Consider the following 60,948-nt stretch of genomic DNA (forward strand, 5'->3'; position numbering starts at 1 on the left):
GATGCCATTAAAAGACTGAATCCGCTACGCGGGACACGACAACAGTTGAAAAAAAACAGATAACAGTATGCGACACAATAAAGACGAGGTGCAATAAAAGATTTAAAAGGAACTCCAACGGACTAAAAGTGTGAGGGGAATTAAAAGACATACATGGCCAAAACGGCGACTAAAAATTGGGGGGGGGGCACTTAAGCTCCGCCTTAGGGGTATGACGCAATAGCGTAAGGGTTAATTCCCATATCTGCAGCAGGTCATTCCCTACATTACATTCATAGATGTGTGGGAGTCCTCATATTTCTCCTGGCAGCGTGGTGCAGCTGTTAAGCGATGCGCCACTGCACTGAAATGGCAGGTGCTCCCAGCTATGGGCCTTGTGCGGCTCAGGTTGCTCTTACCGAGCGACCAATAATTAATTTAACTGCCACCTACCACGGTGGGAAGCTTGCTCACTATCCGGCGGGCAGGTTGTGATGACTCCGGAAGGTCCCGTGACCTAGGTGACCCACCTGCCTCCTGTTGGTTGCTCTCTGGGCACCACCTGCCAGAGTCACGCTCGCGATATTTCGCTCACAATGCCGGTACCAGTTTTTCTGGACAACAAGATAACGCCGTCGCGTTAAAAAGCTGAAAAAGTGAAATAGAAAACCTGAAACATTTAAAGTCTCAAAGAAAACAGCAAGACCGAGCAACTCAAATGACGTCACGCTGAGAAAGTCTAACTCACGTTCTTTTTTTTTTTAGAGCTATCGAGGAAGTGCTAGAACAGGCTTCTCCTATAGTCTCAAAAATGTTCATGGCTTCAATAATTTCACGAGTGATTCTATTGTCATTTTCACGAGAACAACGGATTCAAGAAAACAAGGCCTGCAGGAACGGGAGAGGCCCGTTCTACCGTTAAGGTTATTGCAATGCGACATTTGTCTTCCATTGAGACACCGTCTGGTTTTATCGACTTTGGCACAGCTCAAAAAAAAAAAATTGTGCACCGCACCAACTTCGCATGCGGCAAATGGTGACTAGTGCTTGACGGTGCAGGCTGGCTCTGGCGCTGCAGGGGGGCCTTGACTCTGTGACACAGCTTGGAAAGCTTGTCGGGCGCGGAAAACAATACCGATAGGTGCTCGTTGCGCTATCTTCTTGAACCAGTGAGAAATTGTGTGCAGATAGGGTACAACGGCAACTTTCTGTTCTTTATCCAGAGCAACAGCCTCTTTAGTTGCTGCTTTTATCATATTGGTCAAATGTTTTGGGGGAATCCCCCGTGTTTGAGTAAATTTGTAATAAGGGAGCAAATTACTGCCGTCCACCCATGCGCAGCCATACGGCTAGAAAGGAAAGCTTTACAGCTTGCACAGAAACTTCGTAGCTAAAGAAAAATATATCTTGGTCCCGGGTGAGAACCCCGTTCCGGTTAGCTAAATTGGTAGAGCGACTGCTCTGATGAAGCGTTGTTCCCGGGTTTGAACACCGGACTAGGGCGAATTTTTCTTTACGAAATTTCTATAGAATTAAGCTCTACAGTTTTTCCTTGTAGCCGTATGGCTGCGCTTCGGTGGATGGCAGTGAGTAATTTAATCCCGTATTTTATCATATTCAGGAGCCAACCTGCTACCGAAATGGGCAGGTGCTCAGGGAACCCTGCCTGAGCAAGCCGAGAAGTCTGCCCATTGAGACTGTGCCCCATAAAATGCACGCAAGAGCTCATTAACGCATTAGTGAAACACAGGTTCACAATGCCGCGCTTTACAATCTTGCAATGACCATAACTGTAATTTCAGAGGGACTTGCCCCCTTTCAGCACATACCGTCAACACAAGTGGATTTCTGTTATTATTAGTCTTAACTCGAAGAAGATTAGGGACCCGCTGTCAGATACCTCATGTGCCAGCACGAGAAACGAGAGGAACTGCTTGAACGTTGAAAGAACATCTGAAACTGTTCTTGGAAAATAACAGTCATCAGCGGCCAAGGCGACGAGGTAATCATCAACAAATCTGAAAACCCTTTTAACAATGGGCACGGAGAATCGTTCAAAAAGCAGTAGCTAGTGATGGGCAAGGCAGATATCCTTTAGGATTGGAGCAGTGCAAGAGCCAATGCACACATCGCTTTTCTGGATAAAGTTACCCCCACCTCACGACACAAAAGAAGAGACTCAACAATTCGAGGAAGCCGCCTACTGATACACCAGGGGAATTCAGAAACGTGACAGAGCCAAACGCGTCAATGCAGCTTTGAACACGTATAAACAGCTTTGTAATGTGACAGTGAATGTCCTTGTGTGAAAATTGCGCTGTGTTTTATTCCTAGCTTTCATGAATTCCCAACTAGGCGGATCAGGCACGCTCGCAGCCACCCTTTCCTGCAGCCAAGGCTAGGCAGGAAATGGTAAGAGATGCGACTTTGTCCCCGCCCGTAATGTGGGGAGTGGGCTACAGGACAAAGGTCTGTCTCCTTCACTTACCTGCCTAGCCTTGGGTACAGAGCCACAGAAAGTTGTCCGGAAGCATAGAACAATACCTAACCAGTGGCCTGCTTATGTGGGCTTCAGCGCCTATTGGCGATTTTCACCAACTCTAGACTGCGTCGCAGTCGTGCCAAGATGGCAACCATAAAGAGGACTCCGTCCATGATCAGCCTGGCTGCATTAACAAATTTCCTTGATTACACGATTGAGTCACGTTTTTTCGTTGAAGGTGAGCACCTACCTTTAGCTAAACACTTTGTATTAGTCGCTGTAAAGCACGGAACTGATGACAAACTGGAGATCGTCGACTGTGTCTGCAAACGTCCGCCGTGCAAGCGGAACCGCACACTATCGTCGCATGCCTACAGGACGTTTTTAGCGATGTCAGGACCCCAAACGCTGAGTTCCTATACGGCGGTAAAGTCATAAAAATACAAACATGTCTCGGGTTTACTGCCGCATCGTTGCAGGTAAGCAAGGCTTTGCGAAATCACTGCATAACGCTGAAAGCTAAAACAGTTCGCGATAGTTTCGCTTTCGACTGTCGTGTGCTTTGATTTCAATCCAGCAGTTAACCTAAGCACCGGTGGCATTTACGTGTGGTCATCACTCCAGTAGAGCAAGCAACGTCCTTGTGTGTAGTGCCTTCGCGAGCAGACTTGTTTAGAGCGCTGGAGCAGTGTGCTGCGGAACAAATCATAGCGCGAAAGCGCTTTGTTAAAGGCAGTGGGCTCGTTCCTTGCTTTTGTTTCTACGCAGCTTCGCTTCATCGCATGCACTTGCAGTGGAACCGAGTACCAGCTTTAAACTTCCGTTTAGTTTGATCTGAGCGGACCACTCGAGCGCTATGACGCAAGCCTGCTCACGTCTGTACACTTGAGTGAAGTGGGGTCGTGCGGGGACCCAGGGGCATGCCCCGATTTCCTCTGGACAATAAAGTTTTTCTCTCTCTCTCTCTCTGTACGCTGCGGCGTGGACTCGATATACCAGCGAGTCGGAGCGCGCCCTCGGAGACTCGACGGTGCGGGTTGCAGACGCAGTCTCCTGTTCCTGCGTTCTCTTGCCGGTAATGAGATTTTCCAGGTGTGAAACGGATGATGTATGATTTGCTGATGAAGTCTAGCGTGTCAACCTACCTCTTGCCCCCCCGGGTCATATTTATTTATACTTTCTCAAATCCGCTCTTCTCTAGCCGCTCCGGTTTCTTCACTTTGTGATTGTGTTTTGCGGACCATGAAGAGTGTTTAGCATGAACAGACACCAATGCGAAAATTAAAAAAAAACACGGGGAGGAAAAAATGTAATGCCGGCGCTTTAATTGCAGCTTGGGTTATACGACGAGGTACAAATCTGCGATCATTACGATTGCCCGACGGCAGCAGTTATACAGTGGCCAGTCACGATATTATCGCCCTATTCGTCCAATTAAAAAAAAAGGAAGCTATAATGACACTGAGTTTTTAACAAGAAGAAAGAAGTCGTCTCCCTGAAATTGTGCGAACACACGCGTCCATCGGCGCTGTGACTGGCTTGCCAGTCCGCATGTTTCTGCCCCCAAAGCTGCCTTCTCTTCGGGCTGCTAGGAGTTTTGTTAAGCAATGGAAGGATACCTCCCGGCTTTTTTCAATCTCGTTGACGAACAGAAAGGCACGCATGGTGATTCCAATTAAGCTTTCCTTTTGCCACAAAGCTCCGGGGACGAAATCTGAAAGTGCTTGCTACCAGCACCAGCAGCATGCAGCGGTAATCTGTCGGCAGAGTTTTCCGTCAACAGAACCGCAGCGTGGCTGCAGTGTATGGCGTCTACATCGTGAAAATCGCCTATGTTTTTGTAAGAGAGCTATGGCAACAACGTTTGAATGCGCCGACGAAGCACTCGCAAAGGAGAAAACAAATGCTCTCAGACTATAGTTCGCGGCGCCGCCGCAGCGGCGCCATTGCAAATATCGCCGGTAGAAAACTGCGCTAAACAGTGGGCCTGGCCATGTGCGCTTCAGCCCCCTAGAAAACTGAGCTAAACATAGGTCCGTTTTCCCCCACGCTGCTGGGCCACTGTGAGGACTCATGGCGGTGATTTTGTTGCGAATACACCTTTTGGTTGGCTTTCGGGAAAATGTGTATGACAAACCGAAGGCTCAGTTCATGGCCGCGTTCTGGTCAACGGAAACTGTTTTATGCTTTCGTTTTCCGCCCGCTGCGGTGGCTCAGTGGTTACAGCACTCGGCTACTCAGCCGGAGTTCCCGGGCTCGAATCCGGCCACGGCAGCCGCCTTTCGATGGAGGCGAAACGCATAAGGCACGTCTCTGTGCTTTGCGATGCCAGTGCACGTTACAGCTCTCTAGGTGGTCGAAATTATAGTCCTCACGGTGGGCCAGCAGCGTGGGGTTCAGCCCCTGGAAAACGGACCAATGTATAGCTGAGTTTTCTAGGGGGCCGAAGCCCACATGGCCAGGTCCACTGTTTAACGCAGTTTTCTATTGGCGATTTTGAAATGACGCCACGCTGCGGCGGCGCCGCAAACTAGTCTGATATCATTTGTTTGCTCCTTTGCGAGTGCTCGTCGGCGCATTCAAACGTTTCATTTCATTTCATTTATTCATAATCTTGCCATACAAATTATCAAAACACTGACTGAACCCATAGCCAGAGGCTAGTGTGGCGTTCAGAAACAAAATACATGACGGCAATGACACAGCACTTGTGTAAAATGAAAGTACAGAATCAACGGCGGAAGACCAAAGTACCGCATACAATGCGAAGAAAACAAAATAATGTGCATTTTACAGCAGAATGAGTAAAGATCTATCAATAACAACAGTGTACAAGAAATACAAACCGAAAACGACTACCACATAGGTCAAATAAGGCTCATAAAATATGTACTTAATGTTTTATTCGTTTCATGGGACTGTTTTATTTCTGGGGGTAAAGCCTTCCAAACCTTGGCTCCTGAAAACTGCACCGATCTTTGTTGCCATAGGAGAGCTATGGCAATAAAGATTCGACGATCACGGCGCAGACGCCATACTGCAGCCGCGCTGCGTTCCTGTTGACGGAAAACTCTCCCGACAGATCCCCGCTGCATGCAGCAAGCACTTTCGGATTTCGTCCCCGGAGCTTCGTGGCAAAAGGAAAGCTTAATTGGGATCACCGCTGCGTGCCTTTCTGTTCGTCAACGAGGTGGAAAAGCCGGGAGGTATCATTCCATTGCTTAACAAAAACTGCTAGCAGCCCGAAGAGAAGGCAGCCTTGGGTGCAGAAACATGCGGACTGGCAAGCCAGTCACAGCGTCGATGTCCGTGTGTTCGCACCATTTCAGGGAGACGACTTCATTCTTCTTGGTAAAAATTTGGTGTCATTATAGCTTCCTTTGATTTTAATTGAACGAATAGGATGGACTAACGGTGATAATGGTGATGATGTGGTCATGCCTTTTGGAACGGGTAAGCAGTACGTATACAATGACGTATGTGCGCAGGCCGTGTACAAGGAAAGACGTGAGTGCTGCAAGACCTCTCACCACAGGCGCGCATGACCGGCCGCTCTTCTCCAGGCTTCCACGTGCGTCCTTTCGAGCCTGGAACGTTTGAAATTAGAGTAAACCCAGTGAAAATTTGTTAATGGAATTCTGCTGGTTCTACTTCTTTCGTCTGGTCCCAGAAGGAAGCCTTCTGGTTTGTTGCTTGTTGAAATGGTCCCTGGAGGGCACCAACTGGTTATTTGCTTGGATGTACTGGTCTCGGAAGCTTTCTGGTTTTGTGCTGGTGTCTACTGGTCCCAGAAGGAAGCCTTCTGGTTTGCCGCTGGTTGAAATGGTCCCTGAAGGGCACCAGCTGGTTATTTTCTAGGATTTATTTACTGGTCCCAGAAGGAAGCCTTCTGCTTTTGTGCTGGTGTTTACTGGTCCCAGAAGGAAGCCTTCTGGTTTTCTTTGGTCTATATGCCCCCAGAAGGCTGTGCTGGGCTCTTTGATCCCTGCTGGAATCTTCTGGTTCTGAAGTGGGAACTACTGGCGCCTACTGAGAACTTCTTGTTGTTTATGTTATAATGGTGTTCCTCAATTAACAAAATTTGTTAACTCCTCTTGGAGTTTCCTGCTATAAATTGCAAAGATAGTTCTTAAATTTAATGAGAATCTGTTTATTAACTTTTCTTCACTAAAACCTGTGGATTCCCTTAATGAGGGAGTATATAAGAATCTCAAAGTAACACAATACGCGCAAGTGTATATAAGTTTCTCATATAAGTTATGTGTATTGCTGTATGTGCTTTGTTGCTGCTAGCTCGTTTATGACGCTGCGCCATTTCTGGTTTCATTCGACGCTTGCTGGCACCTGATGCTTATCTCCATTCTAGTGACCTAAAAGTTGATGAACATTTATGAGAGAGACCTCATACTATGTGCTTACCCTGGCATCGTGAAGGATGTGGATGTCCTCGGAAAGGTAGGTTGTAGCAACCACTGATTGATGAGGTCTTGAATTAGAACGTTTGAAGTTAAGACGCAAGAAGCGACAGAGGTAGCTGCATCGCCTTTCCAATCTTGGCCCCGACTTACTGCTCTCGCTGGACTGTTGTGCGCGATTCCTTCGCTACGATTTTCACCGCGCTTGCACCAGCAGCCTAGTGACGCCCAGGGAGCGTTTGGTGGTGCAATTTGCACACTAGGAGTTCAGTGAGGAGTATGTCGGCGCCCAGGTTAGAAAGGGCCTACGTCCGGCGGCCGGCCTACGTCACCGGGGCAGGTCTGGCGAGCAAATCATCTGGCTGCTTCGAGCAGCAGATGTACGAGGGAGTTTACAATGATCCTGCATACTACGCCGCCTGGCGAGACACCGCTCACACCAGGCAAATCTCCTCATGCAGCTATAGCGCCAGTTCTGAAGCTTTTCCCCATCAAACCGCGAGCCGACTGCCCGTTTATTTCCCGCGACACCTAGCAGCTTTCTCCGAACTCTTAGCCCACCATATGCGGGACACTATGTATAAACAGCTGTTCAATATCTAACCATGCCATCCACCCTACGACATGTTTGAAATAAAGCTTCCCCATAATTAGCACGTGCCAGCGCCGGTCATGTCACCATGCGCCATGACGTCACCGCGAACATGCAGCCGTCCGGGCACCCTCTCCGATGTCTTACGAGGCTCAAATGTGAAGACACTCATGTTGCCCCATATTCACTTCGCATTGCAAAACCCATGTACCATACGTTACCCAAGCTGCTATGAGCACATCGACAAAGATGCAAGGCACTGCTGATCTTTCAGGTCGTCTTTCAGGATAATGCGACGAAATTGACGATGATAGTCCTTTAAATGCCAAAGTTCGCCATTTTCTGCGAATTCTGAGCTCTGGAGGCGCACCTAAAAAAAAAAACACTCCAGACTAAAAGTACGAGTTTTCTGTGACGGTAGAAGAAAGGACCAAAGAATGTTGAAGAAAAGTTTCAGTGTCAAATTCTCACTCCTCATTGTCGAATGATCATCCCGAAATGTGCCTTTCTTCGAAAGCATAACTTTTTGAGCATTGTTTGCGACTACTTCGCAGTGAAATTCCAAATGTGAAAAAAAAAAGCTTTTTCCACTGACACAAACAGAAAAGTTGACAAATAATGAATAGAGAAAGGTTGAGGCTCGACAATATATTGTATTGTTAAATGCTTGTTCTCCAGATGGTTCCAAACTTGCAATTTTGCAAAATTGCAAAAGTGTGTGTTCACCTGTTGTAGTATAGTATTCTTTTCCTAGAAACCTACAGCATTCCTTGCAGACCTAAGGTATGTTCCTCTGTGCAAACACATCTGCCCATCACATATAAAAATTTCACGGAAAACAAAAAATCGCCATGGGACCTCGATTGCTATCTTATCTGAACACACCAATACAATTTAACCCCAAAGGCCAGGAATTTCAAATCTAACTCAAATTTCTAGATCTTTGATTGAACGTTGTACGGCAGTTAAAGCACGTAAGTTCTCATTTCACAGACCACAACAAAGAGACGCACACAACACAGACAGAGGGCATGCTACGGAACGTGATACCGGACAGCGTCGAACAGAGACCAAGCGTCGCCGCCAGCAGCTGCAAGACCCCGATTTGGGTGTGCGAAGAGGCGCTGCTCTGTGTTGTAAGCGGTAGAAGGACGCTTATTTGGAGGCTGCCTGTCTCTGTTTTATGAAAATTCTTCGTCTTGAGAGCGTCCTTCAGTGTCTCAGTGACGCTTTGGCGCCCGACAGCTGACTATCTTAGGCCACGTCGTGTCCAAGGATGGTGTCCTCCCGGACCCTGCCAAGCTACGAGCAGTTGCTGATTTCCCGAAGCCCATCTCCCTGAAAGAACTTAGAAGCTTTATTGGACTTTGCTCGTACTTTCGTCGGTTCGTCAAGAATTTTGCTTCAATTATCGCCCCACTGACACAACTTCTCGCCGGCGGCTACGACTTACCGGCCTGGTCCACTGCATGCGACGAAGCTTTTGCCATGCTGCGCCATCTTCTCACCTCCCCTCCGATCTTGCGCCATTTCTACCCTTCCGCCCCTACAGAACTCCACACGGACGCCAGCGGCATCGGTCTGGGTGCCGCTCTTGCTCAGCGGAAACCTGGCTTCAAGAGTACGTCGTTGCTTATGCAAGCCGTGCACTCACAAAAGCGGAGACTAATTATTCCGTCATGGAAAAAGAATGTTTGGCAATTATTTGGGCGATCACAAAATTTCGCCCTTACTTATATGGGCGCCCATTCGCTGTCATCACAGATCACCATGCCCTTTGCTGGCGGTCGTCACTCAAGGATCCTTCCGGCCGCCTCGCTCGTTGGGCTCTCCGATTACAAGACTGCGACATTCAGGTCATTTACCGATCCGGACGCAAACACTTCGATGCTGACGCCCTCTCACGCTCCCCTGTGTCCTCTGAACTCGGCCAACCCACTATTTCCAGCCTCACGCCTTCTTTCGATATCATTGATATGGCTTCTGAGCAGCGCAAGGATCCTTGGATAGCTTCTATTCTCGATATCTTAGCCAACCGCTCTTCCAGCCCCCCTTCTAGAGCACTCCGTCGTCAAGCCCGTCACTTTGTCGTGCGTGACCAGCTGCTGTACCGTCGCAACTACCTACCAGATGGTCGCAAATGGCTGTTCGTGATTCCCCGGCATCTCGGCTCCGCTATTTGTGCCAGTTATCATGACGACCCGCAATGCGCTCCTGCCGGCCTGCTGAAAACTTTTCCCCGCCTACGTTTTCGGTATTATTGGCGAGGCATGTACCGTTCTGTCCGTCAGTACGCCCGCTCTTGCTTCGAATGTCAGCGGCGCAAGGATCCACCACAGCACTCACCGACTGCTCTGCAACCGTTACCTTGTCCGGCCCGCCCTTTCGACCGTGTTGGAATCGACCTTTATGGCCCTCTTCCTAGCACTTCTGCTGGGCACCGTTGGATCATTGTCGCCATAGATCATCTCACGCGCTATGCGGAAACTTCCCCGTTACCAGCTGCAACGGCCTCCGACGTCGCCGGTTTCATACTTCACAACATCATTCTTCGGCACGGTGCGCCTCAGGAATTGCTCAGCGACCGAGGTCGCGTCTTCTCGTCCGGCGTCCTGGAGGCCCTTCTTCGGGAGTGTCACATCGTCCACCGTACAACTTCGCCTTACCATCTCCATACGAACGGCATGACCGAGCGCTTTAACCGGACCCTCGGCGACATGATGGCCAAGTACATTTCATCCGATCACTCCAACTGGGACCGCATTCTACCATTCGTTACCTATGCTTACAATTCTGCAATGCAAGCAACTACTGGTTTTTCCCCGTATTTTCTTCTCTACGGCCGGGAGCCATCTTCAATTATGGACACTATACTCCCTTACCGCCCAGATTCTTCCGAATTTACAACCGTCTCTCAAGCCGCTGCGCATGCCGAAGAATGCAGTCAACTCGCCCGTTCCTTTACTGCCCACGATCAGTACCGTCAGAAAAGTGCCCGCGCCACTTCTACCTGTCTGCCGCCGGCTTACCTTCCTGACTCCTTAGTTTGGCTTTTGGTGCCCTCCTCCAGCCCGGGCCTGTCGACAGAACTGCTAAGCAAATACCACGGCCCCTATCGCGTAGTTCAGCAGACATCTCCCGTTAACTACCTCGTCCAGCCCCTCACGCCTTCGCCTGATCATCGACGCCGCGGCCGCGAAATCGTCCACTTCGACCGCCTGAAACCCTACTACGACCCCGCTATCATCTCGTGCCCTTAGGCTGCCAGGATGGCGCCTTTTCACCCCGGGGATATTGTAAGACATACAATTGGGGTTTTCTGCCCCAGCGGCCCGTGCCGCCGAAGGAGAGAAAGCTGAAGAAGACGAAGCTGACGCTCCCGAACTCTTGGCTTGGAGCTACGCTGTGTCAACAAAGATTTTGCCTGTCCACATTTCTTGTGCATCTGATTTGCGTCTTTACAATACCAACAAAAAGTAAAAAAAGCAAACACAAGGAGCGGCACAGTGCCAGCTTTCAGCGAGTTTTTCGCATTGTGCAGGACAGCATAAACACTTGGCAGTTTTTTTGATCAAAAAGAAACTCAACAAATGAATACAATATTTTTGCATTTATTTGTACGTAAATACTATTAAAGTGACATCAAATTGTAGATTATGTATGTAAATATGTACAAAAGTGCACAACAACAACATATAGTATATATATAAATCCAAATACGTGTATGCAGGCTTCCTTAGCATAAAAAGGAAGAAGTATGGTCCCTACATGACAAAACAGCCACGCTCTTTAGAGGGACAGAATCAAGTAATTAATAGGGCACTGTAAAATTGATTGACAATGCTCAACAATCGAGGCTTCATTTGAAACTGCTAAAAACTAGTTAGGCATGAGCAGAAGGACAGCCAGTACTGACTGAGAGTCAGGAAAGAGTGATTAACAAAAACTCATGTGCTCAAAAAACAGTTCTGTTCACAGAAAAAGACTTTTACATGTGCTCTTGAAGTGAGCATTTTCCAGTTTAATATATAGAGGTTATCAATGCATCAAACGAAGACTCTCACAAAGGTACACAGTTAAGTCAATAACAATAGAAATCGTCTCTGTGGAGGCACAATGACAACTGCCACATTAAGAAATTAAATAATTTCAATCAATGAGCACATATTGAAGGTGTAACTAGCGGAAGACTGCAAATAAACAGTGCTTGGCTCGATTACTGTCCAATCTTCAAGTTGCGGCCCTAAATGTAAGGCACACGGGTTGCAATTCTCATAGAAGTAACAAGATATCACAGAATGGCACGTTTGTGCACAATGCACTGAAGGCGTGGTTTGCTCGATGAAGGCATTACAGGCACTATGCGCACAAACTAATGCATTAAAACACCACACATTCCGCACGTTTCAACGATGCACCACAGTGCGCAATACACGGTGCACCACTGTTTGTAGAGAGAGGCATGTCCCAAGTACGGGCGAAATTATGAGACTAGAAAGATGCAAACGCCCGAAGGAAGAAAAGCACTCCCATGTTATCGTCGTCACCACAACAGTTCCCACAAACAAATGCGCACACCACAATGTAAACTGGCACAATGCCACAGCACAGAAGGTGGCGGCAGCCAACACATTACGACGATAGAACATTTAAGCACTATGAAAACAAAAGAAAAATAAACAAGGAATCGCTGATAACACATGACAATGTAAAATTAGACTCTACTGCACACACACACACACACAAGTGCATGCATGAGAAAAATTGCTTGTAGAGCTTACAGCAGGGTAAAGACAACCCTAAAAGATGCGTAAAAATCTCTGGTGATTGCTTGTTATTTAAAGTTCAAACAACAAGAAACACCTGGCTGGCATCCAAGAGCTCCGCCCACTTTTGCATACAATTCAAGGCTTCTTCCTTAACAAGATATGAACGTCGTGGGATCCACAGGCGATGGTTGAACTCGTACCCGAGCCAAAAACCATTAGTTTCATACTAATGGATCCACCCCACCACAATGAGTGCACATTGACAATGTTCTCAGGGGGACAGTGATCATGACAGTCTTCACTACTATCCTCAGTTTCATGGTGGCAACACTGAAATGAATTCTGAGTCTAGCCGCTTTACAGTTTCTACTGGCAAGTTTTTTTGGCTGGTGTCTTACGCTTAAAGAGCATGTGCAGTGAAGCGTGCTTTGTAAAACTACCATTTATGAAATAAATGATTTTTAGATGTTTTGCTTTCCTGCGAAATAACCGTTTATTGCACACAATTCCGTTAGTCTATATTTTCTAATTGCAGAACAAATGCATTCACAATTTAAAGTAAAACATAGTCGGTAATGAAACAAATTATGCATTTAACGTGTGCACTTTTGAGCTGTGGTTGCCTTCAGTGTCCACTGAAGGCCATAGCTATCAGCATCCTTTGCAACTGTGGGAGCACGGTAAGACTTGCAGTAAAAGCAGTCCCTTGGAAGTTCCTAGTCTCCATGGAGGCCAATGCAGGGGACAGCTATCAAATCTCAGCACAACAGCATCAAGAAGCACAGTAACGAAGCGTAACATCAGCGCGTTACAATGCATCATATATAACAGGCAACAACAACCAATTAGCAACAATCAATGCCTGTTTAAAACAGTTACTGTAAAACAAGCTCACAAGGCATCCAACACTGTGATCAGGAAAGCAAGAAGCAATTTCTGCAGGGTATCAATAGGTGGTGGGGCTCATCAGGGGATGTGAGAAGCAAGTACAAACAAACAGAACAAGCAGATAATGAAATGTGGCTGGAAGCCCTTAACACATTATCAAAGCCTTTGGCTCAAGGATAGAAATGGAAAAAACCACAGCTCCTACAAGCAGCAAGCTTAGCCTACGTCGTAGCATTGATGGAAGATCAACCGATTGCTTTCCCTTTAGGCTTGGTGAGTAGATTCCATAGCCCTAACAATGGCCATCTAGTTTGACCAGTGAATAACTTGAGAATAAGAAATGTGGTAACAATGACCTGAGCTGGGATATACTTTAAAACAGTAGCATCCCAAACAGGCAACTTCTTCCACTACAGCTGCAAATGTTGGCTTCGTCGGAATAAAATACGTGCCCAACTGCCTCAAACGTCACATTTATCACCTCCTCATTAATTGGCAGTTGACCCATGCTCAATAAAAATAACACAGATAGTTCGTGCTTCACATGGCTACAGTCCAAAGTGGTGTAAAAGCAATTTCAATTCCAGATGTAATACAGCCACACATAATCCTATTACATTTGCATTACCTACATCCCAAGAAACCAAGCCACTGAAACACCGCAAAATCTGGTGAGCTGTCCACCAGAAAAGAGGCTGCTGTCCTTACACCAAAATCATTAGCCTTAGTTCAGACAACACCAATACTGGCATCTAAAACACAAATAGCGCATCAAGGCAACAAGCGTGACAGCAGACAATGCCACTCCATTCAGCTGTTCAGCTAAGCACATGCACTTAGCTAGCAGAAGCAGTACGACATGCTGTTCCATACTGCCCGCTGGATGTGCAGTTTGATGCATTGTGCAGCATCAAATGGCCATGTTTCTCACAACTGTGAAGAGGTCCACTGTTTAAAGTCAACGCAACTGCCACACAAGTTTTCCAAAGTCACGTAAAAAAAGAGTGAAGCTGTTTCTGGCTTTTGTACAGTTTGGTCATCCAAACTTGCTTGTGTAACACGTCTCCCATGTTTCTCAATGTGTCTGCTTGCCCAACAAAAGTGTCTTCATACAAGCATTCAATACTGCAATAAGCCAAAGCAGACTGTGATGCAAAATTACTGATGACACCTGTCCCCAGTTTTGAGCAGACAATGCAGTTTGAATACCTTGCAGAGGTGCCAATAATACACATAAAGGATTTGTTTTGCCTAAACACATAGACAAAGACACTCTGCGGCATTGAGTTCACATGGGAAAGACAAGGGAAGTGCCTAGTTCCAGAACTTCTGGGCAGTTGCATGAAACTTTTGCGGTTCAGACAGGAGACCAGAACGAATGTCGTCCCGCATCTCCATGCCAAATGCAGCATGAACAGAGTGCATAGCCCAGGCAGTGAACGCAATCATGCCGGTGGGCTGCTACCCCCCGGGTTACTCGAGAAGGTGTTGACGATTTCGGTGACGGTGACGAAAGTGCCGGTCACAAAGCCCAGCACACCCAGCACGGAGATAAAGAGGTTCTTGGCCCACAGCCAGGTCCACATGAGCTTGCCCTGGTCACCATCCCACAGCGTGAAGAGCTCGAACAGCGGAGGCAAGATGAGCGCCAAGCTGCTGCTGGCCAGGGCACCGACCAGCGGAATGAAGAGGTCCAGCCTGGGTACTGCCACCGCCAGCACAACTGCACATGACAAACAGAAGGCAAGGTGAATTATCAGCACGGTGGGGAGAGAAATACCGTATTTCATCGAATCAAGGACGACCCCGATTCTAAGACGACCCCCTAAAGTCCGAAGCCAACAAAAAAAAATATATATTAGCGTGAATGTAGGCTGAACAAAAAAAGCGAGGACAGCATTCACAAAATGCAAACAGCATTTATTGAATCTGAACGTGCAGAGCTCATTCAACGTCGTCGTCGCTGCTAGACTCGTCGCTGTGTTCCTTGTCACTGTCACCTTCAAACAGTGCACTATCTTCGGTACCGTCAAGCGCATTAGATATGCTGCACTTTCTAAAGGCGCACACGATCAAATTACCTGGGATGTCGTCCCATGCTGCAGCTACCCAGCCCGCCAGCTGCGATAGCGATACAAGTTTGATGCGGCCCGTTGCCGTTAGAATGTGGTCTTCATCAGTCAACCAGTCCGTGTAATATTTCCGCAGACAATCCCTGAAAGGTTTGTTGATGCAGACATCAAGTGGCTGCAACTGGCTCGTCATGCCGCCCGGAATGACAGCGAGGTCCGTGTTCGCTTGGGCGAGCGTAGCCAGCTTCACGTTGTCGGTCAAGTGCCCACGGTAAGAGTCGACGACAAGGAGCAAGTTCTTTGTCAAAAGGGCTCCTGGACGCCGTTGCCACACAACCTTAACCCACCCTTCCACCATTGCACCCGTAATCCACCCGTTCTCATTTGCCCGCACAATGACATTTCTTGGGAAAATTTCTCGAGCAGGCAGTGTCTTCCTTTTAAGTATCATATAAGGAGAGAGTTTATGTCCATCAGCTGTGCAGCACAGCATCACAGTTTCGCACTGCTTCTCGTAGCCCGCAAAGCGCACCTTCACCTCCTTGACACCCTTCTCATTTACGGTGTACGCCCCTGGCATACCAAAATACACAGCCGCCTGGTCGGCGTTGCCGATTTGTCCAAGGTTGTAGCCTGCCGCTTCTCTCTTTCGCAGAACATAGCGCTGAAAAGCTATCAGCTTTTCTTCGAAATCGCTTTGCAGCTTCTGGGCGACTGAAGTGCGACGTCGGAGGCTGAAGCCGAACCGCTTCATGAATTTTTGAAACCAGCCCCGGCTGGCTTTGAAATCCTTTAGCGTTAGGCCTCGCTCCCTCGAAAGTTCTCTAGCTTTTGCTTGGAGCACTTCTGTTGTCACTGGAAGAGCAGCTGCTCTCTGCGTCCGAACAAAGTCGGTCAAAACTGTCTCCACTTCGTGGTGACGGCCTTTCTTTGGTCCGCTAAATGGCATCCTCGTTGCGACGCATGCAAAAAGCTGCTGTCGTTGTCTCCTCCAATGACGGACATTTTTCTCGTCGATGCCAAAATCCCGCCCGGCTTGAAGGTTCAACGATGCCTCTGCGGCTATCACAACTTTTGCCTGAAAGCGGCACTGTAGTGGAATCTCCTGCTTGGTGCCACGCAGTAACACCACGCCGCACACCGCTACGGCCGACACGACACAGGTCAAAATGGCGACCTCGCTTGTGTACGTTTGGCTACTGGCACGGCTAGAAGCGACTGTGATACTGACTTTTCTAGATGGCTCTAGCTATGCACCATATTTAGCAGTTTCAATGAAAAATTGGCGCGTTTTTTTAAAATCCTCGAATCTAAGCCGACCCTAGAGTTTGGAATATGATTATTTGAAAAAAAAAACTATCGGCCTCGATTCGAATAAATACGGTATATGCAATGCAATTGTTGCTAAAATATACCTCAAGGGAGTTGTGTCACTAAGACAGTGAGGGCAACTTCCTACAATTTTTTGTACTCGTCAAAATTTGATTGATGGGTTTTTTTACGCCTCCGCTGAAGTATGCCCAGCGTCAAAAGTTTAAGGGGCATGCGAGCTGCGAAAAACGTAAATTTTGCGGAAGCCACTAGATGTACCCTGGAATGGAAACTTGCACTCTGAGCTTTATCGTGGGAGCTCTGGACAGCCCCTGTCGTTTTTGGGGTGTCTGCACAGGCTGCGCGGAAATAGCGCTTTCTGGCAATCCATGCACCCCACAAACTTTAGATGCGGGGGCCTACATCCTGGAAGGGAAGACATATTCATTGCTGAGAAAAATGTAGTTCAAAATGAAGCATTTTTTCCTGCCACTCAGCTGAAACCTATGAGTCATGAAGACGATGGCGCTGAGAGAATTACAGTATGATTAAGGCCATCGAGCTTCTGCGGCGGAAAATTCCCAATTCCGCAGATGCAGCACAAAGAATGTACGAAATTCCGCGAATGCAGAATAAAAAAATGTGGGAAACTCTGCGGGAAGCGTAAGACACATGAAAGAAACATACCAGTCTATTTTCTGAGAAAACTCCTTGCATGCTGCAGAGGTCCATTTTCTAAAATTAAAGTTGGCTGTTTTAACTCAGCATCAAGTAATATTTCATGTTACCTTCATTCAAAGAAGAATAGAGAAGCTCCATAACCACTGCAATGGAAGAGAGTGCTGGAGTCACTCCTTCCCTCCCAGCCCAAGAAGACAGGACATCGAAATCTTCACTTTGTTCACCTTGCTTAGAAAGAAACAGCGATTTTAGTTCTCGAGCAGTTTTCAGGCACAATCAGTGATCAGCAGCTAGAACTCTTGATTCTTGACTAAGTCCAGGGAGGCCTGCAAACTCTAACCATTTTTTTTTGTGGAAACCTGACCTGCAGCGGATCCTGCTTAGGCTACGTTTGGCCGGAACGGTCGAGGATTTTGTCATATAGAGAACCTGTTTCCACCTTCCATTTCAAAGTGGCCCATCTTCACCATCGTGCGTCAGGACAGCACCAGCTGGGTGAGGATGGAAGTCTCCCTCATGGGGAAAACGGAAACAGCGACGGGAGCGCCACCTCGCAGGTTACGCAGATTTCTGCGGAACCGGTTAGAGTATCTTCAGGATCTGGCTAGCGTTGTGAGCGGTTGCAGTGCCGTGAGCGGCCTACTGTCCATTGTATGGGTCCCTGCCTGCTGCCTTGTGGCCGTGAGTCATTGAGCTGCGGAGTCTCCGGCGAGCAGTTTGCAGTGGCTACGAAACCGGGGGGCCAGCCCCCCCTACCTTCCAACAAAGGCGCGTCCGCGCGAACAACACCCTCCCGGAACGCTAATTTTGGATGCCTGCCGCGGGACAAGACGGGTGCCCGGTGACCTTGGTGCTCATCGGATGACCCTGGCACCCCGCCTGTACGAGCTGGCTTGCAGTCAACACTGCAGCACTCGTGGACATTTCGTCGTTGGTATCCATGGATGAGCTCAACCGTAGGAATTAAGGAGGGAGGAATGTGGAAAACCTGTTTCCCCCTTCCATTTCGATGCGGCCCATCTTCACCACCGTGCGTCAGGACAGCACCGGCTGGGCGAGGAGGGAAGTCTCCCTCATGGGGGAAGCGGAAACAGTGACGGGAGCGCCACCTCGTAGGTTACGCGGATTTCTGTGGAACCGGTTAGAGTCCCTTCGGGATCCGGCCAGCGTCGTGAGCGGTTGCAGTCGCACGCTCTCGTCACCTTCTGCGGCAGGCGCACAGGGATCCGTTGTGCCTTGCCACTGGACTCCTGGTTCCAGGCAGCCAAGCGAGCGCAGCAAACGGGTGCTCTCGTCACCTTCCCCAGCAAATGCTCGGGGATGACTTTGCCCCAAGAATGCAGCGCGCGCGGGAAAACCAGGCAGCAGTTGTCGGCGCATACAAACGTTCAGTGCCTATATTTCCGAAGTCGCGCCCCTGCTCCAGCCGGTAAGTCAGAAGTCCTTCTTACGTAGCCTTCTATTTCCGAGGAATGCCTCGGTGATGTTTTGTAGCTAGCTGGCCCGCTCTCTGTAATAATTGAAAGTGTAATAAATAGCATATGAGTGTTCACACTTTGTCATCCCTTCCCTTTGTCCCTCGAGCACGAACCCCTCTGCGGTTAGCGAGTGGGAACGCTGCATCCGCGGAGTGGGAGTGCAGCAGGGGCGGAAGGCTGTCCCCTCCATATTTCTAGTCATAGTAATTGTAACGTCTTAAACATAATTTTCATTAGTTCCTGAACTCCCTCTTGTGTTGTATTTATGTAAATAGGGTTATTAGTAATTTTCCGATCACTGTGTTGTTTCTACTGATGTCTGTAATAACAACTGTACCAAAAAATGAGAATTTGGTTGCCAACACAAAATTCCACGAAAAATGCTTAAATATGCGATTTTTTGCAGAATGGTGGGAAACTTGGGGCCTTAATTTGATAGACTCCATGATCACTGGCTAGAAGTGATAGTGATGTGGTCTAGCCTTACCAAACCAAACTAGAGAGAAACTAAAAACAAACTAAAAACTTGACGTCACAATAACCTGTAACGGCAAAATCTATTTCTTTTTTCTTTTTTGCTTTTTCCAGCTTATAAGACAATAGTTTTCAGCTAATGTAGCCTCTATGTTAGTGGAACATGGTAGTATATTGATGCAGGCCAACTTCAACTTCGCTTCAGTGTCCCTTCTAGTTTCAAAGCGGCAGTGTCTTTAGAATTCTGATCAGGCATAATGGCACTTGTCTGAGCCCTTGTCTGAGCAACTGTCTGAACCCAATTTCAATTTGATCTTGCAGATACTGCAATGAGGGGACAACAGGAACTGGAGTACTGATGTGGTGACACACACAAGCTTAAAGAACAAAGAAATGGTTACATGGGTGCACATCTAAACCTGGATGTAACAAATCTCCATGTCATGGATTCCTGGATATTACGAAGTTTCTGCATTCTCCAACACCGCCCTCATTGAAGAGTGTGTATTTTTTTTTAACTCCACGCAACGAGGTGTTGCTGCAGTTGACCTTGATATAATGAACTTGCTAAAGAGACCATTTATCACATAGTGCTGTGTTACTTAAAATTCAGCCACACCATGCAAAAGTTACCTGTCAAATAACGATAAAACATGAGCAGCCACGACAGGAACGTCTACAACAGCACCGAACAAACTCATAGTTGGCATAGTGCTCTGCGCTCCCGTACTACAGCAGCACTCCGTGGTAAACACAGCAATCTTTGGAGCTTTCATTCTAGTAGCATGAAAGGGAGTGGCATCATGACAATTCATATTCAAAATCAGCGTGAATCAACTGGATGTGGCAAAGAAGTAAAGGGATTTATATACAGGACAAGCAATGTGTGCCCCTTGCCGACACTCTGCTTGCACTATTCCAGGGGCAGTGGAGACGCGATAAAGGCAAGGACAGAGTCCTTTTCCAGGTCTAAAATGGCAGGACATACCAAAAGGACGCACAGGCAGAAAGAGATATGGGCACGTATGACTCCACCGTGTTGATCCACAGGTAGCCACAGGTGGCGGCTACTGTAGCTGCAACATTATCAATGCGATCCCACACTCAAAGCTCGTGCATTCTCTGCCAACTGTGTTTCTCGCACTGACATGCTGCTACATTACATAGGGCTCCTTTTGTTATTGCTTGGTTCACTTAGTGGAGTTTGCGCTGCAAGGTTCTTACAATGCTCTGTCAGCACACTAAGTAATTTGGTATTTCACTAATCTCGAAACTCCATTTACCTATAAATGTTTAACTGCTTTTACGACTTCAGAGTAGCAGGAGTTTAATGAAAGCACTGGCATACCTACCAACTTTCCCGAATTTCAACTGACCCTCCTAACTGAAAAAATATGACCTTATTTACCTCGAAAATTGTCCTCAACATTGTTCGGAAATATTTTTGTCCGAAAATAAAAGAAAAAGCAATAAAATTTGCTGCATGCAATATAGGTACCATATTTGCTAGCACTTGTTTATTATCTGGCCGAAGCCAACATGACTGCAGCTGCTACACCCGCCGACAAATTTTTCGGACTTCCAAAATTGGTGCTTAATCATGCTTTTATGAAGAGCTCCCACCTTTTCTAAGGAACTAATGCATGATCGTGACCAATTTTTCGAAAGCAGCGAAGTTTGAAAGTTTGGTTTTCTGAAATAAACAACATGCTCCTGGCACTGATCCTGTGGTGACAGTGCTTTTCTATGTGCTTTTATGGCTTGTTTCAAGGCTGTTCACCTGTTTTCTCACGATTGTTGAGATGTGTAGCAAGAAAGCGAAAGGCAGGAAGAGTGGGCTTGGCTCCGAAGGCATGGTGGACACCCAAAACCACCAGCATCCTCACATTGCACAAGAACAACAGAATACGCTGCCTGCAATACCATCTGCGTCGCTAAAAATAAGCATTGCCAAAATAATAATGCAAAAAAATGCACCATGCAGGTGCGACGGCCATTTCTGGGCCCCGCTCAATTGGGGAATGACGAAATCGATTCTGCGATGCAAGTTGGAATTCGGAGCGAGAATGGCAGCGCTCGCGGGCAGTCAGCGCATACACCATGCATGATGGTATACAACGTGTTCCGCAATTAAACGCGCGCCCTAGAATGCAGCTCGCAGCTAAACCAATGAATTGTTCGAGCTCAAATCTCGCACAGAAATGGCATTTGGCCAGCAGAATTGTTTTATACCACATTTGTTTGGGGTGCTTGCCTGAATCAATAAAAAGAAATCGGCTACTCGCATCGCATCATCTCCGGCGATGACGAAAAAAACTGAGCCACTTTCTCAGCGATTGCACCGATGGCACCATCTCGTCTGCCGGCCATGAAGATTCGGCAAAGAAAGCGGGAGAGTGTTTTACGAGACGTTTGACGATCATGCACCATAAAATTCTTAAAACTTAATGCAGTTCTGACCAAACTAAGCTTTTTGCAATCGCTGATAAAACAGTTGCCGAAGGGTCTTCAAACCTCCTGCAAAAGACTCCCGTCCTTCTCCTAACCTCCATGGTCGACCAAGGAGATGGCGCCACCGGTGCAATCACTGAGAGAGCGGCCTGTTTCATTTCGTCATCGCAACAGACGATGCCAATATCTGACTTATTACTGATTCAGGCAAGTACCCCGAAGAAATTTAGTATAAAACAATTCTGCTGACCAAATGCGATCTCTGTGTGAAATTTGAGCTCGAACAATTCGCTGGTTTAGCTGTGAGGAGCATTCTACGGCGCGTTTAAATGCGGAACAGTCTGTAGAAGAACGCTTCAAAAATATCAGTTTTTGAGAAGAAGTTCACTGCTGCGGCGACCTGCATATCTCGTGAACTATCTCTATCTAATCGTTGCCGTTTCTACCTCGCGCTAAACAAGGTTTTGAAAAAAAAATGCACACCAGAGGCTGCTAAGGTGTAACTTGATCCTGCAATTCTCCTTTTTGTGAAAAGCAACACTTCGAAGAATTTTTTTATATAACCTGCTGAGAGAAATTCCTAAAGGGAGCGAAGTCTTGTACCTTAAAATTGGTAAGTTCAAATCCTGGAAACATGCACTTCATGTTGCACGTGCGTGCACACCATCACTGTGAGCACTCACTATAACAGCTATCATCATGAAAACAATCACCAAGTCTGCATACGTACAGGTGAGTGTTACCAGGGCAGTGCGGACCAGGAACTCGAAGAACATGACCACACGTGGCGAGTGCTTTCCCTGGTCGAGAGAGAACCGCCTCATTATGGAGGGCCAGATGATCTTCACAGGCACGTACATTTGCAGGGCATAGGACAGGAAGATGGAGATCGCGAAGATGATCCGGATCACCTCGTTCAAACTGGAAAAATGCAAACACAAGAAGGGATGGTTAGAAACCACATGTCAAAGGCACTCTGCCACCATAGGGCAGCAGACACGATGTTTTAATCAAACCCAAGATGAGCAAACAAATGTATAGGATCTGAGAACACAGGCATCCACAGAGCAGAGTACAGGAAGAGCACAGCATATGCTTAGGTGCGGTCCGCTTCTTTAACCCTTACCACCACATACGCACGTACCATGAACCACGTACGCAATTGTGTGCATTATATACATTAGGTATGCTCAAGTTTTTCGGGAGTGCGCTATGGCTAAGAGAGATTTCATCATTTCAGATGAACTTGGGGCTCCTCATATTGCAACTGGGGTGCTTTTTCAAGCTCAATAGCAAATGCAGTCCGTAACATTTCTCCAAACAGTTAGCTTGCTAGCACATTTTCCGACATACTCATTTAGACAGATGTTGTCACAAGTATTAATTTTTTTTTCTGCACCTCTAGCACGCATGTTAGAAAAAGAATATGCAACTGCCCGAGCCTTCAACTACTCATCTGGCACATTCTGGTGCCTTGATATTGAAATTTCCAATCACTGCGACATCTTCCATAAAATATCGCCTATGCTCGTGGAAAAAATAAATAAATAATCACATGTGTTTTGCAAAGCAAAGTTAGCGAACTGGCTTTCACCAAGTATTTAAGGGGAAAAATACGTTCTGACAGAGGAATGGTAAGTGGTGCCTCAAAAGGGTTAAAAAGCAAGTTTTTATTCCATTTGATTTTGCAGGTTAAGCCTATATTGTTCAGTTTAACTGAACAGCAATTGTTACAGAAGCGACTAAACTCGCACAACAGTTGAATGGTCAACTGCCTGTGCGATCTTGGCAAATATCTGAATAAGTGAATAACACATGCTTCCTTGTAACCACCTCTTCATTTATGCTCGCCTCAGCACCAGATTACTAACAGCGCAGTGCGCTATCGCCGTACACATTTTTATGCTTTACACTTTCATTAAGCTAAACTTCTGTTACGCCAAACACATTTACGAGACGTCATCACGTCCACCATGTTTAAAGGGACACTGAGGAGAACTCTATCATTTTTTTTTTGTTAGCAAAATCTGATAGTTCGGCATTCCATGGCTTTGTTGCCGCTTGTCCGGGCGCGAAAGATGCATTTAATTCAAAGAAATTTGGATTCGAAGATGAAAAAGTTTTTCCCGCCGCTCTGATTCAAACTCAGGGAACTCTTATGACGCCACGGCAACTCTTATGACGTCTCAGAACGGATTGACGTGATACGTGACGTAAACGCAGACTCCGTGATTTCTGACAGCTAGCGGTGTGGTGCGCAACCTTCCTTTGCCAGCCTCAGAGATTCGTGGCTTCCATGAAGTAAGGAAAATTCCTCCAAGGTGGCGCCTCTTGTCCTAGGAAGTCATCACGCTTGTACTTGCGAGATTGGCCTGTGGCGGCGACACCTGTATTTTGGGTCTTGCTATTTTCTACGTTACAAGAGCTTTGTTTTCAGTAAGAGTGGCGTTTTTGTGACCAGCAGCTGCTATTCTATCGATACAAGCCAACTTCAATTTCTCCTCAGTGTCCCTTTGACTGTGCTTCGAAAGGTACAGTAGACCTGTGTTAATTCAAAGCCCATCGGATCACATAAAACGCTTTGATTAAGCAGGTTCTCAAATTGTGCAAAAAAAGAAAATGGGCAAGCGTAAAATACTGCTTAACCATGCGTCGCATTTGAAGTTCCTGCCACTGCGGTCAACAAAGCTGCGATCACCGCATAGCAGCTACAGCAGGAGCTCGTTAGAACCAGTCATGGTCGCTGCATCACTGCTGGTAGCCAGAATGTTGGGCACGTCAGTTTCAGCATCCGCAGAACACGTTCGCACATCTCTCTCTTGATTTAACTCAGTTCCTGGCAAAGCTCTTCGCCCTTTCCCGGCGCTTTTACACTGTGACATTCTTGGCGCATGCAGCGTGGCAGCCAAGGTTGGGTACATCAGGCTAGCGGCAAGGCACAGCTCTAAGGAGCATGACCAGAAGAGCTTCAACAGGAGCACCCTGCCAATTCAAAGAAGCAATGCTGAGAGAATGCACACAGTAAATCTGAATAATCTAGGACTGTGTCAACGAGTGCAATGTGGCACGTGGCAAGCATTAAATGGAAACTATACTCTGTGTCGCCACCAGTGAACACATTGGAAGGTGCACAGGGTTGCTTTGGCCACCAGGATGCCACCGTACCATGCACAAAGTCATTAAGGAGTGTCGCAACTTTCTGTATGATGGTGTGCGAACCACTGAGTTTGATTCAGTGTCGCGCTGCTCAATACAGGCTCGCATGACATATAGTATATGCTATGTTATGTTATCAGTCGAACTCAGCCATTCCCACATAGCACTCATGGTCGTTGAATAAACCGGGTCTGTGCAAGCTGCTTGCTCGAATTATCTAGCAAAATTTACGTCAGAAACTACAGGACAGCAGGGATTCCAATTATCAGGGATTTCGAATTAAATGACATTGAATTATCAAGGTTTTACCCCAGTGAAGAAAAAGCACTGCTTTTAAGTGGATCAGAGGAAGTTCAGTTCACAAACAGATTTCACGCAAGAAATACTGACCCATAAAATGGGAAGCGCCGCATTCGAAAGAAATACACCGCAAGCGTGCTGTTAATTTCGGAAAACAGCATTCCCTCCCTATTTTCTTGACCTCAAAGACTTACGGTGTAGGTGGGAAGTTCAGAGTGATGCTGCCCAACACATGACTGCCGTATTTAAGGTAACCGAAGAAGCCAATGGCCGTGTAGAGACAGACCACAATGATCATGCCAGTGTTGAGCACGCCAGTCAGGCCACCAAAGTCCTGCGGTGTCTTCATTTCATTCTCCAAGGGCAGGACCTGAAGTGACATCCGGTTTCATCAAAATATAGTGCTCTTGCTAGAAAGTGAAGCACACATTAATTCAGCTTGGCATGATGATACTCTGTACAGCTTTGCGGAATAGCGTTGATTATAAAATCAAAAGCTCAATCAAAAGCTGGAAAATTTGTCATGAAATTCCAAGTCAAAACATACCTTCTATTTGCAGTTTAGAAAAACTCTGTGTATGTTCTCAGCTAATGTACACTGCAGTCAACTGTTTATTTTTTTCTGCCTGACCATGAATGTTTTGCTTGATTGCCAACATATTAACCAACTTCCTTCTTGTATTATTTTTATGTCCCACAGCAGGTCCCCACAGCTTTTGCTTTGGGACCACCTGCTCAATATCCATGAACACATTACCACTGTTATATACTAATACGTATCTGACTGATTGGCTGATTAACTGACTGAAAAGTGTGCCATCACTAGTTGCTGCATGTAGCCTGAACCTGCACATAAAATATGCCTGTCCAATGAACTGGAAGTTGGTAGAGCATTGTGTTGGTTTTCACCACAGTGGACAAATGGTTAGCCCTTCCTACAACAAAACAAGTTCGTACTACAAACAGACACCTCGATAACAGAGTATACTCATTGTGAGGTGGTTGCTTCGTTGCAATTAAAGTGCAATGAAGCTGGCAGCCTGGAACACAGGACAATAAAACACAAATAAGAAATTCCATTCTGTGCTGTTGTGCAACAGGAGTTGCTGGTGCTATGATTGGACCAAAGCCAACGTGATGGCACTGTCCGGTTACATGAAAGACAACTGACCCCGTGCCCTCCTCTTTATTAAGCTAATATTCATAATGAGTCACTTAGTTGACCTTTCAACACGCAAGAGCTTCAAAGGGGCACTGAGGATAAACTGAAGTAAATTACTTGCGTTGCCAGTTTTTGAGCACGAATCCCAGAGTCATTCTGGGTGTACAACACGTCATGAAAACGAGCGATGAGAAAAATTCTTAAATACTACTTTCCCAGGAATAAATGCATCGTTTGCCAAAAGAAAATCATCAAAACGGCCAGGAAAGCCCAGAAAATCGATTTGTACTAAGAACAAGAGCTGAATCCTCAGGGTTTCCTTAAAGTGCGTCCACTATTTCATTTTGCTATGTGATACTGCTGGAAGACTGCACTCCACCAATGTGACCCCCTCCTCCACCACCACCATCTCTCTCTCTACACAATATCTTTACCATGCATTTTCTACAGCAAGCTTCTTTCTTGGGGGACTTTAAATGATCCATCTGCTCGCAATCAAATTTCAGCAAAGCAGTTTAATGGCAATGTTGATGCCTAAATGCATCTTGGTATACAGCACAATTTGCACAACACAGAAAAGACAAGAAACATAAAACAAATGCTGCCTATCAACACTTGCTTAGCAAAATAACTCCTCGTGTCTTCTTTACTGATTGTATCCTTCTTACCTGCCTTCACCGTTCCTTTTTGAGCCAAGGAACTTTGTTCAACAAACAAACATGGAACATGGAACTTTTGTTCAAGCTCACAGACAAAATCAAGTGAGACTGCAGAGGCCCCACTCTGAAAGAAGAGGGACATGGCGTGACAGCTATCCTTTGGTCACAGTGACTGTGAATGAAATAGAACTGCTCGGCTGAAGAAGACAGCAGCAGAAGCAGAAGAAAAGAAGGCAAGAGGAAAAGAAGTTACGAGCTGTTTTCATGCATTAGAGAAGAGCTACTAATAGTCAGCACTTGTCCTGTGCTTCTCATTCTTAGCTCATCAACATCATGCGAGTTGCACTGTGTATCATGATGCACATGATGGGTCTCCTGGGTAATGGTCTCTGAGATTTTATCGAGCTTTAATTATCCTTCAGGCTAGAAAAGCTTTCTGATTTGTGGAAAAATAAAATGTATGCATGCATGTGCATGTATACAGTCCGTACTTGTGCGTTCTCTCAAACATATGTACCAGGTTGCCCATTCTTCATAATACTCTCGCTGTGCAGCTAAAATTAATTTCTAAAAGAGAGCAACATGAAAAACACAAAACACAAAGCAGGAGAAGCGATCCACACATAGTGTTTTGTGCTGTGTCCTTTTCACCTTGCATTCACTAGCTCAACTCTGCACACAGCACACCATCCTGCTAAATTCTGTTTTCAATCGAATGCAGGCTGAGCGCGACTTAAGCACCACTCACAATGCCGATGCCCTCGAAGGCGTAGATGACGGTGCCGAAGTAGATGGGAAGCCGGCTCCACCCCACAAAGAGGGGCCGTTCACTGATGTTGGGCATGTCCTGCAGCAGGTTGTAGAAGATGAGCACCATGCCAGTGGTCTGCAGCAGGTTGGCCAGGGTGGAGGCCAGCGCCAGCATGCGCAGACTCCGGATGAAGTTGTACAGCACCATGAAGGGCAGCAGGATGGCCAGGCACACATACACATTCATCTCTATGCCCGCCCCATGAAGGACCTGCGTGGAACAGAGACGAGAGCACGCCAATCTGAGATCTTGCCGCCCACAGTAGATGTGCAGGATCATCCATTCTTAGTATAAACGCACGAATGTGTGGCTGCACTCTTGAAAGGGCTAGTGTGTGTGTGTGAAACAGCCGCGAATCGAAGCGAAGTGACACACGTACAGAGAGACCTGTTCGTGGTGCTTTGCGTTATCTGCCACTTCACTTCGATGCATAGCCACGTCACACATATATTGGCACTCCAAAGAGTGCAGCCACGCACTCGCATGTTCATCATGAGAGTGGGTGACTCTATGCAGAAGAAAAAAAGTTCTGTCCCGCTACGTCCAATCTCAGCACCTTTCTTATGTTAACAGAGCTACTGGAGATTAGTTTCTCTCTGGCTCAACAGTGAAATGCACGAGGTTATATCTCACCAACTACCAATTCAGACTTGGAATGTTCTTCGGCACTGACTTTGTCCCGACTGCGGAAGGGGTGCCGAGTTTCACTTCAATGCTCACTTCCTTTTCAATAAATTGGCTCCACAAACCTAGCACAACACCACCTAGGAGCACTTCCCACTAAAAATTGTTGTGTGTTGCAGCATCAGTCAGTTATAAGTTGGATCTTTTAATCGGCAACATTCTTACCGCAGAATACATGCACACTGCATTTATAGCCTGGCTTGTTTGCCACCAAACATTAAGACATGAAAGCAAGATCACATTAAAAGACTACAGTTAATCTGCGTGCATACACACGCTCTCAAGAGCACTCAAAGGCTTGAAGGCTCAAATATATAAGCTCTCTATTCCTGCAGTTGTCACAGCAAGTGATCACTTGATGCATAGAAAGAGGAGAAACTATAAGCTGCTGGTAGTCTGTGGCACCAAAGTAGCCATATGTTTATAAGCACTAGTACTCACCTCCTTCATACTCGTTGCAACAAAGACGAAGTAGACACAACAAAAACCAAACTGAGTCAACAAAAGAAAGCAGTTCACAGCTGACCTGCAATGGAAAAAAACAAGTGTTATTCTAGTGAGCAAACTTTGCAACAATTGTGTTATAATATAATGAAAACGTCTCATGGTCAAAAATGTGAGAGAATTCATGTACCTACACTAACTTCCTTGTTTGTACCTGGATGTAAACAAGACTCCAGGCACGAGCTACAGTGAAAATCAGAAGCACCATAAAAAGCTATATTTGCTTACTGCTTATTGGCTTACTGCAAGTGTTTTAAATCTTACAAGCCAGGAAACTACACACGTATCTTTCAGAGTAATGTCATAAGGATTGCCAGGAATTTTGAAGCTCCAAATTGAATGTTGCTGCCCATAATTAACGTGCAGAATTAGCCAGACAAAATTGATCTGGGGCTGTATTTTTAGCAATTCTCTTCCTGAATCATGACATCTTTTTTTTTCTTTCCGTCATCGTTTAGAACTCCTTCTAATAGCAGAGTTGGAGACATACACTGCTTGGTAGCTGTCAGCCTTGATGTTATCAGAAGTAGCAACAAACAGCGAAGGAGCAAAAAAGAGTAATAAATTAATTTGGAAAAAATATGTTACAAAAAACAGCCTTAGGGCTGAGTTTTGCGACCTTCACAAAGCACAGGTGTAGTCCCGGCCATAACATTACGGAGCACGCTTCGGTGACTCGAACTATCCCCACACCTTACCTAGCGCGAATTAGGAGGTACTTCTTGCACAGCTTAGCACATGTCATTGGCGCATTCGCGTATGAACAGAAGACACACTCATAGCTCCTCTACAGAACACGTGAGAGAAATTTCAAACGACGAAGCATGCTCTGCAGTATTTTGGCCGCACCTGTACCAAGTCAAAATATGGCAACTTCCCTCCTCCTCTCTTAAAATGCCGAAATAATGTGAGCAAGGTTAAAATTCGGTTGGCTAAAATCTGCTTTAAGATTCAGTTTTACAGTGGCAACATTAAATGAAGCTTGCTCACTTCTCCAACCCCACTTTGCAGCTGCATGATTTTGTCGAGCTGGTTTCAGCACCAAAATACAGTCGCAACACTGCATTGCACTTTCACAGCAATGTCGCAGAACTGCACACAACTGTCAAGGAAAGCAGACCGAATGATGGACTCAAGTAGGTGCCAGCTGTATGCCATATTCATTTAGAGTTTCCATTTGCCAATCACGTTTGCTGCTGTTGAGTCCATAGGTTCTGCGGGAACAGCTGTGCTCATCAACGATGCTCCTAGAGCAAGCACTGCAATGGGGCACTGGGCTTTTCTTTGTGTATTTCATTAAAGATCAGTGCCCTTTTTTTATCTTTTGATGTTTCAGAATGCAGTTTTTCCCTGTTTTCGGTGAATATAATTTCTTATGGGTAAATTACTGCCTTTTTTAGTAACATAAGGTGGTATTTCTGTGCGATCACACTATCTTACAGCTCATCTTAGACTTTTTGTGAGCACGAGTGTACAAATGACTGTACTTGAAGCTGTGCATGCAGAAGGAAGTGCTATCATAGTTAAAAAAAAAAGTAACAGAAGTTAAATGATGAAGCAATCAGACAAACATACACGTGGAAGTTTCCTTCTAGAGGCTGGATCGTTATGTTATCGCTCAGCTGCCGTACTGGGTTGAGCGAGAGGCAGGGCATCACATGGTCTCCAGATTAACAGCAGCGGTAGAAATGCCGAAGGACCAGAGGCGGATTTATGAGGGCAAGGGGCACTCTACCCCCCTTTCAGCAAGGAATTTTTGCATTAAAAAACTATACTGAACCCCCTACAAATCCTGCAAGAGTAACCTACAAATCTGTTCTTGCACAACCATCTACAATAGCTAGAACATGACACCCATTTTCGTAACTCTCATTCATGGCTTCATGTTTGTGGTCTTAAATGAAGTACAGAAACCTACTTTACAAGGTAACTGCTTTCATGGGTTCAGCCGGTAAAGAGAGTGAACAAGTAATCTTCATTAGCTAACAGGAAGTGGAGCTTCCCGGTCTGCAGAGCTGTGGGGCTCTCTGCTCTACTCAACATTGGGGGGATTCCCCTAAACATTTGACCAACGCTGTTCCCTATTTGACTTTTTGATCAATTCACTCTTGCCCTGCCATAAGCTTGCCGTCCCGGTTAGCTCAGTTGGTAGGGTGACTGCTCCGGTGAGGGAGTGGTCCCAGGTTCGAACACGGGGCCAGGACAAATTTTTCTTTAACTACGAACTTTCTGAGAAAGCTGTATAGCTTTCCTTTGTAGCCGTACGGCTGCGCTTGGGTGGATGCCAATAAGCAACTCACTTACATTCATGACTGTTAAATATTTCAAAACGAAGTCAAAGACATCAATGTCAGTACTTGGTGATCATTTTCAAGTTATACCTCTAAACTCAACTTTCTGTGCAAGCAAGCAGCATCAGCTTTACTTGTTCTAACAATGACTAATATCTGATGCTACGACTTCCAACACTTACCTAGCAAAACCAGAATATCGTCGCAAGCAGTGTGGTCCAAACTTGAAAGAGTACTGTGCTACACCAGCAAAATCTAAAGTCCTCAGTCCAGTCCTGGAAACCGAGAAAGAAAGCACATGATCATCTCTGCACAAAAGGTAACGCTGCTGCAAGAAGAGTAACATAGTTACAGTCAAAGCTCGTTGCAATGGACTCAGATGATCCAAAAATAAAACGGTTGCTGCATACGGGGTGCGCTCTATGTGATACAAGGGCCACAAAAATGAAAGAGCTTTTTGCAACACAGCTTCACTAAGCTTGAGTTCTTATTTTAAAATAAATAAACAATGGACTGCCTCAGTCTTTTAAACAACCTGCAGTTGCACTGCACTTCTTAGTTGCAGAACTGCTCTATGAAGTGCTTGATTGTCTCGATGTGCTCAATAACACTGTGCAAACTCAGTTTAAAAACAAAAGTCTCTTGAAACATGACTTAAATAGAAAAGGACTGCTGTGGTGATTCAAGTGATACAGCAGTTAACTTTTTTGTCGAATTTCTGCTAGCTGCAGGACTTCAGCAGAGCAGTTGTCTTACTGCTGTAGGAAGTATCCCTTGACAGCTTCTTTGTGCTGAATGAGGTTCACTCTGTTAAGTGCTAGCTTTATCTTCTTCATCGCTGATCAAGAATATTTCTGTGGGGCTCCCTGCTCAACAGGGAAGCTGGAAAGCTACTACTGGTGTCAGTGCACCTTCGGTCATTTTAGGGAGAACCGAATTTAACTATCTGAAGGACCGTAATCTTAAGCTGGCTGAAATTTTTTTTTATTTTTTTTCGTGTTTCTTTGCTATTTTTGTTTTTACATGTGAAGGCGCAGACCAAGCGCTACTGCACCTCTTGTTGCGCATGGTGTGACAGCGTGGCGTGTCTTTATACTCATGTATGTTCCGAAAAATAATCAGTTGTTAGTAGTGCTTCGTTGTGTGTGTGTGTGTCCATTCCTGTGCACAGTTAGCACTTTCCAAAGCCGTAAGGGTGGCAGGCTCTGCTATGACGGCTTCCTTGACGACAAATTGTAACACGCCACAAATATCCACTGCTAAATTTGGCTGGGCCAACTTCTATGCCAACTTTAGTCTGCTGCAGTCAACAATCTGTTATAACCGGACCTGTTAATACAAAACATGCTAGATTTAAAATGCCTGTGGTCCAAATAATATTAGTCATACTGTCTGTTATGTTCACATGTCTGTTTCACCTACAGCCGTTGTAATGAGTGTTGACTGTGTATTAATTTGTCTAGTACAAGCCCAAGTAGCACATACTTTTTGGAGAGTATGTGGTTGCACTCCACCAGTATGTGCATGCAATGGATGCAGATCAGGCCCACAAACACCACACCAAGAGAACCCACCTGAAACATGTGAGATGAGCAACAGTTAAGTGGTTATCACACAAGATTCCACAATACTATTAGATCGAAAACCATGATGAAAGTGGTGCAACCATGCAGGATTGTGACTAGACTTACATCATCATCAACACCCTATAGCTACATCTTTGGCAGGGCAATGGCCATTCATGTTGATCTATAAATTCATTCCACCAAAGAAGGTCCTTCCCTGATAATTTTTTACATACTGTTATTTCTGAGAACTTCACTTCAGACTATTAAAGGCCACACGTATGCCCAACAGGTGTTCTTGATGGCTTTACCCTGTACATATAGAATAAAATGCCTTTCCACTGATGATATTCTACATATTTTGCTTTTGTGAATGCAAAAACAAAGTACAAATTGGCCAACATGCAAGCATAATAGCATCTGATTCCAGCCACAACATGCACATTGCACAAAACCAAAAACAGAAACTACAACTCTGCCTTCACAAGAGCTGTCTACCTGCCATCTTTCCCTTCTCAACAGTTGCGGTCATGAGTATGTAGCATGTGCTTTCTTGCTCTTATAAATAGAGGTTTTTAGAAAATGGCAGTTAAAATTTCAAATGGCAAAATGTTATGACAAGAGGCACAATATTCTAGTAAGCATAGGCTATGATGTCCCTTCCTGCAACGCTGATTCGCGCTGTGCCTGCCACATGCACACAATTAACACCAATGAAACTGTCATCACATCTCAAGAATTGTGGGCGCATGAGGATTGGTATTCCCTCAGTTCCCTTAAAACCTACAAGTCACATAAGTACTGTCATTTTTGTCTCAGCATATAGTAGAAATATTTGCATAAGTGTTAGTGTTTTAACAGAATACGCTGCAAGGAATAGCTGGCATATCTTTTCAATCACGCTCATTACCACTCTTTTTTCAGTCGCTTGTTATGAAAGCGAATTAGTACAATTAAGATTTGCAATATAAACTTATGCAAACCACAGTTCCTCATAAAACTTGTGGACAGTGGCAGGAGTGAAAGAAAAAAAAAAAGCTGTCAAGTTACAAAGTGACAAGTCAATGCAACTGTGTCCATCAAAGGATAACTGACAAAATGAAGCCAACTTACAAGAGCTCCTGCATTCGCCAAGGCACTAGGCATGGCCAGCACACCGGTACCAATGTTTCCTTTGAGTAGATGCATCATTGTCTGACAGTTCCTTGAAAAAAAAAATAATAATAATAATTTCCTAAATTTTGCACTCGCCTAACTTTGAATTACAGTGTCACTCTCAACATAATGAATACTGCATTGAGATAAGAGTTCAAAAATGTTTCTCAACAAATTATGTGTGCAAGGAGATCTGTCAGATGTCATGCTTTAATGGATGCAAGTGAACAATTACAATGCGAGCTTGGAGCTTAAAGGTGTATGAGTTTCCACAGCCATCAAATGATGGAGTGAACTATGGAAAAGCCATGTAAAAACCTTCCACACATTCATTCTCCACTGATGCTTATTTCTAGGACAAATGTGGCAGCAAAAACACAAAGGTACTTTCATCATAATGATCACTGTACAAACAATGAAAAAAAAAAACGAGATGTCAGACAAAGCAGCTGGAATATGCTTTACCACTGTTACCACTGATATCACCAACCACTAACCCCCCCCCCCTCTCCATCTGTGATCTTTATCTCACCCCAGCAATCGCACACTATCTACTGGTGGTTCAATGCGCAAGGCAGTGATTTTTCTCTGTTCCCTCTTTCTGACCTAGTTTATAAATTGTTCCTGAGAAGGAAGTCCCCTGGAAGTCCAGCAGTTTTGCCAATTACGGCGTCTGGCTTCAGATGTGTGTCACTCTTCCCGTGGATGTTCGGATTCAGCTTTGGACATACGGCGATTAGATATCAGTCAGACATCACTGGCAGTGTGGGATATTACATGCTACAACTTTTTAAAGACTAACAATTCCAAGACCACCAGGTGTCTTCACTCATCAATGGAAAAAAGAAAAAAAAAGGTATACTGCAGTAACCAGCCTGCAACCACTCTGTTGGGCTTCAGCAGCATGTGGCAAGTGCTTACGTGGTAGGTTCATGCTCTGTGGGGGTTGTGAAGGAGGACCCTTCCACGTCGTGCAGCCGGTCTGGAAAGAGAGGACTTGTCTCGCTCTCCTTGTCCCCATCTGAGCGGCCGAGGGGTGTTCCCTGCACACCCAAAACAAAACACCCAGCGGACGCCTTCTAAACTAGTTTCACCAGTTAGGGGAGCACCGAGGACATCCCATTTTTGTTCTTTGGAAATGTCCACTGCTTATTTCTTTGTAGCTATTTTAATGTTTCTTTGGCTGCAAAAGACGTATTTATTGATAGAAAATCGGATTTTCAAATTTTAAAAAAATTCCCCATCACTCAATTAAAACTTGTGACATCGATAATGAAAACGACTTTGTGATCGTCATTCAGAAGTAAATGGTAGTGCAGCCTTTCCTCAGAGATTCGAGTAAAACAAACTGCCTAGAGGCCACCACAGTCTGCTTGTGAAAGTGGCTGGCAGTAGCAATGCTTGTATTTCATTTCTTTTTGCCTGTTCTAGCTTTTCAAAACTCTATATTCAGTGAGAGTAGCTTCTTAGCTGTCAGAACATGGTAATTATGGATACACGTCAACCTAAATTTGCCCTCAGTATCTGTCTGACTGACTGACCATGAATGGCCAATCCAGTTTGTGCATGCTTGATATGTCAAGCATAAACTTCTCCGCTGCTTTCGTTTCTGCACATTTACAGGTGAGAGTACAATGAAGCAAACGCTGAGAAAACAAGCCAGGGTGCATGCACCCAAAAAAGACAAAAAAAAAAGGGAAACTGGCACTGTAAGCTGTGTTGCACTCCGCCCAAGTCTTTTACTCACGCTGGCATGGTACTGAAATGCTGAGAACTAGACACCGCGGTTCCTGCTATAAACACACATATGCAATAAGCATCGTGGAATCAGTCAACCTAACAGATTTTTCAAGTGGATAACATTACACACGTTAGCACACTGTTAGACCATTTTATTTAGTTAGTAAAACTTTATTACATTGCCTACTTTGGAGCAGTTAATAATTTTTGATTGACTGTTGAACATTAGAAGTAAAAAAAAGCAAAAGCAATACATTGAGAGAGAAAATACAAAGTTATGTTTTAAAGATGTAGGAGATTTGAGCCCCTAATGAAATTTCAGGGACATATAGCTTGGACCTGTTCATAACAGCTGTTTGACAACCTCCACTTTGATAATAATAAGCACTATTTTTAAATATCTAATAAAGTATGGCTTGAATGCATGCATGCAAAGTTACACCTTGGCTATATACAGAAGCTTACATATATATATGAGCTTTGGTTTTCTGATTCCAAACAAAAAGCAGGGCTTTAAAGGGTAACTGAGGTGAATTTCATACAATTTACGTTCCGAGTAAAAATAAATGGGATGGCTATTCGCGGCGACACCGATGTCTGTTCAGTAGCAAGAGATGCGTTTGTTGATAAATAAACGACATTTCCAAACGGGACATTATTCTTGTCATCAATTACATCTATTGCAATCAATGACATCTGGAAACTGCTCCTTTAGCAAATTTCTCTTGTGTATCTGTGCTGTGTGTTGTGTAAAACAATTTGATGATCTTTCATTATCAGTTTTTCTAGTTAGTTTCATTTGTAAGCTACTCACAAGTCTGTGTAATATAATGAGCCAAAAGATTCCATCACTGTGTTTGTTTCGCAATGACCGGTTTTTCAATGATTCGCACAAATAAATTTGAAATCATTTCGCTGAACTGCTAATCGAAGCAACCGGATGATTGGGAGCTTTGGTTCCCTCCCCATCAGCCATGAACATGACTGGAAAAAAATAAACCTTGAAACATAGAAACTTGACTGAAACCTATGATGTCAAAACTAAAATAAATTTCATGACTGCCATTTGAAAGTGAATGGCGGCGCAGCCCAGCCTCAGAGATTCGCGTGAAAAATCAGTCATGACGTCACCGCACTTTGCTTGTGACATCAGCCAACGTCAATAATAACTCTATTTGATTTCTGTGGTCTTTTCTAGCTTATCTTGTTACATCAGCCAACGTCAATAATAGCTCTATTTGATTTCTGTGGTCTTTTCTAGCTTATCCCTTTAAGGCACATTGTACACAATTGTGCACTTTGCAAACTCGCAGTTCTTTTTCTCACAGTGCGCTCTAGTCAGCACTGATTTCCTCGTTTCAGGAAAATTTAGTATCCTCCACCATTCAAATGGGACGCTTTTTTATGTTAGCTAGCAAAGGCAGAAAAAATAATTTCACAATACAGTGAGCCTGGTCGCATGTCTTTTGCCATTTTCTTGCCAACAGATTTTACCACCAGCACCTTCGAAACCCAAAATGATTCTACGATCACCAGGGAGTTGGTTTCATAAATCTTGGTGTTTTAATATCACAGTTTCCAGCTATTCTGAGCTTGTAAGAAATTTTTTATACACGTGTAAAAAGTTAACTATTGGTGTTTTCCCTTGGAATACTCACAAATTACCTTTCTTGATGCCTGGATATGCTACTTAGGCCAAGAAAAATTGTGTTTTGAATTGAAAGGGCGAATGGCACCTGAAAAGTATAAAATCTCTATTTTCAGACCAAGTAGCCTCTTTGCCATTAGAATGTGGTACTTTATTGATACAAAACAACTTCAATTTGTCGTCAATGTCCCTTTAACAATGCATAATAAACAACATGGTTGCCCCTATAAAAGCAAAACTGTAGTATTGCAAGATACAATTTGAAAAAAAAAAAAAAAAAAAAACTGCAGTTGATAATTACGGGCAATAGTCTGCGGTGTACTGCATTACTCCGCTGTCCAATCACAACAGTAAACGAAATCAATGTGTAAATGAGTGACTATATTAAATAAGCCAGAAGCATCAAATTTCTTGAGCTTATAATTAATTCTCTTTGTTAGCTTCCTTTCAGGCAACAAGAAAAGCTTTAACAAAAGCCTACTTTTTTTTTTTTTGCCTCGGAGAAATTCTGCATGGTGGTCTTGACTGTGGGCACAGCTTCGCTGTGGACGTAAGTTGCATTCAACTAGCACATGTGCTGTTCAGACAGCCGCCCCATGCATTTGAATGCTGATTGATATTCGCTGCTCAGCAATGCTACTCTATCAAAGGCAACAGATAAACCTGCGGCTATCATTCAGCCCACCCATACACGTTAGCCTCAGCAAAAGTAAAAAAAAGAGGGTTTTAGCACAACTAGATAACGTGGTAATTCTATACAGGAAAGAACAGGTTAAAGCTTCCACTATTGGTTAAAACAAAGGTCAACAACAGTCTGGCTATCAAGCGCCTTCAAGTTTCTGATTTGTGGGTTCAATGCGTTTAATCTTTACACAATCGGTCAAAGCAGAATGCACAGAGCACCGTAGGTTTCTATCGACCAACTAGATTATCCAGTATTCAGTATATTCAGTATTTTAGCTACAGCAAATGCCCAGATGTCTGGAAACTTTAATCACCATACACACCAACCAGCGATGTCAAACAGCACAGACCATAAATAGCTAAAAAAAATTAAAACTAGCTCTTTATAAAATTAAGCATTAACCAAATGTTTTGCTTTTGCCTGAAAGCAATAAAAAATGGGCACTGGTCAGCTGATGAAAAATATCCCAGCATATGTCACTTGGTTGTTTCGAGTTCAGTTATTAAAATTTTACTACTCCCTGCTGTAACGCCCAGATTTTCTTCAATAATAATATAATATATATGTTAATAATATTCTCTCACTTTATATACTAGGAAACTTGCTTTGTACCTCTGCTTTCTTTTCCCCCTGAACATGGCACAAAATTTTTACCCTTTGACATTTTTTACTGCAAATATTAATCGCTAGCAAATGTGCAGGTGCATGCAATGCATCATATCTGAAAAATACTGCGAAATTATTCGCATGGAGAGAACCAGTCACCTTACACTGCTTATGCAAACACGGAGACTACGCGCATGAGTGATAAGTTAAAATGCTGCATGTTCAACACATTTCGAAAGCTGTAAATCCCCTACAGGCTTCAGGATGTGTGGACGGCTAAATCTGGGCCAGCAGCACTTGAAAGCGACTATCTAATGGTGCCATCCCTGATATGGCACGACAGAGGCCGAAAATACATCAGGCAAATTCTGAACATATGCCACGAAATCCTAACACGAAGCACACACAATTGTTGGCAGACTTCATTTTTGCCTGAAGCAAGGTGTACTGCAGATATGCAGACGGATAAATCCACAGCACCCGATCTGTACTTGCCGTGCTACAAAGCAAAGTACTAGGCTGGCGAGCAACATCTATTCAATGCTGATGTTTTTTCAGTCCGGCAATGCTCATGCAATCAGGCACGGAACTCACATTTGCACTGTGGCCGACATCACTTAACCTCAGAAAAACGTCACTGATGGTTCGCTCATCCCGATCGACGTCTCCGTTCACCTCCATGACAACACGCTCACAACCACGCGACTGCACGACGTTGGCGGGTGCGAAGGCGCGCTACTCGGCCGCCTTTACCGCTGCCGCGCGTTACGTAGAGAAGGCATCACGTGGTGTCACGGCAATCTGTCTCTATGCCGCTCGCCCTCGCCACTGCAACTGGCACGGAGTGGTAGTGGGAGAGAGTCCGCGCGGTTTCTTCTCGGCCGTAGCGCTCCTCGATTACGACGCTTGCTTTTTTTTTTTTTTTGTTCGTAACGCGAAACCAGGCGTACGACTACGGGCCTGAGTCACAGGTCTCTCTGCTTCGCGCAACGCGCCTGACAACTCGCCCAGACCGCGAACGAAACAACACACAATCGCTTTCGCCAGGCCCCGAGCGCGGGGGTGTTATAACTCCCGTGAGGTGAGAATAGTAGCGACAAGCGCCGAAAGCGGTGCCGGCTCGACGAGGAAGGCTTTTCTGAAACCATGGATTTCGGTAGGAGTCTGACGTCATATCGTGTATGGTAGTTAACGCAGGGTCAAGGTAAACGAACTTAATTACCGCATATGGACGGCTGGAGGTAAGATGCTTCGCCAAAAGGTAGCGCACCGACTCACCATTTCACCGATCATAAATAAACATTGGACAGTTGGGTATGCCCGACAGACTACTTGGTTATGTTACTGTAAAACAGGACCACGCGCCCTTCCGGGGCTGGGTATTTTCCAGCAACAGGCGAGCGTACAAAAGATAGCGCACGCCACGACGAAACTTTTCCATGGCATCTGTGGGGTTCGCTTGCTCCGCTGTACCGTTTGCCACAATCAGCAGCGAAGTGAGCAGCTCCGCGAATGTGTGCGCCGTTGTGGAGATACGAGACCTTTATCGTGCAATATAGTGACTCCCTTTGATAAACCAGCAGAACACCAGGAGCACTTTCGGACCAGGAAACGAGTGGCTAAAGAGTTACAGCGTAAGTTGAAGCTTGCTGTGAAAGTTTGCCCGACAATCCTGGTTATAGTACTTTTTTAATATGATGGCTACGGGCGGGTAGCACCGCGGAGCCGACATGAAGCGAACATGACGCGTCAGCTGTTGTCGCCGCCGTTGCAACACAAGCAGGTGCAATACGCCAGGTCTGTTCTCCACTACCGAGGGCATGTTCGCTTAGAGAGCTGCATAATGACGTTGGGCATTTGAAGACCAGATATATAATAAACACAGTGTCATAAAATCTTTGTTTAGCTACTGTCTTCCTTTACAATTCCACGACGCGTGTCAGCGAAAGTTTCTGGAAAAACCATGAGGTGCTGCCGACCTTGTACTCACGTCATAAATTTCTTCCTCCGAATCATCTTTGGCTTCCACCAACTCAGAGTAGAGCATTTAAACGTGATGGTCGGGCTTCTGATCTTGTTATCAACAGGTTACAAGGTATGAAACAAGGACAACAAACAAATCAACGTTGCCGCGAAAACAAAACAGCTTGCACGAGAAGCAGAAAAGAAGCGCAAACCGGATTCAGAAAAAAGAGCGGAAGTCGCCGCTCCCTGTTGCCAGCCTGCGATACTAAACGCGCTAAAAAGATTCAAAATTGTAGATCATGTCGCGCACTCGCGTCGAGTGACGCACAGCCGCGCAGCTTGGCCAGCTGAGCAGTGTGTTTACTCAGCGCTGGCGCGCACTACGCTCACGCTAGCGGCAGAGTCGCACAGGGATTGCAGCTCCCGAGGAAGATGCGCAGACTTTTCTGCACTTATGTGGGCACTTTTAACTGCTTTAAATGTCGGGGCGTGCGAGCACATTATACATTTGGCGCAGGTGTACCAAAAGTAAACAGAACAGTTTACGTCGCCCAGTCGCGCCAGCGCGAGACTTACTCAGTATTCTGGTATAAAACTCAAGTATTAAAACGCTCACACATGATCTCAGTACGCCGGCTGAACTCCAATGTTGTGTGTTGGGCGACCGCGAACTCGGACCTCAGTTAATTGCTATTCTGATATACGTACATTTGGCAACGGTTGCTTGTAAACGCCCGGCTTGGGGAGTTCTACAAACCCGAATTCGACCAGTGCTAGGAGCTTGTTGTTCTTATTCCGTGATAAACAGCTGTGCACACCGCAAACTTGGCGAGCATATATTATTCGGGTACTTGCAACTCAAGAACGAAGCGGATTTTCCACGTCAAAGGACCTCCTTCCTGCCAGTGGTGTCGGCCGATTTTCGTCCCCCTGATGGCGTGACAATGCAGGGAGATAATTTCCCCTCTCTATGGTCGGTACAACCCCCTTTCCTGCATTGTCGCGCCGCTCGCCCTTTGCATATTGTCACACTAGCGGGTTCATGACAATCAGCCGACGGCATTGGCTGGAAGGGAGTTCTTTGACGGGAGAAAGCCGCTTAATTCGTTCTTGAGTTATATCCAACTATAGTACGCGGATCTTTGAAGTGACGGCGCTAGGATATTTGTGAGGTGTGGAGCGGAGAGAGTGGGGAGGGCTATTCTAATTTTAGGCAGGCATGCCATTCCTCTATGGCATTGATCCTCATGAAGCCCACCACTCACTGATCCTCATCCTCACCCATCGCCTCTTCTTGTCGCCGTCACTGAGTCTTTGTGCGCATCGTCCACACTCAGTTTAGTCCGTCTGATCGATCAGTAGGCTGCAATAAAGTTGCACCCTTAATGCAGTGTACTGAGCCGGCTTTCGCACAGCTCTATGGCACGGCATTGAGGCTAAGGTAAAAACAAAGGACCTCGATCGAGGCATGTGTGCCGAGGTGACGTTACCAGGGCTTCGAGCAGCTAAATGGAGGTTTCCGTTGACCCAAAACTATGCACACTCGCAGACCAAAAGCAAACTGCAGAGCTTCGAAGGTGCCGGAGTTTGCGCTTACTGACAGTGATACGACCGCGTCCGTTGACGCAAATTAATCACAGCAAAAACTTCCATTGGCACTGTTTACGCCAGTATGGGGAAACGAGCACAAACACTTCATGTCGTTCACGATGAGGATAGGCAGCGTACACAAACCGTGCAAAGATAACACAGTGCGATAGCGAGGATATATGCTAGCGTTTCTTTTTTCTGGGCAATGTATCCGATATATTTCCAGTTATTCGTGAGTTCCTGATATTCCCTGTTTATTTATTATTTTCGCCAATCATGTTCGATTGAAAACGATGTGCTCTTGAGCTGCCATTTAAGCGAACCAGTTTAGAGACGCTTTGCGCAATTGTTCGCAGAAAATTTATTTCACTATGGAACTTAACACAGTATAGACGTTGAAGAAAGTGCATAATAAATTTACCAAATAAATAAGAAAGTCGATCTCGCCTTAGTCGTTGCTCAGTGATATCGGAAAGTCGTTATTAACTTTCAGTTCGAAAATTTATCGATCGCCTTTGGTACAAAACAAGTGTCCCGACACCACGCATTGTTAAGCAGGTGGCGCGCTGATGTCACTGCTCGTTTCATGGGAACACGGTATCGACGAGGCGTTGTCTAAACGTACATGTGCACTAAAAAGATATATTCACCATGCGGCGAATGCTCTTACCGCGTTTATCAAAGTACGCGTGTGTGTAAGTGCTGGATAAACCGTCTATGGAAAAAACGCGGTTCTTTTATTCCGCTGCAAACTAAGTGCACGCATAAGTATGTTGATTCAGAGAAGTACAGCAGGCCTGTGCACTTTCCTTTTCTTCCTTCCTGGCAACAACAGACAGACAGACAGACAGACAGACAGACAGACAGACAGACAGACAGACAGACAGACAGACAGACAGACAGACAGACAGACAGACAGACAGACAGACAGACAGACAGACAGACAGACAGACAGACAGACAGACAGACAGACAGACAGACAGACAGACAGACAGACAGACAGACAGACAGACGGCATTCCCAGGTGGTCTTAAACGGCTAGATCCGACGATGACCTTTTCAGTTCCTCGCGGAATACCTCACCCTATTGCATGCGTTATCCGTAGACTACGTTTAAACGTGGCATTCACGCGCAAATACTTGCACTTAATAGCACAAGCGGACTCCCCGGAATGTACCACATGTGGCGTGCTAGAGACTATATAACATGTTTTAGTGGCGTGTCCAGCGTATGCACGTGAAAGACTCATACTCGTATCTGCTCTGAAGCCTATGAACACATCGCTCCTCTCTGAGGATTTGATCCTCGGCGCTTGGCCAGATAGTTTTAGAACTGTAAAGGCAACGCGAGCGCTCTCACGCTTTTTGAGCGACACGGACCTTGTCTCGCGTTTGTGATGTCAGAAAGTGTGCCTTTTTTTTTCTTTAAAGTAGTTTTTAATCTGCCTCCTCCCATCATCATCGTCCCCCATCGTGACCTTCTTTTATCTCCTCTTCCCGTCCCCCAGAGCAGAGTAGCAGGCCAGATAATTATTTTTCAGGCCTACCTCTCTGCCTTTCCTATCAATAAACCCTCTCTCTCTCTGAACAGTCAACACAGCGGAGTCCCGAGTGCGTTTTTAGCGAAAATAATATTTTTACAAGACTAGTTCCTTGTCATTCCTGTAGTAGCCAGAGAGCAGACGCAGTCTAACTCCAAGCTCAGCATGGGGTCAGAAATCGACAGTCCGCATACTTACGTGTTCCCAAGTATGATGCGGCTAAAGTCATCGGCGATAACAAGCAGGAAGTTTTGGGACGTTACAGGTGCGAAACTATGAAGGAGAAATAGAAATTGACTAACGTATTCTGTGCTGCGCCAGGTAATATTGTCACGTTGGTGTTGAGCGGCCGAGGGTCGGCAGTGGCGTAGACCTGGACGAGCGCTTCCACAACATTTTATTTTTTCTTAATTGGCGCGTTCGTCTGCACGAGCGCTGGCATCATTAGCCCCCTCCTCCGAAAGCACAGACCCGATGCTGAAACGAAAGCAGGGGGACACGAGAAGAGTTCGGGTGTCCTTGCGTAGCAGGGCTTCAGGCGAACCACGTGGACCATCTCGGGCCGGTGGTGGCGTCGAGATTGGTGAGTCTCGTGACGGATGACTTCATAATTGAGGGCTCCAAGGCGTCGCACAATTCGGTAGGGACCGAAATAGCGGCGCAAGAGCTTCTCACTCAGTCCGCGTCGTCGTTTTGGGGACCAAACCCAGACAAGGTCACCTGGGTGGTATTCCACATGCCGCCTCCGTAGGTTGTAACGTTGCGCGTCCTGGCCCTGTTGGTCCTGAACGCGAACCCGTGCGAGTTGGCGGGCAGCTTCGGCGCGTTGTAAGAAGGACGCAACGTCGTCATTTGGATGATCGTCGACATGAGACAGCATGGCATCGAGTGTTGTCGTCACCTGACGTCCATAAACTAGGCTGAACAGTGTCATGTTGGTTCTAGAAAAGGGTTGTAGCGCCGAAAAAGACAACACATAGCAAGCGAGGCGGGACAGGCGCCTGTCCCGTCTCGCATGCTATGTGTTGTCTTTTTCGGCGCTACAACACTTTTCTGGAAACATGCACCAACTAGCCCCCCAACAAGTATATTACTCAGTCATGTTGGTTGTTTCCTGTACGGCTGTATTGTACGCGAACGTGGCGTAGCGTAGGTCGTCGTCCCAGGTTTTATGTTCCACGTGCACGTACTATCGGGGACAAAAGTTTGCGGGACGCGAGTTCCTGAAAAGAACGTTTTGTTGCAGCTCGACCTCGCTACCCAGTCGCCTGATATTGTATGAAGGTATTAAAGGCCCAAATGCTCCTTCCTCTGGTTCACTGAAGGCATATGTCTGCAAGCGTCTTGTTTAGACGTTCCGTCAGCCCGTTACTTTGGGGATGATAAGAAGTCGTTCTACGGTGACTGGTGTGACTGAAAACTAGAATATGGTGCAGGAGCTCCGTGGAAAAGGCAGCCCCTCTGTCCGTAAATAAAACTTGTGGAGCGCCATGACGTAAGACGATTTGATGAACTAAGAACTTGGCTACTTCGATGGTGGTGCTACTCTCTCCGCATAACGCGTGAGATAATCAGTGGCTACTATTATCCACCTTTTTCCGGAGTGTGATGTAGGAAAGGATGAGAGCGAGTCGATGCCGACTTGTTGAAACGCTTGCGAAGGCGGCTCAATGGGATCGAGAGATCCGGCTGGCTTCAGTGGCTGGCTTCACTAATTAGACCTAAACCTGGATATGCATGTGTTGTTTGGGACCCGTTTACTAAACAAAATATGAAATGTCGTGAAAGGGTACAGAGGAAACCTGTGCGATTTATCTATTCATAATACTCTCGATATGACTATCTCTCATAAATAACGAGTTATAATGGCATTGAGCTTCTTGACTGCGACATTGCAACTAGCGTGGAAAGCACGAGGACAGAGGCAAAAGGAACAGACGAGACAGCACACCAACTAGCCCAACTGTCTTCCATGAGCTTCTTGAGCAGCGAAGGAAAAAATCTTCGATTGCCGTTTCTTTCCGTGCTGTTTAATAGAGATTTAGCAATTAACCCTTCATCCTGTCGGTCTCGTTACATTGCCTACTCGACACCGTCATCCGAATTCACTAACCCCTTATTTTGCACGGACGGATGTATTCAATTTTTCATTTTTTCCACGAACTATAACAGACTGGAATGACTTATTGTTGCCTGTTTCCATTGATTGAACCTGAACCCTGCTTGGACCTGAACAAGGTCTGCAGTATGAAATAAATAAATAAATAAATAAATAAATAAATAAATAAATAAATAAATAAATAAATAAAATATGACCGGAAGCTGGTTCTTCATGGCAAGGCGTGAAGAATTTCGTCGCGTAGGTTCACAGGGACGACAAAGCTCGCCCGAAGGCTTTAGGAACTCTCCGGCTGGCACCTTCAAGATAACGAATGATGTCGCGGAGGTCGGGGTCTGCGCGTTGATGCTCGGCGAAATCGTTGGCATTTATTGCATTCAAGAAGACTTCATCGTCATCAGCAGCGTCTTCCGGAGGCTCTTGCGCGGGAGCACGAGTCGGCGTCTGCGTGTGTGCGACCGGACTTAAATGTAAATGACGGTGGAATCGAAGTAGAAGGCTCCATCGTGCGAGGCGCCCGGAGGGATCCGTGAAGTTAGTCGGCCGATGATCGGTCCCTACTTTGAAAGAGCGGCCATAAAGGTATGGCCTGATCTTCGAAACTGCCCACACGATGGCGAGGCATTCTTTTTACGGAGGCATAATAGTTGGCTTCTGTCTTCTATAGTGCGCGGCTGGCATATATAGGCGATGACATGTGGTGCCGCTGAACCTGAACTATAGACAGCGCCCAAACCAACGTAGCTCGCATCGGTGTGGACCCTGGTGTCTGCAAGTTCATCAAAGTGCGCCAGCACTGGGGGTGACTGCAGGCGGCATTGAAGCTCTTGAAACGCCATCTGCTGAGGTGGTTCCCACTTGAACGGTACATGCGCCTTTGTCAGATCATTAAGGGGTGAGGCAAGTTTAGAGAAATTCTCCATGAAGCGGCGGTAATACGCGCATAGCTCGAGGAAGCGACGAATTTCCTCCCGGTCACGCGGCGGTGGAAAATTGGCAATGGCGGATGTTTTCTTGGTATCCGGAAGGATTCCTTCTTGGTTCACGACATGGCCTAAAAAACTCTTCGTATGCAATATCACATTATTTCGGCTTCTAGAGAAAGGCCTGATGACGTTATGGCCTGCAATACTTCCTCGAGGCGACGCAGGTGCTCCTCGAAAGACGGGGCAAAAACGATGACGTCGTCCAGGTAGACCAGACAAGTCTGCCACTTCAAAGCTGCAAGAACGGTATCCATGAGCCTTGAGGAATGTCGCGGGTGCCGAACAAAGACCAAATGGCATCACCTGAAACTCGTACAATCCGTCTGGAGTGATGAATGCCGTCTTTTCGTGGTCCCTCTCGTCTACTTCAATTTGCCAGTATCCTGACTTGACGTCCACGGAGGAGAAATAACTAGTGTTGCATAAGCGATCCAAGGCGTCGTCAGTTCTGTGCAGCGCGTGCACATCCTTTTTAGTGATGTTGTTTAGCCGACGGTAGTCAACGACACTTCCAAGCATGCAGGCATCGCCCTGTTGCTCGCTTTCAGTGCACGCAAGTTTCTGCCATTCATTGATGACGACGGCGTGAGTTCATACGGTTCCATCGACCCATTAGAGACCTTTAGAATAGGTGGACCTTATTGATTAGGGGCACAGCGGGCCGCCATGTGCGCATGTCTCGTAAATGGCGTCTTTGACTGCAATGACAGATGGTTTTATTACTTTGGTTATTTCATTTGGTCGACATCTGCGTTGATACTTTATTGTTATCGCGGTGCATCGGCCCGTGCACCTGTTCCAGCTTCAGATGGCAGCGACCGACTCTTCTGCTTCATAGGAAGTCCGAATACTTGGCCGTCGTCAGCAAAAAAACAAAAAAATGTCTTCTGCTTCTTTTTGTGAGTTTCGAGCGTGTATATATACCGAACCTATATGGTAGCCTGAATGTTAATAATTGTTTTTTTAGGAAATGAAAGACGCAGCAATTGTTTCACTTTTCGGTGGACACCTCAATCGCGCCCGTAGGGAAGGTAGTTGGGCATGAAAGAAAGAAAGAAAGAAGGAAAGAAAGAAATAAAGAAAGAAGGAAAGAAAGAAAGAAAGAAGGAAAGAAAGAAAGTAGAGGGCACCGGAATAACATTTACCAGCTGGGGATGTTTAAAGGGACCCTGAAATCATTTTGATGGTCATATATTCTACAGGAAAAAATCTCTCCAGGTGGTCTTTGCGAGTATTCGAGTCAGATTTCAAAGCTCTGGGTGAACTTTATAAATTACAAATAATTTTTTTAAAAACATTCGCACAGGTGTCAGGAAGGCACCGGGTTTACCTATTCAGAACCCCACCGTAAAACTACTAGAACTAGGCATCCACAACACACTGTATAAAAGTTTAGAAGCCGTACAAATCTCGCAGCACGAAAGGCTGTCGGGAAGCGTCACAAGCAGGGAAATCCTAGCGAGCCCAGGAATAAACTACGAGAGTCAGCGAGGCCACAAAGTGGGCATGATTAAGAGAGCGCGCAACTGGCTCATGATCCCGCCAGTGCCCAAAAACGTGCATCCCGTCCACCACAAGGATCGCAGAGAGAAACGGGCTGAAGTCCTCGGCAGGCTTTTCAAAAGCTATCCGATACAAGGTGTGGCCTACGTGGACGCAACTAACTGCGGAAAGGGGAGAATGGTGATAGCGGTAGCTAGCGCCGGCGCCTCAATCACGTCGGGCAGTCCCGAAATCGTGGAAGAAGCCGCCATCGCGCTCGTAATAGCGGCGAAATTTGCCAAAGGGAGCGTCGCCCCCTGACGAGCGAAATCCTGCGGACCGCAACGGACGGCCACCAAATTAACATATTCTGGACACCTGCACACGCATCCCTGGCTGGGAATGAAGCAGCTCACGAACTGACTGGCTCGAGGTCTTGCTTTCCGAGCCAGTGGGCATACCGAGGGCTTCGCAGACAGTGATTGTTTTGCGTGTTACACAGAGATCACACAGCATTGCAGGCTCAAAAAAGCGAAGTACCCCCGCCGACACCCCCTCCCCCCCCCCCCCCCCCCTTCCACTGATAAATCATTGACAGAGTCAGGACACCTCTTGGCGCCGTCTCCAAACTCATACATTCCCGAACCCGGTTATGTGTAGTCTTTATTATCCGGGACAGTATTCAAACGAGTGCCAGCTATGTAACGACAAAGCGTATCTGAACCATATTCTTTGGAAATGCCCTCTTGCCCCCCTGGAGGGAAAAAAAATAATCTCGCTTGACCAATGGGAGGCTCTCCTACTCAGCTCCGATCCGGAGACTCAGACAAAGGTCGTCCAACTGGCCGAAGACGACGCCAGGAGCCAAGACCTTTTGGCCGTCATTTAGGCGAGGGGCCTACAGCCATAGAGTTTCTTATTATTAATTAGAGGGAAAGCTGGCGGCGCTGAGCCACCATGGGCGCTCAAAGCATCATGGGGCGGTGAGCTACTTGGTGCGGGACAGTCGGTTTTTTTTTCTTCAGGAACAGAGAGTGGCGTTACTAAGACGTCCCGTTCCGTCCACTGCGCAGACGACTTTGGCGCAAACGTAGTGCGCAAAAGCCATAGTAGCGATAGGGTGGCTAGCCACCCTAGTAGCGATAACGCAACAGCACACGACGCCAATAAAAGGTTTTTGGTTTCCGAAATGCCATTAAAAAACCTCTTAAAGTGTTACAGCGATAACATTTTTTTCTGAAAACATACTTATTTTTAAAAGTGCGCCTGTTAATCACGAAATATTGGCTTTTGTTGTCTGCAATACTTGGCCAATAGGAGAGCCAGCCACCGCTTATTTTGGGAAAACTTTACATTTGTATGCTTTTCTGCTCGTTTGTTGCAATTTATAGACAGGATATTGAATGTCAGCGCATTCTTGATTATCAAACGTTTATTTTTTATTATTTTTGGCTAAAAGTTGTGGTTCTGCAGTCGGTAGCTCTCCGCCCCATGATGCTTAGAGCGCCCATGGTGGCGCAGGTGGTCTCGAGGAAGCTCCATGGAGTGCCCGCACTGTAGGAAAAAGTCTTGGGACATTTACCACATGGTGTGGGCATGCCAATCAACTCCGAACCTTACCCCTATCCCCAACCCCACCCGAGAGGACTGGGAGGCGGCCCTGCTCGGCTGCTCTGACCTGGCGAGCCGAAAGGCCCTGGTCGGGCGGGCCAACGCCTTGGGCGGGCCCGAACAGCAGCTACAGCCAATGGGCTCCTGTAGTGAGGAGCCCATAGCGTTTGCAAGGAACGGCCTCTTAATTAATGACCGCTCCACTCGCTCCCTGTACATATTTTGAACACAGTTTTTCAGTCAGTCAGTCAGTCAGTCAGTCAGTCAGTCAGGACAATGTTGCAGCGCCCTTGACCGGCGGACCAGTGCAGCGGTCGGACCAGCGGGGTCCCGGAGAGAGGAACTCCGCTTTGTACTGTAAAGGGCGAGACCCACTAGGGGCCTCTCCCCGAGCACCTCTCTGTATATATAGCTAAATAAATGCTTTTCACCCCTACCACCATCCACCGAAGAAGTAAGACAGTTACTGTGCTTTTCCTTTCCTCAAGCATTTCTCTGCCTCAGTGCAGAGCTCCAGCCATTTGTGTCCGTTATTGTAACTTTCATCCCTTCAAAGTGCGAAGTCAGTGCACGTTAAAGAAATCCAGGTGGTGAATATCATTTCGGAGCACTCTACTATACCCACCTCTTTATTTCACTCCCGCCTTGCTCCCTCCCCTGACGGCGCGGTTGAAGTGCCCACAGGGAACTAAAGCAGTTGCTGCGCCCGTACATTTCTTCAAAACAAATTTTTTTACTTCGAAGTGAAAGCTGCAGTTTCTATAATTCGATCTATTACACTTTTTTGTCGCGAAGCGGCTTTACGTGGAGTGAGAAGATTATTTTGTAGAAATATTTAGCTTAGGCACAGACGTAGTTATAATAATAATATTTGTAATATGGTATGCAGAAACCTTAGAGTTGCTGCAAACACGTAACGCAGTTTTCAGCACACGTGGGAGCTGGTTGATTTTGAGAGGTGATAAGAAGCCGAAGGCGGGTTCACTCCCTCTTACAAGCACTAGGCCCCCACTCAGTGACGTTGAAAACAGCTAGACCTTGAAAATCGCGCCTCGAACCGAAATCGGGAACGAAGTGACAACTGAATTACTAGCCCACCTAATTTGAATTTGGTCTAACCATGCTAAATCGTCCGTCATTTTTTTTATCTTAAAAGCGTTTTTCAATGCGAGTTCATTATATGAAACGTTCCATGTCTGTTCTGTTAGTAGAGAAGGGAGGTACCAAGGTAACTATCAGGAGGACCTCATGTAACTAAATGTACAGCAAAAAGTGCAAAAAAACTGGCAGATAACATTCATTAATAAATACAAATCAGAATAAAACACAATATAAATAGATGACTGGAAAAAGAAGTTTTCACACTGTAATAAAAAAAATTCGGAGAACCCTCAGAAGGCTTCATATATGAAGCGTTCAGTTTTAATCATATTCTTCAAATTTAAATTTGTCAGCTGTATCAAACACCGATAACGCCAACTAAATGCGCAATAAAAAAAAAACAAAGAAGGAAGATAGACGAAATCATGGTAGATTTCATTTTTGTTCCTTCCCCCACCTGTAATATACGGCAGGACTGCATGGAATTCATACTGCGCGCCTGCTATGCATACACCGTGAGCTGTCAAGGACGCGACACACTGGAAACGACCGTGCTGCACTAAAGATTTCCACACGGCTCTCACTATCAGCGCACCCTGCTCTAATCTCGGAATTTTTCCGTGTTTTGCGCGCTTTCTTTATTGCCTTGGAAGTGCTCAGCACATGTCCCAAGTGTTCCACGACGGCTTCTGAGGTGGATCTTCGCCACCCTTTGTGGATTTTCCCAGAAGCGCAGAACTCAAGAAGACGACGATTGCTGGAATTTGCACATATACAACTGCAAGGGTGAAACATCTGCCCTTGTGGCTAACGGACAACACTAAGAGCCGGAGCCTGCTAAGGTTTCTTGAAGAGAATAGGCTCCACGGCCTACTCTAGCTTTTCGGCAGCCTCTTTTTATGCCGCATGGCTAGTCTTCAAATTAAAAAAAAAAAGAAGAAGCAAGGCTATGATAACGACGTTTGCACGTTTCCAGCGCTTCCAACATATTTCAGCCAACCTGAGTGACCCATTGCTCAATACCGCGGATTTTAGCTACTTAAAGTTCCCATGGAATATCCGGTGGTGTAAATCAAGGCTTTGTGAGGTGTCAATGACGCTTCTGCGATGCAGAATCCCTTACTTAAATTTGTACTTATGCAGATGTTGGTTCGCTGCGACAAATCTTTGTGTCTCATGTGGGCAAGTTGAATCAATAGATCATTTTCTCCTCTCTTGCCGGTGGTTCGCAGTTCAGAGAAAACAGTATTTGGAGGTCCCTCTTTCGAGGTTAGGACTCCCACTGTCTCTCCCAATTATTCTTTCGTTCGGTGCGAGCGCAAAGGGATTCCCGTTAAGCAGTCTCTGCGGCTACCTTCATGATTACATAAGTGCAACTGATCGATTACCTTGTTAGCTGTATACAAAATTTTGTCGCATGTCCAAAAATGCTCAATTCTATTTTTGGTAATTCATATTTATTTAATTCATTTGACAGTTTAAAATTTTATAGTGATTTAGCCTTCTCACGCCAATTTTTCCCAGCGCAAATACTTATCTACTGAACCTTGGCCAATCCCCCCGCGTGGTTATGTGCCATGCTTACTAAGAAGAAGAAGAAGAAGAAGAAGAAGAAGAAGAAGAAGAAGAAGAAGAAGAAGAAGAAGAAGAAGAAGAAGAAGAAGAAGAAGAAGAAGAAGAAGAAGAAGAAGAAGAAGAAGAAGAACGACGCGCCACTTTCCCAGCACGTAAGCTGCGTGCGCGATGGGTCTGGACCGAAAATTTACCCATATCTAGTGTCGATCCCACAACGGTTATGAAACTATTTTATTGTATTTTTGTTTGTGAAGCGAAGTTTATTTTATACGTGCGCGGAATTCCGATAGAGTGCTCCGAACTAAGTACAGAAAAAGATTTCGAACTGCGAATAGTGCAGTTGGTCCTCCTAAACACAACATAGGTGAACATTAGTTACAAGAGACAACAGCATTCCCGTAACGGAAACCACTGCAATAACAGCAAGTAAGAGAACAGTTGTGGAAAATGCCTTAGTGGAGTAATTAGCAATACGGGCATAAAGTAATTAGCAGTTTCAAGCCTCAGACACATAAGAAAGCGAATAAAATAGCATACATAAGGGAAACTACAAGTTGGATGCATAACTGAGATGTAAGCAATATGCTGTAATTTCACAAATAAAGGAATGACCAGCGACTGCGTTTAAATGATAGCAAAGACATTTCACTGATCATGCCATAATCAGTTCAGTCAAATCGCCAAGAAACGAACAGTCTGAAAACGTAATCAATGCAATACAAGTCCTCGACAAAAGTCCCGTTACATTCGTATTGATCACCTGATGCTGGTGAATGGGCTCAAGGAGAGTATGACTTTGTATGGCAATATACAGGCACAGCCTTAAATGTTTCGTTCGCGCACACTCAATTTCTTAAAATGCCTATAAAATTGGCTAACCTAAGCATTGCGCCGGCTCCAATTAACAATGCGAATGGCCTCGTTTTGCGCAAGCTACAACGGTACAGGTCCGGGCGAGTTGGTTGTAGCTTGTGTCACAGCACTAAAGGGACAATATGAACATGATGACGATGATGAATTTTTATGGCGCAAGGGCATCTGTGGCCAAAGAGCGCCATGACACCAGGTTTTTTCTTCTAGTCAAGGTGGGGTCAAAGACCCATTTCCCAAGCATTTCACCCTGAATAAGTCGAGCACCAGGCAGGGGAAAGCTTGTACTCATTGTATCACCGGTCGGTGCTCGGCGGCACTGGGGATCGAACCCAGCACCTCCCGCATGCGAAGCAGACGCTCAAACGACTAGGCCACCGGCCGCGGCGGTAGAATACGAACATGAGATCCGGACACACACAAAGCTCAAGTTGCGCAAGCTAAACGGTGCGAGCTGAAAAATGATGTCAGACATCATAAAATCCCGAAATAACTTAGTTTTCTACGAATGAAGGGATAATAGAGTGTGGTTAAGATGCTTAAGTGAAAGTGATAACGCGCCTTCAGAAAAAGTCACACACACACACACACACACACACACACACACACACACACACACACACACACACACACACACACACACACACACACACACACACACACACACACACACACACACACACACACACACACACACACACACACACACACACACACACACACACGCACGCACGCACGCACACGCACGCACGCACGCACACGCACGCACACGCACGCACTCACGCACGCACACGCACGCACGCACGCACGCACATGCACGCACACACGCACGCACGCACGCACGCACATGCACGCACACACGCACACGCACACACACACACACACGCACGCACACACGCACACACACACGCACGCACGCACACACGCACACACACACGCAAATCAGACAACGCAAATGAAATGAGGGGCTCGTTTGACAAACATATTAAGGAAGCCAACAGTCACCGAAACCAAGGTGCATAGGGGAATATGTTTCTTTTTTTAAATTTCTAGTGCCAATCAATTAGTTTAAAGACAATTATTTATAAAGCCGCAGAAAAAACAACCATGCCGCCAGTGGGATCCGAACCCACGACCTCCGAATATCGCGTCCGGTGCTCTTACCAACTGAGCTACGGCGACGGCTGTCCAATCTGCTGCTTTCGTGGTATGTTTTTTTCGTGTAAGCGAACCTTGAGAGTGTTCACAAGCGCCACCCTCGTCCATAGCGGTGGACGTAGCACGTCCTGTAATACCGCAAGTGTGACGTAGAACGTCATCTAACGGCGAGGGCGGAAACTGTGCGAGAGCCCTCTTATGCTACCTATGGCATCAAGATTGCCAGAACCGAGACCCCCGTTAAGCTAACATACCAGGAAAGCAGCAGATTGGACAGCCGTCGCCATAGCTCAGTTGGTAAGAGCACCGGACGCGATATTCGGAGGTCGTGGGTTCGGATCCCAACGGCAGCATGGTTGTTTTTCTGCTGCTTTATAAATAATTTTCTTTAAACCGGTTGATTGGCACTAAAAATAAAAAAAGAAACATTCACGTATGCACCTTGGTTTCGGTGACTGTTGGCTTCCTTAATATGTTAGTCAAACGAGCCCCTCATTTCATTTGCCTTGTCTGCTAATAGCTTAACGGGGGTCTCGGTTCTGGCAGTCTTGATGCCATAGGTAGCATAAGATATATATATATATATATATATATATATATATATATATATATATATATATATATATATATATATATATATATATATATATATATATATATATATATATATAGTAATCTGCAATACAGGAATGTGTAAAGTGAACTTCAAGAAACCATCTCTTTCGATGCGTGCTGATCTGATGGGTAGGTCATAACATGCAATGGAAGAACACCGGAAAGGTAAGATCTACGAGGATTGAAAATTATTAGCTTTTTTGTTAATTAAGTACTCGAAACCACCTGAGCGAGGTTTCAAGGCTAAGTTCCAGTTGATTGGTTAGGGCGCTTAAATATGCGTACGCACCAAGAAACGCAGTAGTATAGAGAAGGTATGGCAGTTGGGGAGGTGGTTAATGTAAATTAAAACTGGGCCAGAAACGGAGCCCTGAAGAACTCTTGTGAGATAAATTTGTGCTATGGCTAAAATGCCTGCCGTACTGTTAGTTTTTCGCTGCTCATGCAGGTTCGAGTTAATCGAAGGACAGTCCCAGTTATTTTGAATGAGTTGAATTTTGGAAAAAGAAATCCTGTTATCAGTATACTCTCCACCGCTTTCGTAAAATGATTGAAACGTATATCCAGCGCTGTTCCTTTCGTAAATTTCATTCCATTTTTCAACAAAGGCTGCTAAAGCACTATTAGTGGACTAGCGCCAGGCCAGAAAACAAGTTGCCTTGTGCGCTGCACAACGCCAAAGGGTTTCAACCGAATTAGTATTCCCACCAAATTTTACTAGAAATGTATAAAAATAGTCCGGAAAGTTTCTGCCAGGGATTATCATCCTTTTGAATACCGGAATGCAGGTATATTTGATAGTCCAGCAGCTGAGGGGCAGCAAAAAATGTCGCTGGATGGGTTGGTCATATTTATAGGGATTGAAAAGGTGACATCATCAGCACTATTATTAGTTATGGCAGAACGGATACTTTTGTACAGAATAGAATCACCCGCCATTGCTAATTTATACCATTGCACGATATTTTCATTCCACGCTCAGGAGGTAATTAAACCGTGCATCACTAATAGCAGTGCAAAATACGGCACATTTCTTATTTCTGCCCCTAGTGGCCGCAAACGAATGTCAGTAGGACAGACTAATTTCTGCGTTTGAGCTGGACATTGCGCAGTGTCTCATTATTGCGTAATAGTACATCTTACTCTTTACGATGTCACTTTGCACAGTGTAGAGTCGACGACGTGCTACGGTGCTCCGTCTTCAAGTAAAGTGTCATTTCGGACTTACCCTTACGAAAATTTCTGTAGATGGTCTATATATTGCCTATGGATTTTGCCAATAAAGTCTATAGACTTTCTATAACTAAATCTTATAGACTAGCCTATAAGCAACAGAAATCCTAAAGGCAGTCTAAATATTGCCTATGATTTTTTGTCTATAAAGCCTATAGACTTTCTATAGATCAACTCTATAGACTGGTCTACAAGCAATAAAAATCCTATAGAGAGTCTATGTATGGAGTGAGTGCAATTTAATTAAAGGAAAGATAGTCTATTACAATCTGTAGATATATGGCCATGCACATTTAATATACTTTTTCTATGGAGAGGCTATAGACTATGAATAGACAAAAGTAAATATCTATAGCAGGGCAATAGAGTCTATAACAAGTCTATAGACAATCTATCGACCATTTTTATAAGGCTATTTACTTAGGCGGCGGACAGCAGTCTCGAATCCGCGGCACAGCTCGGCAGCAAGCAAACCTGGCGCCATAGGCGTTCACCTCTTTAACGCTCCAGAGCTTTACGGGGTTTCAGCCGCGCGTAGGTCGGCAGTTTACGATTAATAAAGCCGTAAGTCTGTGTGTCAAGAACTTCCCATGCAAACGTCTCACGATCGCTGCAGCACCGTAAAACGAACCGCTATGTTATCCAAGCTTAAGTGGCCGTGCATGTGCTGTGCGCGGGAGGTATTGCGCTCAGTACACACGTGCACGTCAGCGGTTGGTCCTACAGGTGCGCGCGTGCTGCTACCGTTCTGACTAGGCCTTGCCTGCAGGGCATGCGAAGCCCACTAACACAACGCATGTACCGATTCGGTAGCGTTTCACTCCGAAGGTCGCTGCGCAGAGCCCGTGGAAAAATTCCGTTGACACATGAAACAGGCTGCGTACGACCTTTGGATTACATTCTTGTTTGCTTGCGAGATTGTGTGCGAGGATGACAGGTGGAGAAATACAGTTGAAATAGCATGACATCTGGCAGCGCGCTGATGCTGATGATGAAGCACGTGCGCGGTGCACCACGTGACCGTGTTTATGTGTATACGTACTTGTATGCTTGTGTGTGTAGGCTCTTGATTATCGTGGCTGTCGCCACCAGAAGGGCGAAGAACGGCTAAGGAAGCGGAATTTTGATGTAACCGGCAGTGATAACAACATTACCTAGGACCGCGAGGCCATTCGGAGAAACCGAATTTTCGAAAGGAGCGAAATTTTTAGCTATACTTACAAACTAAGTTTACTGTGCCTGCTGCGTTCCGCTAATATCACGCTCCTGAGTAGAGAAATTGAGAAGGCGTTCAAGTACTGCTGCTACGTCGCATACCGTTTGTGGCCATTCCTATTTCTGTGCTCGTCGGCAGAGAGAAAGGTACACATGCGGTCATTCAGATGTCACCTGGTCGATGAATAGTACGTTGTCTCACCTCCTACGGTGATGAGGAGCACATAGAGCTGAATGAATGAATGAATGAATGAATGAATGAATGAATGAATGAATGAATGAATGAATGAATGAAACTTTCCCCCACACTAGGACCATCGAGATGCTGCAGCGTGAGCGTGTGCAAACTGTGAGTGCGATTGAAGCCTTAAAATGTTCCGATGGTTGGCTTCAAAGATTTGCTGTGTGCATGTCATGAAGACTTGTGTGGAACCTTGAAAACTGTAGGCAATCGGTTCCCTTTACTTTAAGGCAGATTGCAACAACCCCTTGTTCGGCGTCATACGCGTAACATTGCACACTACGACAAATACTTAACGACTGCTGACATCCTCTACCTGCTTCAGCCCAACTGAGATGAGCCGCAGTCACACGGCCAGCTTCAGCGCCCAGTACCTTTCTATAGCGCGCATATCACGTGTCTCTGCGGTACAGACATGCGAGTGCATGGCCCATCATTTTATACTAGGCTTCCTGTACTTCTTCGCGGGCTTCGCGCATACATTTGCATAGCCGACAAAAATCGAACCATCCGTTACTGAACGCCTTTGTGCGGCGGAAATCGATGGTCGTTTGTTCAGCGATCTTTGCAAATGCCTGTGTAGTATGTGCGCGAGAATAATCAGCATTATCGGCTGAGGGCAATGAAGCAGGAAGACTTTCCGTCAGAAGTCACCTGGCCTATGCCTCTCATTTATGCTTCAGAAGCAGCAACAGGAAAGTAACAAAAGTCGGAGTAGTTAACGGATTGGGGCGTGCGGACGAAATATGGGTGCGGTAAAAACTGTCCGTTCCTTTGGCGTGCCTCAAAAGCGTTCTAAATACACAGGGTTTACAGGGTCTGCAGTGGCTGCACGTTAAACTGTGACTTGGGATTACGGGACGCAAGAAATGTATTCTGGACATGTCTAAGGAAATATCGGTTCAAGAGAGCATGCTGCCGGGCTAGTTGGCGCTGCATGATGTGAAGAAGTCAGTGCGAAAACCAGACCAGGGACTTGAGAAGACACGTAAGACATTCACCAGTGCCAGTGAATGCCGTATGTGCCTTCTTAAGTCCCTCGTCTGGTTTTCGCGCTGACTTCTTCACATCAAAGGACAGATATTTTTGGTTCGAGATGTGACGTGTGCAGTACGCAGCACCGACGTCGTCATATTCTGTCCCGTAATATTAGTCTTGGGCACCGAACGGCTGCTCCGGTTTTCGTCCTCAAATTATCCAGTTCAATTCTTATTTCGTGTCGGGTTTTCCTTATCCCTCATCAAGCCTCCGCATTTGCGGCAGGATAGAAACACGTATACCACGATCCTTTCTATTGCAAACTCTGGTCCATGAGTAATGGCGATGGTATGATGTTACTTGTGGTCCTAGTGCGAGCAGTTTGTCCCGTGCACAAGGGGGATATTCTGCAGCACTATAGGCACCAAATGATCGTCCTGATCGATTCTTTCTTTTTTATTCCCCCTCTTCATCTTTTTGAACTGTACTTCGTCTCATAAGTTGTTCTTAGTCGTGCAGAAGCGACGAGCGGATGCGAACAGCATACTTGTGGAGGTCGCCTCCTCGCGTTCGAATACTATAGCTTCCACTACAGCCATGAACAACTAGCATACTCCTTCCAGGTCTACCCAGATCACAGTGCATTCCACCTACGCTAAAACGTGCGTCAGAAGTGCGAAGGTTAGCACCATAGGTACTGAGCATTTAGAACTTGGACTTAAAGCCCTACGGTATCGGACCGCGGATTACCTTTCTGTATACTTTCGTGTAAACACTAAAAGGCCCCTTGAGTCGTTCTCTGCTCACCAGCGAGATTTCGGTGAGAGAAAGAAACACTTAAACGCCGAATAGCAGCGAGAATCTAAAGAACTGTGAAAAATATCCTCTGCAGTACTTGCAGTCATTTCGGAACATCTCTCCCATATTGCGATTTTCATCATGCGCCCCGGGGTTGCTCCCAGAGTTAAAAAGCGCACTATTTTCACTCGGGTATATCAACAAACCCAAGACGCGGGACGGCGGGAACATTGCTTCTCAGAAGCTGCATACAGTGCATGTCTCACCACTTGCGCGGACACAGAATAAAATAAAAACTGAAACCAATCTTGCCGAAGATATCCCGGTTTTCAAAATCAACACTGATCAACCGTATAGGCATAGCTTCCTGCTGGTATGCGGTACACATGCTTCCCGACTGTGACGGTAACAAAAAGCTCGAGCACTTTTTGCTCTTCCCCGCTGCGAGGTTAATGATAGCTGTCAATCGCCCTTCTCTGGGAAGGCCCATTCCCACAGATGCCCACACGATCGCAAACGGCACATTCCCGGGGGAGCGCCCACAGCCAGGTCCAACAGCTGTCCCCGTAAAAGAACAAGAAAATCGCCGCAGTGGTTCAGAGGCTTTTGGCGTTCGGCTGCTGATCCGAAGGTCGAGGGTGCGACCCCGTTTGCGGCGACTGTATTTCGATGGAGGCGAAATGCAAAAACGAACGTGTGCCGTGCGATGCCAGCGCACGTTAAAGAACCCAAGGCGGTTTAAATAAATCCGGAGCCCTCCACTACAGTGCCCCTCGTAGCCTGGGCCGCTTCGGGACGTTAAAATCCCGCAATACACGGTGCGTAAAAGAAGCGGCGTACTCACGTATCTGTACTCTATCACAAGGCCAGGAGTCCGCCTGCAGACGTACACTGCTGTGGTCATGACGTCCAGCGGTAGCGCACTGGAAGACTGCAGCGAACGTGCGGTAGCTTCTCTCGAGCTCTCGAAACTGGCGCACTGTTCGTCCTGACGCGTCACGGTGTGCCGCTGTGCATCACGGGAGTCCACGAGTGTTTTGTTGCGAGCGCTGCCCCAGTCTACAGGACTCCGCGTCACCCTCGACTTTATGGCGGTAAGCTTATCATCCGCCCGGAGAGCGCCGAAACTATGTGCGCAGCTGTTATACGGCGCGCCTACACTTGCGCGGCCGAGGGATGGACGAGGGAGAGGGGGGGATTTAAGACCTGGGAAAGCAAAAAATGCGCTCAGGCGCCACGCACTCACTGAACAGCGCCGATGTGTCACGGAGTTTAGAAACGCGTCACGTGTAAGTACATGCTGGCCCAACTT

The 60,948-nt window shown here is 46.0% G+C and overlaps 1 protein-coding gene across 4 annotated transcripts; it reads right to left on the minus strand.

Moving 5' to 3' along the window:
• Window positions 1-11,063: 11,063 nt before the first annotated feature.
• LOC144128275 (proton-coupled amino acid transporter 1-like) lies at window positions 11,064-60,634 on the minus strand. 4 transcript variants are annotated; one of them, XM_077661564.1, is made up of 10 exons: window positions 60,481-60,634; window positions 34,801-34,922; window positions 33,838-33,928; window positions 32,645-32,733; window positions 31,342-31,434; window positions 28,806-28,890; window positions 27,618-27,890; window positions 25,243-25,418; window positions 22,323-22,513; window positions 11,064-14,848 (listed from the first exon to the last, which is right to left on the minus strand). In XM_077661564.1, exons 1-10 carry the CDS (start codon window positions 60,538-60,540, stop codon window positions 14,571-14,573), a joined length of 1,458 nt encoding a protein of 485 aa, XP_077517690.1. In that variant the 5' UTR covers window positions 60,541-60,634; the 3' UTR covers window positions 11,064-14,570. The 4 variants fall into 4 exon arrangements, with proteins under 4 accessions (XP_077517690.1, XP_077517688.1, XP_077517689.1 ...); XM_077661562.1 differs by lacking the exon at window positions 60,481-60,634 and adding an exon at window positions 40,549-40,761; XM_077661563.1 differs by lacking the exon at window positions 60,481-60,634 and adding an exon at window positions 39,837-39,976.
• Between the last annotated feature and the right edge of the window lie 314 nt (window positions 60,635-60,948).

The sequence above is a fragment of the Amblyomma americanum genome, chromosome 4 (assembly GCF_052857255.1).
Source record: "Amblyomma americanum isolate KBUSLIRL-KWMA chromosome 4, ASM5285725v1, whole genome shotgun sequence".
Taxonomy (NCBI): Eukaryota; Metazoa; Arthropoda; class Arachnida; order Ixodida; family Ixodidae; genus Amblyomma; species Amblyomma americanum.

Excerpts from the sequence above, each read along its gene's own strand:
- LOC144128275 (XM_077661561.1), bottom strand. The coding sequence starts at position 39,239 with ATGGAGGTGAACGGAGACGTCGATCGGGATGAGCGAACCATCAGTGAC. Across the intron at positions 27,891-28,805 it reads TTGCAACGAGTATGAAGGAG|GTCCTTCATGGGGCGGGCAT; the intron begins GTGAGTACTAGT and ends TGTTCCACGCAG. Across the intron at positions 14,849-22,322 it reads TGCCCTGGTAACACTCACCT|TTGTGCTGGCGGTGGCAGTA; the intron begins GTACGTATGCAG and ends TGTCATGTGCAG.